Source organism: Aethalodelphis obliquidens, unplaced genomic scaffold, assembly GCF_003676395.1.
Source record: "Aethalodelphis obliquidens isolate GAN/ISIS:26980383/991018 unplaced genomic scaffold, ASM367639v1 scaffold6, whole genome shotgun sequence".
Lineage (NCBI taxonomy): Eukaryota > Metazoa > Chordata > Mammalia > Artiodactyla > Delphinidae > Aethalodelphis > Aethalodelphis obliquidens.
Genome location: NW_020837950.1, coordinates 31,396,296 through 31,467,063, shown reverse-complemented (window position 1 = coordinate 31,467,063; position 70,768 = coordinate 31,396,296). Strand labels below are relative to the sequence as shown.

The window sequence follows — 70,768 nt, the reverse complement described above, 5'->3', positions numbered from 1 at the left end:
AGTTTGAACGAAGTCTGGGAGCATTATTCCTGGTAGAGCAAACAGCCAATGCAAAGGCCTTGTGGTGGGAGCCATCCTGGCTATTGCAAAAAGAGCAAGTAGGCAAGTCTGATGGGGGAGGGAGAGTCGAAGGAGATGAGGTCCAGGAGATAACTGGTTGGAAGTGGAGAGACCAGATCACTTGTCCAACACTGCAGTCTGAAAGGTGAGAGATTATGAAGACCTTGGTGAGTTTTGAACAGATCAACGTGATCTAACCTACACTTTTACAGGATCTGCTGAGGATAGAAGAGACCTTTGAAACTGCTCTGGCCAGGGTAAATAATCGCCTCTACTTTGCATGATCCACTGGATTCTTCCCAGTCCTTATTCTTGCTGAGTGACCTTTCAGCAGCACCTGACCACATTGACCACTCTTGTCATCTAATCAGTATGTTTACTTCCTTCCTCTTGGGCTGCTTCTTCTCAGTCTCTTTTCCTCTACCTGTCCCATAAGCATCTGACTTGCTTAAGACTGTGTATGTGGCCCTCATATCCTCTAAGAACATGTACTCTCCTTGGGCAATTTCATCCTTTCCCCTGGTTTCATTCCAGCTATATGCTAATGTTTGCAAAATCAGTATCTTTAGCCAGGATGTCTCAACTGAGCTCCAGACCCACACATCTAGCTGCCTACTGCATATTTCCACTTGGATGTCTCAAAGTCCTTCAAACTCAACTTGTGTAAAATGGAATTGTTTTCTCTACTGCCTCTTTCCTTAACCCCCACCAGGACTGCTTCTCCTCCTGGGTCCTCAGTCTCAGTTAAAAGAAGGATATCCACCTTGTTGCTTAAGCTAGAAATCCAGGAGTCATCTCTGAAACTTCACTTCTCTCGCTCTGCAAATCCAGTCCATTGCTAAGTCATCTTGATTCTACATGAAGGTAATTCTCCACTTCTTTATTTTGCTTTAGCCACCACATGGTACAAGCCACCATCAACTTTCCCCAGGGTACGACAAAAGTCTTTTACCACTGGACCCTGCTTACCTGTCCAGCTCCCATCATTCCCTCACTGTGTACACTGCAGCCACATTGACCTTCTTTCTGTTCCTTGAAAGACCATCCACATACTCTTGTCTTTCCGCAAGCCCCTCACACTCATTCTCATCACCTATATCAGTCCTGCTCATTGTACAGGTCTCAGCTGCAGTGTTCATTTCTCTGGGAGAACTCTCCTGACTCAGGAATCAGGGAAGAGTCCCCTACTCTGTGCTCGTAATTCTCCTTTATTTCCCCAGTCACAGCCCTCACTCAGCACACAACCTTGGCATTGCCTTGCTGAGTTGTTTTCCTCACTGCATGATGTGCTGAGTGAAGGCAGAGATTGTGTCTCTTATTTATCTTGTATCCCCAGAGCTCAGCTCATTACCTGTCATATCGTGAGCCCTCAAAATATTTATGAAGTGAATGGAAGAAGTGAATAGGTAGAATCTGGGGCTCATATAACTCAGATCACTCTTGCCTGTCTTGTTCATTGTTATATCCCCAGCACCTACATTAGGGCCTGACACAAAGTAGACATTCAATAAACATTTGCTGAACAAGTGAATCATTACACATAGTGAAATTCCATTCCAGTGGTCTGAGGAGTAATAAACTATTCAGTCTGTGATCCAGTTACATTGAGAGCCATCCTCTTAATTCTTAATTGACAGAGCAATCATGAGACCAAATTACATAGAAATGAAGAAAATATAATCTGAGACCTGAAATAATATTTCAATAGATCTTTACATATTATATCCATTCTCCCCCACATAAACACATCTCCAACTTAGCAGAAGACTGGATTTTCTCTCGAAAGGGGTTGAGTCAGAGAAGCTCCAGATTTTGGGGTCCCAAGTCCAACTGGGGGAAGGAGACACCTAAATAAAAATAGATAAACTAAGTCAAAAATCTATGGACTGAATTATATGAGTCAAGACATTCCTTCTGACTTGCTTCCAAAATACTAGCAGTCAGGCTCTTGAAGGACAGAGAAGCAACGGAAGGATCCTATTTTTCTTTTTTTAATTTTATTTATTTTTGGCTGCACTGGGTCTTTGTTGCTGAGTGCAGTCTTCCTCTAGTTGCGGGGCACGGGGGCTACTCTTCATTGTGGTGTGCAGGCTTCTCATGAGGTGGATTCTCTTGTTTTGGAGCACGGGCTCTAGGCACACGGGCTTCAGTAGTTGTGGCTCACGGGCTCTAGGGTGCAGGCTCAGTAGTTGTGGCACATGGACTTGGTTGCTCCGCGGCATGTGGGATCTTCCCAGACCACGGCTTGAACCCATGTCCCCTGCATTGGCAGGTGGATTCTTCACTGTGCCACTAGGAAGTTCCAAAGGATCCTTTTTGAGGAAAAAGGATCCAAGAGGAAAAGCTTACAAATTTTGACATTTGGGGATGTCACAATGAAATGACAGGGTGCTACCTGATCACCCTAAGGTGATGGCTACGAATTGCCACAGTCTTCTCATGAAGTTCCACTTAGACTTTCAGTGTTCCACTTTTAAATATTATTAGACAGCCAAAGATCAGCAGGCATTTGAGGAAATCCACCAACATTAAAGTCAAAGACCAAAACAAACAAAGAAGAAATAGGGACTCAGAGGAAACAGAGACAATTCAGAGAGCAGAAGAAACATCAGAGAACGTGTAATTAATATGTATAGAAAATAATAGTAAATATTGCATCAATGAGAAAAGAAAGAGCTCTTGGATATTTAAAATCAAATATTAAAATATTTGATAGCAGAAATAAGAAATTCATAGAACGAAAAGACAGGAGATAGGAAAAAAGATCAATGTTAAAAAATCTATGTTAAGCATACGTTCTGCTCATAGTAGACTCTTAATATATAGTAGCTATTATCTCATTCAGAAAATAAATTTGTCAGTGATCTTTGCACATGAGATTCCTTCCAATTGGAATGTGTCTTGTAGGACTACTTTATTAAAACACAAAATTCACATATATGATTTTAGAACACTAAGCTTAGATTTGTACATGACAATGAATTTACCCAACATACATAATACACAGTGCAGCTGCATTGATTTCAACATTAACAACCCAGTATATAAGCTCTCAGCCCTAACTGCTTCTTTGGGTCTTCATTTTTCTCGTGAAGCCTCCTATGCACGTGTAAAAATGACTAAATAAAATTTGTATACTTTCCTCCTGTTAGTCTGTCATGTCAGCTTAATTTTTAGGTCTAGCCAGAGACCCTAAAAAGGTAGAGGGGAAATTTTATCTACTCTACAGCGTTAAAGAGTACCGCCAGGGCTTCCCTGGTGGTGCAGTGGTTAAGAATCTGCCTGCCTATGCAGGGGACATGGGTTCGATCCCTGGTCCGGGAAAATCCCACACGTCGTGGAGCAACTAAGCCCGTGTGCCACAACTACTGAGTCTGTGCTCTACAGACTGCGAGCCAGAACTACTGAAGCCCACACGCCTAGAGCCCGTGCGCCTTAACAAGAGAAGCCACCACAATGAGAAGCCCGCACACTACGACGAAGTATAGCCAAAGGAACTTGATCTAAGGAGGAGCATCAAGAAAGAATGCCTTTTGGGACTTCCCTGGTGGTCCACTGGTTAAGTCTCCGCACTTCCACTGCAGGGGGGCGTGGGTTCGATCCTCAGTCAGGAAACTAAGATCCCAAATGCCACGCTGCCAAAAAACAAAAAACAAAAAAAGAATGTCTTTGGGAAATGAACTTTGAGCTGGGACCTGAGGGGTAGTAATTACTATGTGGGCAGACATTGCTTGTTGCCCACAACATCCAGGCTCCCTTTCTTTGTTAGTTTTAGAACTCAAATCTTATCCTGGGTATCAGCCCTCCTTACAGATAGGGATGGACAATGGAATTACGCAAAATGTTGAGTGGAGCTTCCAATCTCCATGCATCACTCCAAAGGGGATGACTCAGCTGGAAGGGAGGGTGATTTGACCTTTGTCTTTACCCTTCCTCTTATCTGGAAGGTAGAGGTGATGGCTGACATTTCAGTAGCCAGATGACCTCAAGGATGAAAACTCTGCACTAAACATTGGGAAAGGCAATCTTGTACATGCATTGTTTCAACCCAAGCTTGACCATGTAAGAATGGGCCTTGGGCTTGGAACACTTCCTAACCTAGAGATAAAGAACCCACATGGGCCTGTGGTGGACTTATCACCTTATGTGGGAATATTTTTGTCTCAGGCTCCGTGTGTATTCCTTTGTTTTACTGGAGCATGTGTGTCAACGGCCCTCAGGCATGTCACTAGCTTTCAGAATTTCAGACTCTACTGAAATTCTGAGTCTGGAATTCTGACTCTACTCCCACATCTGTTCATCAAAAAGATGAAAGGGAGAAAACAAGCCACAAACTGGAGGGGGCATATTTACAACAAATTTAACTGGCAAAGAATACTGTCCAATATATATAAAGAACTATAAACCAATTTTAAGAGACAAACTACCAAATGATAAATGGGTAAAAGGCACTAGCATTTCACAGAAGAGGAAATGGAAATTGTGAATAAATCTATGTAAAGATGCTCACCTCATTTGAAATTAAAATCACAATGAGATACTACTTCACATGCATCCAATTAGATTGGCAAAAAAATCTAGCAAAATCAAGGGATGAGAAGAATGTGGTAAAATTAGGACTCTTATACACTGCTGGCAAAAGGAAAACAATTTGATATTGTCTCACAAATTTAAGCATTTATACCCTACCTCCCAGCAATTCTACCCCTACTTTTCTTTCTAAAGGAATTTTTGAATTCGTCATTCAGGAGACATGTTTAAATTTTTTTGCACAGCACCATTGTTTGTAATAGATGCTAGAAGCAAGCCAAATGTCGACTGATGGGAGGATGAAAAATACATTCTGGTAGTCACATGCTAATTACATATTAAGGAAAGTGATCCAACTGTACATACACAGAGCAATATGGATGAATCTTAGAAATACAATATTAAGGCAATAACATCACAGAAAGCTATATCTAGTATAAATACCCTTTTATAAAGCTCAGAAACAAGATGAGGAAGAAGTGCCACAATAACTTCAATGGAATTGGAAATTTCTAGTCTGAGGTTAAGTATTGGGTTCACAGGTGTCTGATTTATTGCTATGCTTTATAGGTGGCATATACATTATAATTATTCTTCTGATGTATGAAATGATTCATTTAAAATAATTTCTAACCATAAAAAAAAAAAAACCAACTATTTGTGCCTCTGGCCTCTTTCAGCTACCTTCCTGTTTGTCTCCTTTGGTGGCTGTTAAACGTCTCATCTAGAAGTACTGGTGGTGGACATCTCTCGCGTTTGCTGGTTTCCCAGCACCTCTTACCCACTCCTCTTCTGTTTAGGGAATGACCCACCTCGGGAACCCCTCTCCCTCAGGAGCAGCCCGATGCCTGGCTCTCCCAGCATGGGGGCTGGCACATACCTAGCTCTGCCAGTCAGTCAGTGGCACCCTCAGCAGATTCGAATTCAGAGGTGAGAAACCTGAGGAGGGAGGCTCCCGTGGCATCAGAGTTGCTGGTGGTTTGGAAGCAGAGGCACCTGATGTTCGGAGGTAGCAGTGGCTCCAAGATGGAATTCATGGTGCAGGGGTGCCAGGAGTATCAACCGTGGCGGTGGGGCCTGAGTGGGGAAGATGGGGCAGTTGTCTCGTCCGATCAGGCCCGTGGCAGGTCTAGGGCATTGTTTCTAGAAGCTCTGCCCCTCGGGTCTTTTCTTCAGCCCTCAAGCCTCCCTTTCAATAAACTCCTCTGCTGAATCAGCCAGGGTTGCTTCTGTTGCCTGCGTGGAACCACCACCAGTGCTATTTTTCTCCTGTAACTTCTTTCTGATAGATCTCACTCCCGATATTTTATGTTCCATAAACCAACATGTTCTTGGCCCTAGGAATACAAAAAATAAAATTAGATAGATAGATAGATGACAAATAAATAGTGGATGGATAGATAAATAGATAAACAGATGTAGACAGACAGATAGATAGATAGATAGATAGATAGAGTTCACACCGTCAAGGAGTGCAAAGTCTTGTCAGGAAGGGGGTATTAAACACCAGTGGTTGGTTATCACAACATCCATTCCCATCCCCCACCCCTCTTCTCTGCTTCTGCTATAGAAAATGGGAAAGATCCAGCAATTCCACTTCTGGGTATATATCAGGAGGGAATGAAATCATTGTGTTGAAGAGATACCTCCATATTCATTGCAGCATTATTTATAATAGCCAAGGCACGGAAACAACCTAAGTGTCCATCAACAGATAAACGGATAAAGAAGATGTGAATTTTATGTATATATAAATATGTATATATAAATGTGTATATATATATATATTCAGTCATAAAAAAGGAATCCTGACATTTGCAACAACATGGATGGACTTTGAAGGCTTATGCTAAGTGAAATAAGTCAGAGAACAACATGTAATGTATGATGATCTCATATGTCTTTAAAAAAAAACCCCACTAAACTCATAGAAAAAGAGATCAGATTTGTGGTTACCAGAGTAGGGGATGAAGGGTGGGGGAATTGGATGAAGATCATCAAAAGGTACAATACAAACTTCCATTTATAAGACGTGGGGATGTAATGCACAAAGTGACTATAGTTAACACTGTGTGGTATATTTGAAAGTCGCTAAGAGAATAAATCCTAAAAGTTCGTATCAGAAGGATAAAACCTTTTTCTTTCTTTTTCTTTTTTTGTATCTCTACAAGATGATGGATGTTAACTGAGCTTATTGTGGTAATTATTTCACAATACATGTAAGTCAATTCATTAGTTGGTATACCTTAAACTTATATGGTGCTGTATGTCATTTATATCTCAATAAAACTGAAAGAAAAAATAAAGAAGCTGGGAAAAATAAATACTTCCCATCTCTTGCATCTTGGAGTAGCCATGTGACACAGTACCGGCCAATGACAAGTAAGTGGAAGTCCACTTTGGGGGCTCCTGGGAAAGTTTTTGCTCTTCAGACAAAAGACAGATGTGGCTGGTGCCACTCTTCCGGCTTCCTGTTGCCCTGAGTGTGGATACAATGCCTGAACCCACATGCAACCATGAACATAAGCTAAGCAAAGAGCAAGAACAGTAGAGGCATCAGTAAGCAGCTAGACTAACACCTGGAAAAATCTCTCTCTGGTCTTGTTGTTAGATGAGAAAAACAAACTATTTGTTTATGCCACTGTTAGTCAAATATTCTGCTGCTTGCAGCTGAAAGCATTCCTAATTTAAACAGAGCAAAATTGCAAACAAGGAGTGGTAAGTGTTGTCATAGAGGTGTGAATGGAAGTCTCTTTCTTGACAAATACAATGGAATATCCTCTATTTATTGTACTAGCTAGCTTGAAACCAGGGTCAGGGAATTAAATACATATCTTGAGCAAAACTTTGTGATGTTATCTATGTGTATTAGTTAGAATTCAAGGTCAGCTGCTCTAACAAAGGTCAAAATAACAGTGGCCTAAAGAAAGTCACAGTCAGGATGTTAATAATCCAGAAATGATTCACTGGCCACGTGCTGTTGGTGACCCAGCTCCCCCATGTCTTATGGTTTAAAATAATGCTGCTCTGTCTCCTACCATTGTGGCTGCATTCCAGTGAGAGAGAAGGGAAGAAGGGGGAGAAGTAGGTTCACCATTCCATTTTATAGAAATCTTAAGGCTTTTTTTCCTCAAAGAACTACTCTTTTGGTTTTCCTCCTGCCCCACTGGTTGATACATTTCATTCTCTGTGCTGGTTCTTTTTCTTTGTTCCAACATCTTTGTGTTGCAGGAAGCTGCAGCTTAGTCTTTGGCCCTTTACTTTTTTTTTCTTAGCTGCATTCTTTCTTTTCATGGACCCATGGCTTTAGGTACCATCTTCATACCAATGACTGCCAAATTTATACCTCCAGCCCAGAACATTCTCCTGAACTCCAGACTCATCGATCATGCTACTGCCTCCACCTCTCCACCTGGAGGTCTAATGGATGTCTCACACCCCTGACCAGTCTCTGCAACTCTGCTCTACCCACAGACTTTCTAGCTGATGGCACCTTCCTTACAGCTGCTCAGGCCAAAACTTAGAGTCATCTTTGACTCTTCTTTCTCTCACATCCAACCACCCAACCTCCAGTCCATGGAAAAGTTCTAATGGCTCTCTAAAAATACACCCAGAGTCTGACAACGTCTCAACACCTCCACTTAGCGCCCTAGTCTGAGCCACTGTCAACTCTTCCCTACATTATTGCAATAGCCTAACTGGTCTCATTGTTTCCACCTTGCTCCCTGCAGGCTGTTCTTAACCCAGAGACCAGAGTAATCCTCCCAGGGCTACCACTGCACTCAGAATAAAAGCCCTTAATGTGGCCCGTGGCTCCCACATGGTCAGCTTTCGCTGTCCCCATCCATCCATGAGCTCATCTTCTGCTCTCCCTCTCACTCGCTCCACTCCTGCCACACTGGCTTCCTCGTATGCTCCAGCCTCAGGGCCTTTGCAATGGCTGTTCTCTAGGCCAGGAAATCTTTTCCCCCTGATATCCACAGAGCTCATCCCCTCACTCAGTTCCTTCAAGGCTGCGCTCAGGTAATTTTCTCAATGAGACCTACTTGACCACCCTATGGAACAGTACAACACATCCGCTCCCTCACTGCTCTCAAGCCCCTTACCCTGCCCCACCTTTGCTTTTCTCTATACCACTTACCTTCTAACATGCTATATAATTTAGCTATTCATTCCATTTATTGTTTGATGCCTCCCACTAGAATATAAGCTCCACAGAAGCAAGGATCGTTATCTCTTTTATACACTGATGGATTCCCAAATGCCTAGAACATTGGCTGGTACTTAGGAGATGCTCTACAATTATTTTTAAATGAGTGTAGGCATGAGGAAGGGCCATGCTTTGGAAGTTACACATTCACATTTCACTTCCACTCCCTCCCATTAGCTGGAAGCTCGTCACACAACCACCCTACCAGCAAAAGAGACTGGAAAATATAGTTTTATTTTGATGGTGATGTGCCTGACTAAAGCTGTCAATACTAGAGAAAAAGGGGGAGAACAATACTAGGGGACAACTCACAGACTCTACCATGGTGTGGAGGTTACCTCTATCTTCAGTGACTGAGAGTGATGAACATTCTTTGGTTATGATTTGGGGAAAAAAAGTATAAAATGATTTCAAGCAAGTTAAGATGTTATTCTATGGTTAATACGTGTGGCAACTCCCTTAATTTGAACATAGCAAGCGATAAACAATTTTTATCACTAGAAACTGTTCCTTCCTTCCCTCTCAAATGTTGATATTTTAAACAAATCAGCTAGAAGCAGTGTTGAATTATTAGTCCGCCCAGCACCCTGGAAGTGCTGAATAACTGTTACTCATGAATGTTGATAAGATGAATCTCTTCTTGCCTCTCCCCAACCACTCCCTACTTTTCCTCCTTCTAGGGTTCTTGCATCTCCTGACAGAGGGCGTCTTCCACAGGCTCTGTCCTTTCGCTTTGCTTGTTCAGTTCTGTGATGGCTCCTTTAGGGAAATCGCCAGACTCCTGCTGTTCAGCTCACCCCGGGAGCATCCGCATCATCATCTGAAGCTCCCACTGGACTTTTTTCCATCTGTTTTCCCCTCCGGTGTCCCACTGTTACTTGAGAGTCAGCATTTATAATTAAACTCCCCATCACCTTCACAGCTTCTTTCTTCCTAAGCAAGTGGGAAGTGTTAGGGCCCTAAACAGGCTAGGGGTGTATGTTTTGCCAGTTTCATAAGCTGTATCTAGCTGATTCTGTGGTCCAGTTCCCAAATGGAGTCATCTGGCGAGTTCCATCAAAAACTCATGCCTCCATCTCTTCAATAAGTGCTGCTGGGAAAACTGGACAGCTACATATAAAAGAATGAAATTAGAACACTCTCTAACACCATACACAAAAATAAACTCAAAATGGATTAAAGACCTAAATGTAAGACAAGACACTATAAAACTCTTAGAGGAAAACAGGCAGAACACTCTTTTTTTTTTTTTTTTTTTGCGGTACACGGGCCTCCCAATGCCATGGCCTCTCCCGTTGCGGAGCACAGGCTCCGGACGCACAGGCTCAGGGGCCATGGCTCACAGGCCCAGCCGCTCTGCAGCATGTGGGATCTTCCCGGACTGGGGCACAAACTCGTGTCCCCTGCACCGGCAGGCGGCCTCTCAACTACTGCGCCACCAGGGAAGCCCCAGAACACTCTTTGACATAAATCACAGCAAGATCTTTTTTGACCCACCTCCTAGAGCAATGGAAATAAAAACAAAAATAAATAAATGGGACCTAATGAAACTTAAAAACTTTTGCATAGCAAAGGAAACTATAAACAAGATGAAAAGACAACCCTCAGAATGGGAGAAAATATTTGCAAACAAATCAAAGGACAAAGGATTAATCTCCAAAATATATAAACAGCTCATGCAGCTCAATATTAAAAAAACAACCCAATCCAAAAATGGGCAGAAGACCTAAAGAGACATTTCTCCAAAGAAGACATACAGATGGCCAAGAGGCACATGAAAAGCTGCTCAACATCACTAATTATTAGAGAAATGCAAATCAAAACTACAATGAGGTATTACCTCACACCAGTTAGAATGGGCATCCTCAGAAAATCTACAAACAACAAATGCTGGAGAGGGTGTGGAGAAAAAGGAACTCTCTTGCCCTGTTGGTGGGAATGTAATTGATACAGCCACTATGGAGAACAGTATGGAGGTTCCTTAAAAAACTAAAAATAGAATTACCATATGACCCAGCAATCCCACTACTGGGCATATACCCTGAGAAAACCATAATTCAAAAAGAGTCATGTACCACAGTGTTCATTGCAGCTCTATTTACAATAGCCAGGACATGGAAGCAGCCTAAATGCCCATCGACAGACAAATGGATAAAGAAGATGTGGTACATATATACAATGGAATATTACTCAGCCATAGAAAGGAACGAAATTGGGTCATTTGTAGAGACGTGGATGGACCTAGAGACTGTCATACAGAGTGAAGTAAGTCAGAAAGAGAAAAACAAATATCGTATATTAACGCATATATGTGGAATCTAGAAATATGGTACAGATGAACTGGTTTGCTAGGCAGAAATAGAGACACAGATGCAGAGAACAAACATATGGACACCAAAGGGGGAAAGCAGGGTGGCGGGATGAATTGGGAGATTGGGATTGACATGTATACACTAATATGTATAAAATAGATAACTAATAAGAACCTGTTGTATAAAAAATAAATAAGGAAAAAACAAACAAAGAAGCAAGAACTCATGTCTCCAGGCAGCTTACCTGCTATTAAAAGATAATTTTCCAAAAAAGTTAAAATCAAGACTCATACAGATATAAAAATGAACACATGTTAAAGATTTTCTTTAGCTCATGGAGAAAACAATTGTTATCACTGGTTCAAAAGAGAATTCTGAGAACTGATACATTTATAGATCAGGAATATTGAAATGATTGTGCAAATGGAGACAAGACTGGTCCCCCCTCCCTGCCACACACACACACACACACACACACACACACACACACACACACTTCTACTAGACAGGATATAATCTACATATCTACAGACAAGACTTGTGTTGCAATGTACAACAATTTACAGAGTTGTGAAAGAATTTCGTAGAATCTGAATCAGTTTACCCACAGGAGTCATCTCAAATCTCTCTGGACAGTACATAGTTTTCCACCAAACCACATCTCTCCCTATACTGCTTGGTCTTCATCCTTAACTCCAACCTCTATTAACTGTACTAAAACATAGATTTTACCTCTCCCAGCTTCTACAAAAAACATTGTTGATTCCATGTTGACTCCCATATCAATAATAAACTCTTCTAGCCTTTCAAAATCCTCTTTAATCCAGCATCACTGTCTTTTATAACCTTTTCATCCAGGCAAGACTGATCCCTACACCGTAAGCCAAACCAACTGCCTCCCACACACTCCTCTATATCCTGATGTCCTCCTCAACCATCTATATCCTTTACACTCTACTGGCTCCTTTCAAGCTTTTTCTGTTTTTTGTTTTGTTTTGTTTTTCGGTATGTGGGCCTCTCACTGTTGTGGCCTCTCCCGTTGAGGAGCACAGGCTCCGGACGCGCAGCCTCAGCAGCCATGGCTCACGGGCCCAGCCGCTCCACGGCATGTGAGATCTTCCCGGACCGGGGCACGAACCCATGTCCCCTGCATCGGCAGGCAGACTCTCAACCACTGCGCCACCAGGGAAGCCCAAGCTTTTTCTGTTTTTGTTTTTATTATTTGAAGGCCACAATCGGGAACTATTCTGTTCTTTAATTAACCCTGCCGCATCCAGTAGACCCTGATCATGCATTCATTCAAATATTTTATGAACACCTCGTATATGTGGCAGTCACAGTCTAAACTCTAGATCTAGGCACTGGGAGCTCAGAGATGAGAGCCGTGGCTCCCAAGATGCCTAGGGGAACCAGGGAGAATACAGGGGATCAGCACTTTGAGACAGGCTGCTTTGGGAGCAAAGGGAGGGCACATAACCCAGATGTGAAATGTCAGTGAAGGTTTCCTGGAGGACATGGCACCAAAGTCTCAGTCAAGCAAAGAAGGGGACAGAAAGAACTGAAGCATATGCACTTATAACTGTATGAAACTGTCTATTTTTTATCTCTTTACAGTCATGATATATCCTACCTCTACTAGATAATAAAGTCTTTGAGGCCAGGGACCCTTTTAAATTCTGTTGCACTCCATGGTTTCTAACAGAAAAACATACTAAACACTTTGTAAACTCAGGGTTTGATGGATGGCTAAATCTTGCATCCCAAAGTGGTCAAAAATATTGTTCAGTAAGGACAAAAGTTATTTGCGGGCTTTGACATTTATTTCTCCTTTATTCTATTTAGGCATGTGAAAATGTAAATGGTGTGGTCCTTGAAGCAAAGCGAAAAGTAAATGAGGCTATGGCAGAAAGCACATTCTCCCTGGCAGGAGCAGCAAGTAAATAAAATGAAGGGAACAGAATTTGCTAAAAGGAGATAGTCACAAATGTAACCGATGGCTCTGCAGCACTGTCACCTCTGAAGCTCACACAGCCCTCCTCCTCACCACTCCCACAGAAGGTTGGGGGACACGTTTTAGCAAGTTTCTGGTTATGGAAACTGTAGCATGAGTTCGTTGGAACGAGAAAACAGCTATAACGTGAATACAAAATTTCTCTTAAATGAACATAGGTGAATTTTGTTGAGTTTATGATGCAATTCCTCTTCAACTATCTAAAGGAAGTCAAAGAGGACCTACCACCCCCAACTAGCCCAACCTTCAAGAATGGACAGTCAAATCTCTGCTGCGTCCAGCCTTTGCTCAGTGAAACAGACATTCTCTCCTTCCCGCGACTGAGACCAGGACTTGACTCACTTCAGTTGGGGGACCCCGCCTACCCCGCGCCCCTAGCTAAAATCAAAGATCCAGCTAAAATTGGGTTCAGACACTGGTGTAACATTAAGGACGGCTTTCGTATCCCTCTTTGTACTTCATCGTGTTCTCCAAGTTCCATTCAACCATGTATCTTTTTACAATAAAAAATGTAAGACCCCTTTAAAAAATATATTAAAACACTGAGCGCTATTCGCAAAGCTTCTCTTTTCAAAAAACAGTATTTGGGCTAACTGCCTTACCATGCTGAACCCTTGGACCAGATGCAAGTTCAAGAAAAGGAAAGTAATAAAAATTACTCAGCAGGAGGGTCTTCTCTTCCCAGCTAGAGCTCTGCTGTAAGGCTGCTTCTCCCCTTTCTCCCCGGTGCCCCGCCTCCAACCCCGCCCCTCGCGGTACAGCATAACAGCGACTCCGCCCCTCTCTAGAGCGTTTCTCCAAGAGCCCCGCCTCTTCGTCTCAGTCCGCACTTGCACGCCCTGAGCGCCCGCCACAGTCTCGCGTCTATCCCAGTACCGCCCAGTCGGCCCGCCCCGCCCCTTGGGCGCACGCATGCTCGTCCGCGCCCGAGCCCTACCGCGCCCGCGCTGGCCCTCACCCGACAGCCCCGGCCCCCGACGCCCTCCCGCCACGCCCCTGGCGCACGCCCGGCACGCCCCCTGGCACCTTCCCCGCCCCCTAGGCGCGCGCCCTCCGCCCACCTACCCCCCCTTACCCACCCCCAACCCGGAAGGCTGGGCTCCCAGGCGCGCACTCGCCCTCCTTGCGCCACGTGCTCGGTGGAGGGCGGTGCGGGGGGGCCGAGCCGAAAAGATGTTCTTGCTGCCTCTTCCGGCTGCCGCGAGACTCGCCGTCCGACATCTGAGCGTGAAGCATTTCTGGGGACCCGGTCCAGCCGCCGCAGACATGACGAAGGTGAGAGGCCGCGGCTCGCTCCGGGGCCGCCGCGAGTCTTGCCCGCGGGCCACGGGGACTTCGGGTCAGGTCAGGGCCGCGTTGTTCCGGGCTTCTGAGCCGAGTTACAGACATTGGCTAGAAAGAAACGTTTCGTGTCTTTGCGGAGCTCGGCGTTGGCAGCGGGCTGCGCGGGGCTGCAGACCCCCCCCCCCCCAGTATTCTCCAGCCGGCTAGTGCCGAGGATGCGCTCTTCTTTCTCTTGCTTGAAAGTGCTAAGACCCGAACTCTGCGCGCGAGGGAATGATAGCCGTAGCTCCCGTTTCCTGAGCTCCCACTCTGTGCCGTGCCCGTATTTCATTATTTTGTTTAGTCCTCGCAGTAACCCAGGGAAGGACGGCGCCAGGATTGTTCCCACCTTAGCTAGGAGGATGCCCAAGTTTGGTGAGGTGAAATGCCCTCTAGGGTCCCAGAGTCGGCCAATCACTGGCCCCGGCTTCCACACCAAGACCTCCCTCCCCCGCTGAAGTTAAAGGCCAGGAAGACACAGGCTCTCAGGGAGTAAACTGACTAGAAGGGTTTCTAGAGAAAAATGTCTCTCTAGGGAAAAGGGCTTTGCAGGGAGACCCATCTGTTCGTGAGATTAGAAGTGTCCTGCAGAAGAGGCGCCTCCTCCATCTAACTGAGCTCCAAAACATTGTGAAGAGGGTCACTGTTCGGTCGCGGGGGATCTGGAAAAGGGGAACGGCTTGGCGGAAGGAGCACATGTGTGGGAGTAACGCTTGAGGACCAGAAAGACTGTGCCTGGCTAGGAGTGTTCTAGATGGGGCTTGAGCTCAGACCTCTCCCTGAATCACAGATGGCCGAGGGACCAGAAGCTTGTCCCCTAGTCTGTTCAACACTATGGAAATGGATCCTACTCAGGTAACATCCGTGTTCTGTCTGATCAGTTCCCTACTTGGTTCCCTGGAATCCCAGACAGTGGGCAGTCTGGGTAAGTTAGAACCTGGGAAGGTTACCAACCCCGAGGAAGCCTATTTTTCTTTGATGGAAAGGACAGGACATGATTTGGTCTAAGTACCAGTGTGATTCTGTAGAAAGGACAGAGGACCTGAGGGAAGGCATCCGGATTCTTGACCAGTTCTGTTGCACACGGGCTACTATGTCAAACCAGGTTTCAGTTTCCTTATCTATCAGATGCGAAGAAGACTACTTTTCTTTCAACCTCACAGAGGTGCCCTAAGTCAGAACACATTTTTAAAGTCATAAATTGCTGTGCAAAGGCAAATAGTGATTCCTAGGTTTACTTCCTTATTTCACATGTTTGGGGCCTGGAGCTTAAGGAGATGAAAGGATAAGCCGCTAAGTGCTGGACAGAATGCTCTGGCCCGACCCTCCCGGTGAAGGTGCATCCTTTTCCTTTCTTCCAGCCTATGAGTTGGCCAGAGTACGTGTTAGTATTGGCAAGTACAGCCATTGACTTTATTGGAATGAGTATTGCAGATTTGCATTTGAAGCTTGTAGGGAAGGAAGAACTTACTTCTACTCTCCAAGGTTCTAGGGCTGCACCTAAGAATGAAATGGACATAAAACAGATTAACAGGAGAAAGGCATACAAGTTTTATTTCATATTTTTATGTGTACATGGGAATCTTCAAAAGGGAAATGAAGACCCGAAGAAGCCTATAGGCCCGAAAGCTTATATACCTTTTTAAACAGAGATGGGGAAATTGTGGGGATGTGATAAGGCAAAGGAGCCTGGGGGCATTAAGTTGAGAGACAGGGAAATATATGGGGGAAACAAAGGGAGGATAAGGGTTATTTTAGTAGGTTTGTTGGGTGTTGACTCCCAGCCTATGGTGATAAGAATGTTCTCTTCCTGGTACAGGGAGAGAAGCGTTCTCATGGGAAATTTTATGACCAGCTTTTAGATAGGAAGGGGGGGGGTGGGTGGTCAGAGAGCCCTTCCTGCATCTGCTTTTTCTCAGCTGCCTGCACCTCAAAGTAATCAATATGCCAGAGTGGCATATTTTGGGGTGGCATGTTCTGAACCCTTTCCAGATCTGACTTCATTACAATGGAATTGTTTTCTTAAAGCACCTTTCTGCTCTTCTTTATTTGAAAGTGAAGGAAGCCCTCAATGTTGTGAAAGCTCTTGGGAGGGACCATCAAGACCAGGACAGGTAGTAATTGCGCTCTTGCATCGGCAGGAGTTTGAAACATTTAGGCAGTATGTGATTGTAGCTGACTGCCCAGCACCTGCTGCTGTTTTGGACTTGTTCTTCTGTCCTTGAGGGGGACACGGTTTTGTTGAAATGATTAGCCCTTTCTGGAATTTGGGAACCCTTGAGTCCCTCTCAGGGATCTACTCTAATTGTATTCACCTTTTCTCTTGTTTTCAGGGCCTTGTTTTAGGAGTCTATAGCAAAGAAAAAGAAGATGATGTGCCCCAGTTTACAAGCGCAGGAGAGAATTTTAATAAATTGGTGTCTGGAAAGCTGAGAGAAATCTTGAACATGTAAGTATTCATCTGTGGATTCCAGTTTTTAAAATGCCCTGAAAGTGAAAGAGAATATCTTTTCTGTGCTTTATTATTAGTGGATGAAAATGCATGGAAATACACTGGCTGGGATCTTCTCAGTGGAAGTATGTGTCTGTGGAATGCACATTGGTACTTCAGGTTCAGTATTGGGTGGGTCCACAGTTCTGGGAAGTCAGGCCACTTCAACCAAACCACAGACTTCTGTGAGAGGCTGACCCAGAAGGATCTGGAAAGTACCATATTTCCTCAGCCCACCCTCCTGGCTCCGGTTTGTTTCTCCCCACCCCCTTCCCACCTTCCATCTCTCTACCTCTTTAACTCCCCTTCACTTGTGGGGAACAGCCTGGGCTGGTTCAGAATAGGCTGAGGAGGCTGCAAGCGTTGAGTTTCAAGGGCTTCTCAGATCTTAAATGACATGTGAATCGCCTGGGGGTGTAGTTAGAATGCACATTCCAGTTCAGTAAATCTGGGTGGGGCCTGAGATTCTAACCACTCTTGGATTAGCCAGGGTCTGGGGAAGGTAGGGAAGCATTGGGGTTTCCAAGTCCTTCTGAGCTGCCGGCCACATTTAACAGACACAGAGGTGACAGCATAGGCCACTGCAACTGTATATTATTTGGATTACAGATAGCCTATTAGCATCTGATAGGTGTAGTCTAATAATTAGAGTAATTGTCTAATTATTGAATGACAGAATTTGCATCACCTGTCAATTTATACCAGTCCTTCACCAGTAGGCAGCTCTTTCAGCTGCCTTGATTAGTTCATTATAACCCCAAAGCTAACCTGTACGAGTACAGAACAGCCTGGCCTTCCTGACTGCGAGGTACCAGGGCATCCGGTCCTCCGGCTGTAATTGTGCGTTGCCACCTGCTTTGTTTTTAAATTGCCCGGTATCCCATCTGTAGATAAATCACAAAAAACCTGCAGGTTGAACACACTGCCGTCAAGTCAGCCACTTAGGTTGGTGTCTTGCGTCTTTTATGAGGTTTAAGATTGAGGTCAGCCTCCATCCAGTGCTCAGCTCTCCCCTCCATTACCCATCCACGGCATCGCTTTCTGTAGTTGGCATTAAATCTAATCTGGAAGTTTTTGAGATAGAATTAGAAGTGCTGCATCTGAGAAATCTGGCCTGAGAGAGTTCTGTATTTGATAAAAACATAAGTGTAGCAAATTTGCAGAAGCATCAGAGCATACTGTAATAATGCTAAAGGTTTGTTTATGTCACTTTTTAATGGAGCAGAGCAAACTATAATTTTTAAAACAACTGTTTCTTCTTGTTGCAGATCTGGACCACCCCTGAAGGCAGGCAAAACCCGAACCTTTTATGGTCTGCATGAGGTATGAGGTGAAAATAAGGTTTATGTGGCAAACCCTGAGTTAGCACCTGTATGTGCCAAGTACTGTGGCTGACCAGTCAGGCAGAAAATTTTGTATCGGATTATGTGTTCGTTTTATCCCAGGAATAAGCCGCAAGTATTGGTTAACATTGTAAAGAGGCGAGTTGTTGTCAAAAAGTACTGCATCTCTTGTATTCCTCAGTCTGCAGGCTTTCTTGGTTCAGTGGCCCTGTCTTACACAGCAGAGTTATTTGCAGGATTATCCTCGCTCTCCCTTTGCAACACACAGTTACAAAATTTAACCAAGCTAACAGGGCTTACAAAAATAAAGCAAGCAAACTTCGTGGTTTTGTCCCGTGCAGCGCTTTAGGGGGTTGTGTGCAAGCTCCTGTGCCATTTCGTGCTGGAAGTGGATGCTTTAAAGACATAAAGCAGCTGATTTCATGTATCTTTTGGAACAGGACTTCCCCAGCGTGGTGGTGGTTGGCCTCGGCAAAAGGACGGCCGGAGTCGACGAACAGGAAAACTGGCACGGAGGCAAGGAGAACATCAGGGCCGCTGCAGCAGGTTCTTTAACTTTTGAATTTTAATGTTGGTAAAGATTCCTAAGGATCACTCGGTCAGATTATGTCTCCCCTCTTTCCATCACCATCCCCTCACGTTCACACGAATAACTCTGAACAGATATTCAGTTTCCCTTACCTAACATGCTTGGCTTTACTTTAGATACAGAAGGTTAGCTTGTGGAATTTTATTTTTATATTTCTTTAGCTTGTGTCTGGGGGTTTCAGGACCACTCGTTCCCTCTTGCAGTATCGGCCTTAGAGCTCTGTTTTGCCAGAAAGTCCTGGTGGGTGATTTTTTTCCTTTTTTGGAATGCAGCCCTCATGTTGCCCAAATTTTATTTTATTTTATTATTTTTATTTATTTATTTATTTTTAATTTATTTTTGGCTGTGTTGGGTCTTCGTTGCTGCGCACAGGCTTTCTCTAGTTGTGGCGAGCAGGGGCTACTCTTCGTTGTGGTGCGCGGCTTCTCACTGCGCTGGCTTCTCTTGTTGTGGAGCATGGGCTCTAGGGCACGCGGGCTTCAGTAGTTGTAGCTCGCGGGCTGTAGAGCGCAGGCTCAGTAGTGGTGGCGCACGGGCTTAGTTGCTCCGCGGCATGTGGGATCTTCCCGGGCCAGGGCTGGAACCCATGTCCCCTGCATTGGCAGGCAGATTCTTAACCACTGTGCCACCAGGGAAGTCCGTTGCTCAAATTTTAAATCACGTGGAGTCATCATATTTACAAATCAGAGAAAATGGATGCCAAGGGCAAGATGCTTGTATCACTAGTTACCAAAGGTGCAAGCCTGTCCCAGTTTCGTCACGTGGACAGTTCAAAAGTTGAGGTAGGTGCCATTGGGTCTCTTCAGAGCTGAGCGGCAGGACAAGGCGGTCACCACGGAGACTGTGGTTAAAGATGCTTTGAAACCATTGCTGAGGTGGTGATAATTAGCTTGATTGATCTTTGACCCCGTGTATATCATATTTGCTTGTTAAATGTACTTTCAAAGTTCATGTTTGGAGATTATTTCATAACTTTTATTAGGGAGATTTTGCTGACCTGATCTTAAAAAATGCTGTATTAATAATGGACTTTGCTCAGTTCCTTGGGTGTAATTTCAGTGTTATCACTTCTATGTCATTTTTTTTTTTTTTTTTTTTTTTTTTTTTGCGGTATGCGGGCCTCTCCCATTGTGGAGCACAGGCTCCGGATGCGCAGGCTCAGCGGCTATGGCTCACGGGGCCCAGCCGCTCCACGGCATGTGGGATCTTCCCGGACCGGGGCACGAACCCGTGTCCCCTGCATCGGCAGGCGGACTCTCAACCACTGTGCCCCTAGGGAAGCCCTTCTATGTCATTTTTAATGTGGCAAGCTCCCGGCGATTGGGACGCTTCATCAGGAAACCCTAGTGTTTCAGAAGTGATACTAGTGATAGCAGCCACTTCTTGAGGGCCCGCTTTGTGAGGTGCTAGACTAGTCATTTTATCCATCAGTCTGTCCTCCCACCCTCTGTGAGGTGTGTGCTCGTCCTCACTCTACAGAAGGGGAAGTGGAGGCTCAGAAAAGTCAAGTGTCAGGGCCAGGATTTGAACTCCAGTTCTGATGTTTTCTCAGGACCCCACCCCAGGCCTCTGCCTTCTGCCCTCAGAGGTGTCCCTGACTGACTCCGGTTTTCTGGTTCCTCTGTCCCTGTGAAGCGGGGTGCAGACAGGTTCAGGACCTGGAGATCTCGTCCGTGGAGGTGGACCCCTGCGGAGACGCCCAGGCGGCTGCGGAAGGAGCGATGCTTGGGCTCTATGAGTATGACGACCTGAAGCAGAAAAAGAAGGTGGCCGTGTCAGTGAAGCTCCATGGAAGGTGATGGAACAAAACCAGGACCAGGCCCATTCCCTGCGTGCTGATGGCAGGGCCTTTTGGACATGAGCTACCTGCCTTTTAGCATTGGGCACTGCCGTGCAGCTTGTCTGTGGCTCTCCCGTGGCCTTAGCCATTTTAGGAGTTTGGTGACTGTGCCTCCATTCTGCTCCTGGCTTTTGTCCTGTGTGTGTTTCCCCCCTGACTCTCTAGACCCCTCCGTGCTTGCTGGTTCCTAGGAAACCATACCTGGTTGGCTCCCTGAGGAGGGAGGGAACAAGATGACAGACGGGTCCCAGCAGGTTTTGATGCAGATCATTTCCATCTACCCAATGCCTGCGGGCCCTGTACTAAACGCCAGAGATACGCAGACACAGGGATCCGGCCCTTGCTCTCCTAGTCTAGTGGGGAGACTCATCTTTGAGCAGATTTATTGAGCACCAGCTACACTCCAGCCCTATTCTGTGTTCAGGAGCAGTGTGGGACCCTCAGGAGACGGTGCTGGGAGGACAGCGGGGGTCCCTCCCGGTGGTTGGCAGCTGTGATGTAGTGGGTAAGAATGAGGGCCCTGCGACCAGTCAGCCTGGCTTTGAATCTGCCTCCCACTTCCTGGCTGGGTGACCTCAGTGAAGTGACTGAAGTCTCTCTCTGCTTCATTTTCCTCATTGGTTGAGTAGAGTTGTGGCTCGGATTTCATGGGGCTTTTACAATCGATTGCAAGACAAAACCCATCAAGGGTGTGTCCCATGGTGAACTCCGTAAGTGATGAGTGTTGTCCTGCCTGTCCATGCGCCGTGGCAGTTCCTGTCGTGCAGGAGAAGAGCCAGGGTCGTGGAGAGCTCACCCACGTCCTTTGTCTTCTGAAGCCGGCCCTGCCCTCTGGTGGGTTGGAGTTCAGGGTCCCGACCCAGGCAGGGAGAAGGCAGGAGGCCTTCCGTTCCCCGGCAGGACTGAGCAAGGGGAGCTTGCTCTGTAGTCACACCCTGGAGGAGTGTAAAAGAGGCCTTTCTGTGGAAGCCTCTGCCGTCAGATTTGGGGGGTAGATTGAGGGCTCCAGAGGTCCCTCAGGCCAACAGGTGAGGTGAGGATTCTAGGTTTCCTCTAGCTCAGCTCTGGGGGGGGGGGTCGTGTTTTCCAACACTTCATAAACCATAACAGCTGCCCCCCTGGATCAGATCCCAAAGAATAAATCCGGGTCCCCGTGTGCATCACGTTTCACTGGTCGTCTTCGGCAGGAGCCCTCCTAGCTGGGCTGTGGGGAGTGTTCCGCAGAGGCTGTCTGACGATGACCTTGTGCTTGCTTTTGCCAGTGGGGATCAGGAGGCCTGGCAAAGGGGAGTCCTCTTCGCTTCTGGGCAGAACCTGGCGCGCCACCTGATGGAGACGCCTGCCAATGAGATGACGCCAACCAAATTTGCGGAAATTATCGAGAAGAATCTCAGAAGTGCTAGTAGTAAAACAGAGGTCCACATCAGGTAATTCAGGATTCTGTCATAGACTCTTATGGCTAGAGGCAGACGGAGCCTCAGAGATCCTAAAATCCAGCTCTCTCGCTCTTCGGAGAATTAACTTGAGACTGGAGAGGTGAGGTCACCCACCAGCAGCCACATACAAGTGGGGGTAAGGGCTCAGTTTGAGGTCTCTCCCATCATACCTTGCTTTGCTTTTGAGAGTGTTGTGACTGCACACTGCACATGTGTGTGTGTTTTGTAGCAGCTCTATTGAAATATAATTCATGGAATGTACAATTCACTCGTGTAAAGTACGCAATTCAGTAATTTCTAGTGTATTCACAGAGTTGTGCTACCACCACCACAGCTAATTTTAGATCATGTTCATTACCCCGTAAAAGGAACCTTGTACCCATTAACAGTCACTCCTCATTTCCCCCTCCCCGTGGCCATCAGTTCATGGACATATGGGTTGTTTATACCTTTTGGACTCTGAATAATGCTGTTGTGAGCATTTGTATATAAGGTTTTATGTGGACGTATGTTTTCCTATCTCTTGGGCATGTGCCTAGGAGTTGAATTATTGGATTGAATGGTTAACTCTTAACCTTTTTGAGGAGTGTGCAGATTGTATTTTGTTTTGGTGAATCCTTTCTGTCTTTTCTCTTTTTGACGTAAGTGAAGAACAGAGCACGCCCTCCTTGGCATAGAATGAGAATCTCTACCTGGTAGATTCCGTTAGCTAGATCAAATAACCAGAACTGGTGTTCCCAGACCATCCTCAGGTTCGTTGTCAGCAGCCAGGCTGTTGGATGTAAAAGGCTGCCCCTCCAGGCTCCCCGTAACCCTTTAAGCAAACCAAGTCTGAGTATTTGGGGATTTATGATTAAAGTAAATCCACAGATATTTGCTTTACCTAAAGAATCCTTTACTATCAAAGTTGCTTCTCAAGGGCACTTCCATTTAAAAGGATTCTTCACTATTTAGTTGTGAGTAGAGTTCGCAGTTTTCAGGAAAACCCCTGTGGTCTAGATAGAGCGAAGGAAATGTATAATCTATAGAAAACGTAGTATTGGAGCTTGATAAAATTTCTGGAATGGTTGCTATCTATTCTGTAGCAATGTTTAGTCTCTACAAAGGTGTCTTGGTAAAGACTCTTCCTTGGTTTATTTAGGGAGACACCAGAGCTATGTTGTGTCAGCAGACTGTGGCTGTGTGGCCTCACATTATCGGTAAGGGCACCTCCTGTGTGCCTGGGAACTTAGCGTACAAAGGTGCGTGGCGATGGTTCTTGTCCTCAGACAACTGAGGACCTTGCAGGAAGGAATAGGCAGGGAAATGGCTGTGCAGGGGATGCTACAGGGGCAGAGAGCCAGGGAGGATTGTGGAAGAGTCGAAACGGCTTGCCAACAAAAGTGGTGCCTAAGCAGAGTCAGGGAGGTGGCTTAGAAGTGAACAGACAGGAGGGCGGGGCAGGAGTACCTATGCAGTGGCCTTGGGAAACTGCATGGCTTGCGGTGGAGCAAAGGGAAGTCGGCCAGAGATGAGGCCGGTCAGGCGGGCGGAATGTAGCCCTTAAACCGAGGCAGCTGCGTCAAACGCGCTCTAGCGTAGGTGGGTGTAAATCAAAGAAATACAGACTGTACTTCCAGAAGGGCAGGACTTTCATAAAACATCAAGTACTGGGTTTGTGAATAAAAGTGCCCACATTATATGGCCTCGCTTCTTTTGAAGCGTTTTTTTTTTAAATTGTTATACCTTCCATTTTTATATTCTTTTCCCTCTGAAGTTGGGTGGCCCTCTCTCTACAATGACCTCCTAGATTAATAGTTTCAACAAGTGTCTAGGCAGGTGCGGGAGGAGCGTTCCTTGAATGAGGTTGTTTCTGGTCTGTCTGTAGCAGGGTAGGATTTCTTCCCTGGCCTAGTTACTGTGGCCAGAAAGCAATACAAAGCCCTTTTGGGCCTCCAGCCTAGGAGGAATAGCGATGTGGCATCTGTCTTCTGGTTGGCACTAAGGACTATTCCCATTAAATTATCCCCATTGATCCCGTGTTTATTAAGTAATAACTAGTTTTCCCACTTCAATCAGACATCTCAAACTGTGAGAAATAGTGTGACAACATTAAAAACATGGACTTCCAGCAATTCTGTAAAAGCAAAGAAATAGGTAGTTCAGTCTAATCAATGGAGTATAGTTTTGTTGGTTCTTTGTTTGTTGATTGGTTGGTTGGCTATTGCTTTGTCTTTTTCAGAAGTGCCAAAAATAAATCAGTAGACTCCTCAGCTATCTTTGAGTACCCTTTATGGTCTCAGAGCCTTGCTAATTTCATCTTTAAATTAAAACTTTAGAAATACGTGAGTGGCTTGGGGAAAAAAATCAAGTAATAATTGTTTATTGACTATGCACTATTACCTGACGTTGTATTGCATACCATACATGAATTCTCTTAGTAATTCTATAGCTAATCTTTTGATGGAGGTGTCATTGATCTCATTTTATAGATGAGGAAACAGACTCAGAATCAAGTGACTCTCCCAAGAATATACAGAAAGCAGATAGGAGGTGATAATTGAAGCATTAACGTGTCTGTATTAAGAGCTTGTCTGTTATACTTTTTTACACACGGATGAGTTATTCTAAGTTATTGAAATGGAGATAGCAACATGTATTTACTTTTTCCCTTTTCTGCTCTATAGACCCAAGCCTTGGATTGAGGAACAGGAAATGGGATCATTCCTCAGTGTGGCCAAAGGGTCTGAAGAGCCTCCAGTCTTCCTGGAAATTCACTACAAAGGCAGCCCCAATGCAAGTGAACCTCCCTTGGTGTTTGTTGGGAAGGGGATTACCTTTGACAGGTACTTCTTTACTGCATCCATGCTTTGTATTTTGGTGAATGCTTTGTATGCCGTTGTATTATTTGGTGTGTAATTTGGTTCAGAAGCATGGTGTTTGGTCAGATCTTATATGTAACTTTAAATATATTAGGCTGCCACTTACAAAACACCTACTGTGTGTCAGAGGCTCTACTAGGCATTTTACATATATTAGCCCTGATCTTACACCTAGGAGCTAGGCATTGCAGACATTCTTCAGGTAAGGAAACCATGACTCAGGTTAAATAATTTGTTCAAAGCCCCATAACTAATAGAATGGGAAGTCAAACTCAGCTGTGTGTTTAAAATGTCTTAAAATATTTCCATCATGCACGTTGATTCTCCTGTGTGGATATTAAGGATTTCCAAGTAGATAGTGGTGAGGCAGCTTTCCAAGTAGATCATGCTGTCTTCCCTTTGCTTACTTGAGATTACTTTTTTTGCTGACCAGTCTAGCTTTCATTAATCTCCTTAAACCATAAGTGTTCCTTAGAATTGGAAGCTGTCTCTGGTTATTTCAACCAGGGGGAAGCTGAGTTCGAAAAGATGATCTGAGTCAGTATTTCCCATGGAAAGCATTTGCTACTGAATGCTAGTTTCTGGGTTGCTAATTAAATGTGAGACTTGAAAAGGATTACTTGATCAAAAAACTAGGTTAGATAAAACAAATTGTTTTTTATTTTGTTTTGTTTCAACTACAGGACTTCTTGGGGGTATAAAATATAGCATTTTCTAAATTTCCTTTTTTTTAAATTGAAATATAAATATAGCTGACATCTTAATTTCCTTTTGAAGGGAACGTTTATCTCAGGAAATCAAGGTTCATAGAAACTGCTTTGGAAAATGCTGCTAGAGATCATAAAATCTTGATGTCCCCTAGTATGTTTTTGCACCCATTCAGGAACTCCATCTGAAACGTGAGTGAATCCCACCCTTACAGGAGTGTTTCTAGGCACTGTGATGCCTCTGTCCTGGGCAGATCTGGCCTCCAGGCTGGTCTTCCTTGTACTAGCAGATTGTAATGCCTCCTGTGTTTTCCATCCACTGGTTCACGTTCTCTCCTTTAAAGCATTGGTCTCCAAACGATCTTCGTTATGTAGCCCATCAGTAAAAGATTCGAGCTCATACCACTCAAAATACGCATATTTATTTATGTCACGTGCATATACTGTTGTATTAAAGTGTGTATTATAAAACACTACAGCAGGGAATTCCCTGGTGGTCCAGCGGTTAGTACTTGGCGCTTGCACTGCTGGGGCCTGGGTTCGACCCCCGGTTGGGGAACCAAGATTCCATAAGCCGCATGATGCAACTAAGAAAATAAAAAAATAAAAATAAATAGAACACTACAGCAGATAAAAATAAGAGAATGAAAGCTGTTTTTAAACATCTTGCTAATTGTGATGGTTTTATACTATCATGGGCTAATATCTTAATTGAAACATTTATGCTTAGGGTGAAGTTTATTGTTCATTTAAATCTGTACTTGAATTTTTTGCTATGGTAATATGAAGCAAGGAGGCCTGACCTAGTCTTCTGGATTTAGAGAAGGCTTCCTAGAAGGAATGACAGTTTTAGCTTAAGATGTGAAGGATAAGGGAGTTAGTTCTGCGGGGAGTAGGGCAGGGAAAGGACCCGGTGGAGGCTGCGGGTGGGAAGGAAGAGGGGAAATTCCTGGTACTGAAAGCATGCCAGAGTGGCCGTGACAAAACGTGACTGGGGGAAGGGACGAGGCACAGCTGGAGAGATAGGCAGAAGCTGGGTTGTTCTGGGCCTGGTTAGATTTTGGACTCTGAACAGTTGGAAGTAACTGAGGGGTGTCTAGCAGAGGGAAAGAATGACGTGAGAGTTACACATACAGTAAAGTCCACCCATTACGTGTTCAGTTCAATGAGCTTAACAACCGTGTGCACCCATGCAGCAAACCACCTCTGTCATGAAAACAGAACATTTCCCTGACACCCCAAAAACTCCCTTGGGGAATTTTGGGGGGATGCTCTTTTGCAGTCATCCTCTCCCCTACCCCACCTCAGATAACCAGTCATCTTTCTGTTATTGTAGATTAGTTTTGCCTCTTCCAGAAATTCATTTATGTGGAATCTTTTATGCCTGGCCTCTTTCTCAGCATATTATCTTTGAGATTTAACCATGTTGTGGTCATATCAGTAATCTGTTCCTTTATATCACCGAGTCATATTCCGTTGTATGGAAATACCAAAATTTGTTTATCCAGTCATTGCTGAGGGAAATTTGGGTTGTTCCAGTTTTGAGTTATTAGTAATAAAGCCAGTATCATCTAGAAGCCTTTATGTGCATATATATTTATCTTTCTCTTAGTTAAACACCTAGGAAAGGAGAGTTGAGTTGTATAATAACTGCATGTTTAACTTTATAAGAAACTACCAAAGTTTTCCAAGGTTCTTATACCATTTTGCATTCCCACTACCAGTGTACAAGGTTCTAGTTGTTCTCCATCCTCCCCAGCGTTTTATGGTGTCCGTCTTTCTAGTTCTAGCCACTCAGGGAGTGTGTAGTGGTATTTCTTTGAGGTTTACTTTGCATTTCTCTGACTAATGATGTTTAGCATTTTTTATGTGCTTATTAGCCATTGGTACATCTTCTTTCATGAAGTGTCCAGATCTTTTGCCCTTCATTATAGGAGTGTTTGTCTTACTGAGTTATAAGTTTTTAAAAAATATATTCTAGATACAAGTCATTTTTTTCAGACAGGTGCGTTGAAAATATTTTTTTTTCCACTGTGAGGCTTGCCTTTTCATTTTTTGAAGTGGTGCCTTTCGAAGAGCAGTTTTTAATTTTAATGAGGTATAATTATTAGTTTTTAATTTTATAGTTCATACTTTTTTTGCCCTGTTTAAGAAATTATTGCCGGGCTTCCCTGGTGGCGCAGTGGTTGAGAGTCTGCCTGCCGATGCAGGGGATGCGGGTTCGTGCCCCGGTCCGGGAGGATCCCGCATGCTGCGGAGCGGCTGGGCTCGTGAGCCGTTGCTGCTGAGCCTGCGCTTCCGGAGCCTGTGCTCCGCAACGGGAGAGGCCACAACAGTGAGAGGCCCGCGTACCGCAAAAAAAAAAAAAAAAAAAAGAAATTATTGCCTATGCCAAGTCTGTGTTTTCTTTGACAAGTCTATGGTTTTAGCTTTTAAGGCTGTGATCCATTTTGAATTTTTGTATATGCTTATAAAAAGCATTGAGGTTCTTTTGTTTGTTTTGTTTTGTTTTTTTCATCTATTTGTAAAAGTTTGGTAGTTGTATGGGTAATGAAGTGAAGGGGTAAGACTGCTATAGGGACATCTGAATATATATAGGAGCCAGGGAAACATCTGAATGACTGATGGTGGTAGCCTCAACTTGGATGGATGCAGGAGAAAAGAAATGGATGGATTGGAGGGGAATCTAAAAGGTGAGCAGAGATAACTGCTGACCTTTGACTAGTGGTTATTTAGAATGATAGTCCTATACACAGAGTGGAACCCCCTGAGCAGAAGTGGCCTAGAAGTAGATAGAAGGACAACCTCATGCACCAGCTTGCTCTGCTTGCCCCCATGGGGTTATGTCTGGACTTCTTGGACCAGGAGTGTACTTCTTTTCTTATTCTGAGCCAGTGGATAATCTTTAATTCTAGGTGTAAATGACAGCCATCTAAATATCAAGTGCAGGGCTTCCCTGGTGTCACAGTGGTTAGGAATCCACCTGCCAGGCTTCCCTGGTAGCGCAGTGGTTGAGAGTCCGCCTGCCAATGCAGGGGACGCGGGTTCGTGCCCCGGTCCGGGAAGATCCCACATGCCTCGGAGCGGCTGCGCCCGTGAGCCATGGCCGCTGAGCCTGTGCGTCCGGAGCCTGTGCTCTGCAACGGGAGAGGCCACAACAGTGAGAGGCCTGCGTACCGCCAAAAAAAAAAAAAAAAAGAATCCACCTGCCAATGCAGGGGACACGGGTGCAAGCCCTGGTCCGGGAAGATCCCACATGACGTGGAGCAACTAAGCCCGTGCGTCACAGCTACTGAGCCTGCGCTCTAGAGCCCGCGAGCCACAACTACTGAAACCCACACTGCTAGAGCCCGTGCTCCACAACAAGAGAAGCCACCGCAATGAGAAGCCCGCGCACCACAACGAAGAGTAGCCCCTGCTCACCGCAACTAGAGAAAGCCCACGCACAGCAACAAAGACCCAATGCAGCCAAAAATAAATAAATAAAATAAATAAATTAAAAAAAAAGATTTAAATATCAAGTGCTTTGGAGGTGAATGAGAATTAGGACCTGATTTCTAAGGTGAGCAGATGTCAGAGCAAGGAGTTGACTCTCTCACCAAGGCAAGTCAGCAGCAGAATCCAATTAGAACTCAGAGTAGAAACCCCTGGCTCATTGCCCAGCCTGCAGAGCCAGTGGCTCTGGGTTCTTATAAACCGGAAGCAGAAAAGTCACTAGTTAGTTCAGGAAGTCTGTTTGGGGCGGTGGCTTGGGTTTCTTGGTAATTGAAACCTTTCTCAGCTCTTGTGTTTGGGCACTGTCTCGAGGCTTTGGGCTAGCATCTTCCTCGTGCCTGGGTTGTATTTTGCTGTCTGCAGGATCCAGCACACCTTGGGGGTGTCAGAACGAGTTCTCTCGTGTCTTCCTAGGAGTTGAAAGGGGTCCTCCCGGTCTTCTGTGAGCTTGTCAGCTTTCCCCAACAGCTTGTGACGTTCAGGTTCAATAAGTTGATCCATTCATAAAATTTGCTGAAAAGACAAATCTACCTAGGTGTCAGGAGTTCAGATGGGATTTGAGCAGTGTTGACTGCATGATGTAGTCATGTTTCCAGTGGCACTGCTTAAATTTCATTCATACAGAAATAAAATGAGCTAACATACCCACCTGTGTTTCTGGAATTATTTTGTGTCTTTTATAAAAACCACAATATTATCTTCTTAAATGCTGAAATCATTGATTCCCAATTTGGAAATTTCTTGGCGTTTGTATATGGTAGTTTACCCTCAGCTTACACGTTCTTTTTAGGGAAATGGTCCTGGCCCCCTTCTTTGCTATTAACGTGGTACCTTGTCCTTTCCCCCCCAGTGGTGGCATCTCCATCAAGGCGGCGGCAAACATGGACCTCATGAGGGCTGACATGGGAGGAGCCGCCACTATCTGTTCAGCCATCGTGTCTGCTGCCAAGCTCGACCTGCCCATCAACGTCGTAGGTGCGCGGGAGAGGGAGGGTGTCTCGGAGAGCTTCTGGGATCCTGTCAAATGGTAGAACAGAGACAACAAACATGGTTTCCTCTAATCTGAAAAGATCAAGAAATGGTTTTTAAATAGGTTTTCATCAAGTGGCAGATGTTTGTTTAGCTGAGATAGGTGTTATCTTGTCTGAACTGGCAGAGTTAAACGTATTCTGCGTTGTGGGCTGTAACTAGAATTGATTTGTTTTACTTCTGCAAAAAGTGGTTAGCAGTCAGGGGCACATAATGTCAAGTTTGCGGTTAACTCCAATGGAAAATGCTCAGTCAGTAGTCAGGGTAGCGATTACCTCATAGGGTTGTGGCTGATTAAGTGCCTCGACATGCAGAAAATGCCTGGGACAGAAAAAGTGCTCAGTACGCAGGCGATTTTTGTAGTGCAGGATGCCAGACACAATGCTGGGGGTTTGCCATGTGTCAGGGGGAGCTGGGAGCGGGGACTGAGGTCAAATGACTTGCGCAGTGTCACTTCCACTGCATGGGAAGGGAGGACTGCAGCCCGGGTCTGTCTGACATGCCCCCTCCCTCTCCTCCTCCATTTTTGCTGAACTGTTTGAAAGTGAGTCTCAGACATCACGACACGTCACCCCTGAATACTTCTGCTTGTGTCTCCTAAGAACAAGGGCATTCTGTGTGATGACAATAGCATTATCATTTCCAGGGGTTGATACAGTAACCAAATTCAAACTGCCCAGTTGTCAAAAAAATGTTTGTTTTATATGTGTGTCTATACACACACGCATTTATTTATTTCTATTTGTATTTGAAATCTTAGAGCCACTCAAGGATCACCCCTTGTGTGTGGTCACCATGGCTCTTTTGTTTTCTTTAATCTAGAGCCTATTCCTGCCCCCCTTTTTTTTCTTTCATGACACTGGCAGTTTTTAAAGGTTCAAGGGTCGTCTTGCCATGTCCTACAGTTCGGATTTATTTGGTTATTTCTTCACAATAGAATCAGGTTAGACTTCTTTGGAGAGAATGACGTGTATTTCCTGTTGCTGGTGCGCGTAATGTCACCTGGGTCACTGGTGTTGCTAAACTCGATCACTTGGTTGAAGTGGTGTCTGTGACTGGCATCTATTGAGGGCCCGCTGATGACCTAGGTCCCATGGGTGGTGTATTTGGACCTAGCACACTCCATGTTCCTTCATATATTCTTTTTTTGACAGGTTTGGCCCCTCTTTGTGAAAATATGCCCAGCGGGAAGGCCAACAAGCCTGGGGATGTTGTTAGAGCCAAAAACGGGAAGACCATACAGGTTTGTAGGTGGAAGACACAGCCTCTGAGTTCTGCTCTTTCTGAAGGACTCCCAGCACAGCCACATCAACACATCTTGAACGGGTGCAGAGCGCTGGCTCTGTAGGGAAGGCCAGTGCCTTTATTATGAGTAGCTTTTCATACAGTCAAAAGTACTTCTTCATGGGAACTTTAAGATTGTTTTTCCTACCTTACTCTTCCTCCTACTTCCTGAATGCTGTACACACAAATTACCACGAATTTGCAGCCAACCCTGCAGAACAGGGAAAAGCAGTAAAAGTGCAGGCTGTTTTCTAGATTCACCTTCGACGTGATAACTTTTTCCATTTAGCAACTCATTCGAGTGGAAAACGCATTCTGCATCATGGGTGCTGCATCTGGGGATGTGGCAGCAGGTCGTCCGCTGGGCACATGTATGCATGTACACACACATTGCCCATAACGACTGAGCTCTATTTAAAAGAAAAGGATATAATAGATATGAAGTTGCTGAAGTTGCAAGAGTTCTCCGGTCTGGAGATCCAGGCTGCTGCTTCGATGTATCTTTCCTAAACTCTTTAGCCTTTTTGTTTTCAGAAATCTTGATATTTTTTCCCCTTCCTGTTATAAACTTAATAGTAAAGTGAACCAGACACTTCTCTTTATTTCAGCCTCCAAAGTCATCAGCATTTGGTTATCAGCTCTGATACAGGGATTATTAAATTACGTTTGCTCTTCAGAGTAAATATACTATTCCCGTTCTAATGGTAGTATGTTTTTGATACTCGATGACAAACATCACACCAGCGTTTTCTTTTAAATTGAACATAGCTGTGTGTAGATTTTATGTTCATTATTTGTATCATCTTACCCTTTTTTTTTTCTTTTGACCTTCCTGTTTGCAGGTGGATAACACTGATGCTGAGGGGAGACTCATCCTGGCTGATGCGCTCTGCTACGCACACACTTTTAACCCAAAGGTCATCATCAATGCCGCCACCTTGACAGGTCAGACAACGTGCTTTTCCTGCTTTTGTTTGAAGAAGGTCTCATTTGTTGGCATCGAGTGCACACATTGTACTCAGGGCATTATTTTGCTGAAACCTGGCTCGCTCCATTTGCATTCAAATATCTTTCACCAGAGGAATTGTTCTGCAGTTGTAAACTGCTTTGAATATTAGCCTTGTTGTTTTGAAACATCCCAGGCTGTACCTTTAAGTAAAGAAATAACAAGTGGGTCAGGTCAGCCCATCCACAGCGACGACGTCTATGAATGATACTAGCGATGTTTTCTGTTACGATTGCTGTTTGATACAGGTCTGAAAAGATTAGTGATAAATTCCAAAATCAGTAGTTATTTTTATTAATCATAATGCATCTAATGCCCCCTGAGTGTTTTCTGAACTTTTGTACTTGAGGTTATACAGAAATAAAAACACTGGGGATGGAGGTGGCAAGGTCCTCACGTAGCAGAGGCGGGGCCCTGTAATGTGTTGTGTGAAGCTTGCTGGCTTTAAGGCCAACCCAGGGGTGGCTCCCAGCTGTGCTACTTCCTAGTCCACCAGCCTTGGGCTGATTCCCTGACACCCCCGAGCATCAGTACCTGGGGACAAGTCTGTTTGTCTCGCAGAGTTGTGAAGACTGGAGGGAGTTTCTGGAAAGCCTCTTTAATGCAGCGCCTACACGCGGCAGGCAACACCACCGGCTCTGTAGAGTAGGAGTAAATGCCTAAAGGGACGACGGTGGGCATTGCCTTACTGCAGAAACCCAGTGTTCATAATCTTTTATCCAACAGTTCTCTTTTTAGGAATTCATTCTGTCTCCATCTTTTTTAAGATTAAAATTCAGATCATTTTTTATCCTTTGATTTTAATTCTTCCCCTGGTCACGTGAGCCTTTACTTTAAGAGAAGTCAGTTCATGTTTCTTTTTTATGTGTTTCTAACAATAGTCCACAGATTTATATGCTAAGAATCCTCTTTTCAAGCTGGCATTATAGTATTTTTATGGTCTTTTGTCTCCCTTTTTAGTTCAGCAAACATTTTAAGCTGAACAACAGAGGTTCTGGGGCTGGTGTTTGAGGGGCAGTGCTGAGGTGGGTGATAGTACACCCTTTCTGTAAATGAGGAATCACAGCCCTCCACCCCCTTTTTTTTCCCAAGCCTGAGGGTGTGAGAAGGTGGGAAAGTTGGTTCCAAGTAACTAAGGGCAACCTGATGGGGGAGCCTTCAAATCACCCCAGCCGTTGTCCTTGCTGAAGGCTGTTGATGGCTCATTTTAATTCCCTAAATAACTTACTGAGCCCCTTCTTGAGTTCCAGGAGCTGGGATTCAAAGGGGGAGGATGAGAAACAGTTTCCAACCCCAAGTTCATAGCAGGAGGAGGAACGTAGTCTTTAGAAGGAGAAAATAATTTGTCCTGCCTCTTAATAGCATGTGACTTTGACAATGTCTCAGTTGTCTCGTCTGTAAAAGGGGTATAATAGCACGTCATTGGCAGGAGGGGTGCCTGTGAAAATTAAATAAGGTGATACGGGTTGTTGTGCCTGGTTGGTAGAGACTGGACTGATGTTACTGACCTGTAAAGGGTAGGCCTGTAGCAGAGTGTAGGAGCAGCGGCTGCTCAGGGCGTGCCGTTCAGTCATGGTACCTCTCATTTTCTTAATGCCTGTGATTTAGGATGGAATGAGAGTGGTGACATCAGCACCTTCCTTGGAGCTTTGATGTTCCTTCCATACTCTGAGAAATTCTGGTAACACTGATGAGTTAGCACCTCAGTATACAGCTTCAAAAGTACCTTGTAAAAGAAAATGGAAGGTATGCCCCCGATAATGGTAATTCTGAAATTGGTGGTGGTACTAGTTCTGTAATTATGTAGAAAATAGATTATTTTCTGAAGTATGTAATGAAATCATCTCTAGAGCCATGATCCCTGTTGGATCACATTAAATATTTATGTCTCCCATTTTCTCTTCCTTTAAGAGCGGATATCACATCACATTCTTGTTTGCAGTCAGTGCTCATCTTCTCTTTGAGAAATTCACACACTGATGCAAGACTCTTACAGGGCTGATAGGAATGTTTTGAGGACAAGTGAATAAGTATGGAAAAAGCCACTAACTTGAAAAGTAAAGCATTAATGAGTGTGTATCCCCGCAATCATATAGACAGACCATAGGCAGTGAGTAACCAGCAACCATCGTAGTATCTGGGATATAGGGGATGCCATGAATGATTGATGACACAGTTGGCCTGTGTTTAATCCCTTCAGATGGCTGGGGATACAGAGGTGGGTCAGGACAGAGGTGAGGCCTGCGTCCCATGGGGCGTGGCATTCAGCAGACCCTCATGCTGACCAGCACAGAGGAGCGGTGAGAAAAGGAGTCTGTGAGAGCCGGTGCATCTGGGGATTTGACAGGTCTGAGATGTCAGGCATCTTGTCTGAGAAGTGCTGCTTGAGCTGGGATCTGAAGGAGGCGGCGTTAGCGGGTGGAGGGGGGAGAGCGAAGGCACCTCTTGAGGTGTGTGTGTGGGGGGGGCAGCGGTGAATGGGGCCGAGAGGAGCAGAGCATGGCTGGGTGGGGACTTTCGGGACCTGTGTGCTGATAGGCACCAGTCCCCCACTGGCCTTGGCGTGTTGCGGGATTTAGTCTGGAGCCAAGTGCAGCAGGAAGCTAAGAGTGGAGACTGTGGGATCACATTTGCCCTGTGAAAGGGTCCCTGGCCGGCAGCGTGCTGAGTGCAAGGGAGAAGGGCCGAGGAGACGCTGGCAGGCCAGGTGGGCTGGTGAACGGTGTTTGGTTGTTGACTCCGGTGGATGTGTAAGTGTGTCTGTTAAGGATGAGTGTCTGCGTTTAGCTTCAGAATAATGTCAGGTCTGAGAGTATAGGTGAAACAAGTTTGCCCGTGACTTGATAATTGTTTGTGGTGGTTAATGGGTCTTACTTGTATGTCCATTACATTATTCTCTTTGCTTTGTGTATATTTGAAGATTTTGACAATAAAGTTTTTTTGTTTGTTTTTTTAAAGTATTACCATAGTCCAGTGGTAGATGATGGTGGTAGCAGTCACGGTGAAGGGAAGTGAATCGGTTTGAGATATAATTGGGAGGTAGAGTAACAAAACCCCAAGGGACAAGGACCCAAACAGAGTTGCCCACATGTCATGTGGAATCACAGGTTTTTACATATGGGTCACCGTTATGTTTACACTACACTGTTAGTCTGTACACTGTTATGCGTGCAGTAGCATTATGTTTAAAAACACAATGTACATACCTTAATTTAAAAATACTTTATTGCTGAAAAATGCTAATTAACCATCATTTAAGCCTTCTACGAGTCACAGTAGTAACATCAAAGAAGACTGATCACAGATCACCATAACAAATAATGAAAAAGTATCAAACATTGCATGAATTACCAAAATGTGACACAGAGACACGAAGTGAGCAAATGCTGTTGGAAAAATGGCTCTGATAGGCTTACTTGACGCAGGGTTGCCACAAACCTTCAGTTTGTGGAAAATGCAATATCTGCAAAATGCAGTAAAGCAAAGTGTAATAAAACGAGGTACGCCCGTACCTCCACCCAGCGGGCTTTTAAAGCCATTAAGAATACTTTCAACGAATTTGTTTATAAAAGAATAAACGTTTAAAGCATAAGAGGAGGAGCACCTATTGGACATGTACAGTGTGGTCTTAATTATGTTTCTTTTTTAAGTTTAGAAGAAATCTGGAAAGAAATATTAAAAATATGTGGTGTTTATCCCTGGGATGAGATTATTGGTGATATTTGATGTTTGCTTTTTTTTCATTTTCCTTAATAATTGAAGGTGAATTCTAGCTTGAGAAACTGGAAAGATATTAAATATATACAGCAAGGATTTCCCAACATCATCTATTTTCTAAAATGAGGGAGACATTAAAATAGGGTAATGGCCAAAGTTTTGGTCTGCATAGCAGCAGAGAAACCTGTCTCGCCAGAAGAGACTGAACGCTGACCTGAAGGGCTGTGTCTTGCAGGTGCCATGGACATAGCTTTGGGGTCTGGTGCCACTGGGGTCTTTACCAATTCTTCCTGGCTGTGGAACAAACTATTTGAGGTAAGAATAACACATACAGACCTAGATTATGGAGATGATTTAATTACTCTAGCCTTAGAATGCTATATTTCTTCATTAAAGTGATTTTTATGTTGTAGATTTGCCTTTGAAATGAAAACTCAATAAACTCGATTCAGTGTGGTTTTCTATAAATGTTCCAAAATTATGGGTATGATGCTATATTCCTCCTCTCCTCCAGCAGCTTCAGAATGAAGTGAAAATAACTTTAAAATATCCCTGATGTAGACAAGGTTACAAGGACAGCTTTGTAGAAGAAGGAATGGCCTTTTAAGGAATTCGGGTCATGAGTCAAGTAGGGGAGCATGTAGATAGGGCTCACCTGCGTCCCTTGTCCCTTCGCGGGTGGTGAGAAGGACGACTTCTGCAGCTGTGCTCTGTGCCTCCTCCCAGCCCTTTCACAGCAGCCTCTTCCAAACAGTTTCCCGTCACCACCACCCGCTCCCTGCTCTCGCTGCCATCAGCTTTGCCCAGCGACGCCACTCGGTTAGCCTCCTTTAGCTTGTCCAGAGGCAGCGTGTACCTCTGGCGTCTTGGTGACACCCTGCTCTTGGCTTCCACAATAATCTTTTCTGGTTTCCTTCCTCGCTGACTTCTGTTTCAGCCTCCTTGGCCAGCTTTTTCCTTGGTCTGCCCCTTTGGTTGCCTTCAGTCCTGGGCCACATGTTCTGACTCTGCATGGTCCTCACCGGAAAGCCCATCTACTCCCCTGGCTTTAGCTGTCACCTCTCTGCTGAGCTCCCATCTCTCCTGCGGCCCAGCCCCTGTGCATCCCGCTTGGCTGTGAAACAGGTCCATCTGGCACCTCATTCTTTCAACAAGTAATTAATGCGAGCTTACTATGTGCCAGCAGAAACAAATACAAAATGTCCCTGAATACATTCTTGATGTGGTTTAAGGTCCTAAACTGCCCTTCCACCCTAAACTGCTTCCCTTTCACCTCTGTCATCTCACCATTTGTGAAGCCCCCCTCTACCGTTCCCAGCCTCAGGGAGAAGCTCAGCCCCCTTGTCTCCTTTCAGGTAGGCTGTGGGGCCTCTCTTCTGTGCTAGGCACCCAGTGTCCAGTGTCCCTCGCTACCGCCCACAACGTCGTTGTTGGTTTTGATTTTTTTTAAATTTAATTTTCTTTAAAAAATTCAAGTTATATGTACATAAACACTGAAATAACAGTCAGCGTCTATACAGCCTACAGCCTCTTTTCCTGGAGGCAGTTGCTTTCAACCCTTGGTGGGTTCCTCTGATAACTACTCAAGTCTCAAGACAGCAGCTTATATTGCTGCTTCCTGACTTTTCACTTTTGGCTCTCACCTTTGACCACAGTGTATTAAAACAACCTTTATCCGTTTCTCCTACTAGCCTGTGGGCCCTTTGATGGCTCAGTTATTAAGTGTCTTTATATCCCCAACACCTTGGTGCTCAGCAGTTCAGTAGGTGATGGATGGATGGATGAATGAATGTGTAAATGATTACGTGAATTATCGAGGTCACGTTATCTTAGGAGATCTGGCCAAATCAAACCAGCAAAGCCTGTCTGTGCTACAGGTTACCAGCTTATTCATTTAAACTGAGACCCATAATATTAGTTTGACAATTTTAGCAGATGCCCTACAGATTTGCGGGACTGTTTGACAACATTCCTGGCTTCTTTTATAATTCTTAAGTAAACCTTTTAACTAACTGAAATAATTCTGGAATCTGTTGTATTGCATCATGTTTTAGAGTAACAGGTCAGAACCTGCTTCATCTCCTCCGCCAACTAGCATACCTATTTGCTCTTTAGGCCAGCATTGAAACGGGGGACCGTGTCTGGAGGATGCCTCTCTTTGAACATTACACAAGACAGGTTGTAGATTGCCAGCTTGCTGATGTTAATAACATTGGAAAATATAGGTATGTAAAATAAGCTATAAAAGTACATTTTTACAGTCATCATTGGTTGCCAGAATGACCATTTTCAGTTTAATCCTCTTTCACAAAAGGTTTAGCTGTCCAATTTTCTTTTGATGTAGTGCTTGTAAGCACTAATTTCTGTCTTTTATTTTCAAGGTATTTCCCAACTGGTTCTCAAAATCTTGCATGTTTTCAAATCTAAAGGTCATTTTAAGCAAATGGTAAGGGAATGAGATGCAAATATGGTCGTTACCGTAGGAAAAAGAATTTATCCTTTATGCTTAAAGCTATGTCTGAAAATCTTGAAAGTGGTTTCTGGGTTAACATCTTAAGAGGTCTCATTAGAGACCTTGACTTTGCTCTCTGGCCATAGAAGCCACTTAGCAGGAATGGAGGATCTTAATAGAACGTTCAGTGCACATTTACATGGGGTTAAATGTTGATTATTGTCTTCCCCTTCAGATCTGCAGGAGCATGTACGGCTGCAGCGTTTCTGAAAGAATTCGTGACTCATCCTAAGTGGGCGCATTTAGACATAGCAGGTGTGATGACCAACAAAGATGAGGTTCCTTATCTGCGCAAAGGCATGGCTGGGAGGCCCACGAGGACCCTGATTGAGTTCCTGCTTCGGTTCAGTCAAGACAGTGCTTAGTTCAGATGCTCTAAAATGCCTTCATTCTGTCTTCAACAGGCAGTAGAGCTTCAGAATACTTTTGAATGAATAGATCAAAATCTTTTAAGGGAAACAAAGGATGGTATTTAAAAACACAGAACAAAATGAAATTTGTATGCCTTGATTTGTTTCTCATTTTATGCAGAGATTTATAAAGGTAAAGCTGATACCTTGCTTGGCAAAGATTTTTAAGATACTCTCTCTTAAATGAATAATGATGATTTTTTAAAAGCTACCTAATCACTTTTCAGAGTATATGTTTGTAATTGAGGAGCAAAATTGTATTTCAGATTTGTGATGCTGGGAATATGAGCAAACTAAAAGTTGCTATGCAGTTGTCAGAAACAATAAATCCAACTTCTTGTGCTCCCCGGTGTGGCTCTGGTTTACTTATATATTATTATAAACCCAGTGATGCTATAACTTGTCTCTTCTGGCTGTGTTATATGAACTAAGTTGGATTTCAATGTTAATGATCACTTTGGGGCACTCAGTGATGAGCTTATGAGTTTGTGAGGCGGTACTATTATCCCCACATTACAGATGAGGAAAATGAGGCACAAGATGGGGGTTAGTAACATGCCAGCGATGTCACCAAGCTAATAAGTGGGAGAGCAGAAAGCAGTAGAGCTTTCTTTTTTTTTTTTTAAATAAATTTATTTATTTATTTTATTTTTGGCTGTGTTGGGTCTTTGTTGCTGCCCGCGGGCTTTCTTTAGTTGCGGCGAGCAGGGGCTTCTCATTGCAGAGGCTTCTCTTGTTGCAGAGAGCTGGCTCTAGGCACGCAAGCTTCAGTAATTATGACACTTGGGCTCAGTAGCTGTGGCACGCGGGCCCTAGAGCACAGGCCCAGTAGTTGTGGCGCACAGGCTTTGTTGCTCCGTGGCATGTGGGGTCTTCCCGGACCAGGGCTCAAACCTGCATCCCCTGCCTTGGCAGGCGGATTCTTAACCACTGCGCCACCAGGGAAGTCCTAGAGCTTCCTTCTAAATCTGCACAAGTGGAATTTTGATTGGTTTTAGTTCCAGGTGGTAAGTAAATAGTTTACCCATTGACAGTCCCTTTTATGGTCTTCTTCTTTCAGTATTTCCAAATAAATTCCACATCCATTCAAGTCCCTGAACTGAAAGCATTGCAGTGGAACAATTAAGAATGCCAGCTCTGGAGGCAGACTGCCTGGGTTTAAATTTTTTTTTTAAGTATTTTTATTTTTATTATATTTTATAAATTTATTTTATTTAATTTTTGGGCTGCATTGGGTCTTCGTTGCTGTGCGCGGGCTTTCTCTAGTTGCAGCGAGCTAGGTCTTCTCTTGAGCACGGGCTCTGCGTGTGCAAACTTCAGTAGTTGTGGCGCGCGGGCTCAAGAGCTCAGGCTCAATAGTTGTGGTGCAGGCTTAGTTGCTCCACAGCATGTGGGATCTTTCCGGACCAGGGCTCGAACCCGTGTCCCCTGCATTGGCAGGCGGATTCTTAACCACTGCGCCACCAGGGAAGCCCTGGGGTTAAATTTCTGCTACATTTGTATTGGGTGAATCAAATTACCCACAAATAGGATCTATTTTTTTTTTAAGACTTTGACAACGTTTGACAGTTTTTTTTAATTGGAGTTATTTTTAACATTTAATATTTTAAAAACTTGACATGTAAATGGATATTATGTGTCTAAACTGGCTTTTAGAGAGGGAATGACAATGGACATGCATATCCATGTTAATAAATAACATGAATTTAAATTAATTAAAATCAGGCAGGAATAGTGTGTAAACACAGGTTCCTCTGGGTATCTATATCCAGAAGCTACTTCAGCAGAAAAGATGGAAACGGAGAGGTGGAATTACCGGCTTGTGAAAGGAAACTAAAAACATTTAGATTTCTTCTGTGTGATTCTCAGAAGACCAAATAGGGATTTGACCTTTCTATCAAAGGCTTTTTATAAGTAAAAGAACAATAGAACTCTTGTGTTTACTAGAGTGTGAGATACAAAAGGCATGGTTGTAGTCCTAGATTCTTGTGCTTATCTAATCTGGTTGAGATGAAATTTAGTTGCCACTGCTGGTGCATCTGGCTACCAGGTACTCACAAAACCTTGGTGGATCCTTAGAATGATGTTCCAGACACTGGTGGTATAATCTGCATCTAAATCACTAAGGACAAGGCAGGGCTTGAGAGAGCCGTGGCTTCAGAGAGCAGCAAATCCAAAGCAGCGGTTTAGAATACAGTAGTGTTAAAAGATAGCTGAAGTAAGAAATCCAGAATTCAAGCAGCCCTATGGCCATTGGAAACCCAGGAGTAAAATGTAAAATGGTTCCACTCCTCTATTTTTCACTGTATACAATAGTTACATTTTTAATTAAAATATTATTTATGTTAATATAATCGGCTTATTTTTACATGAATATATTTTTAAAATTCTGTTTTAATATTTACCTATTATTTTTAATTAATAGGTAAATATTGCCCAACATAACTCACATAAACAAAAACATTTGGAGTCCTCAATAATTTTTTAGGAGTGTAAAGGAGTCCAAAAACGTTTGAGAACTGCTGGAGTACACTAAGTTCCCTCATGGCATTCTATTTGTGTTCAATTAAATATTTATTATGTCCATTTTATGCCAGGCACAGTTCTGGGTGTTGGGAATACAGGTGACCAAGACAGGCAGGCCCTGATCACATAGATCTTGTTTTCCAGTTCGCGTGTTGTGTGCGTGTGTGCATGTCTGCAAGGCAACTTAGTCAGTGAAGAAGAAAAATGAACAAGATAATTTCAGGTAAGTGTTCAAGTGCTGTAAAGAATATTAAACAGGGTGAAATGGCTGGGAGTGTGGGTCCAATCAGACTGACGCTGGGAAGGTGACTTTTGATCTGAGACCTGACTGGCAATGGGAAGCCTCTGTTTTTTCCTTACTTCTGCCTGCCTCACTCACTCTGGCCCTGCTGGCCTCTCTGTAGCTCCTTAAATATGCCAGGCAGTTTCCTTCTTCAAGGCCCCCCCGCCCCGTCTAGAAAACTTTCCTAATTAAACTTTACTCTAGTCACTCCAGTGCAGATCTCCTGAGAGAGGCCTTCTCCAACCACCCATCTAAAATCCATCACTTGGGACTTCCCTGGTGGCGCAGTGGTTAAGAATCCGCCTGCCAACGCAGGGGATACGGGTTTGATCCCGGGTCCAGGAAGATCCCACATGCCACGGAGCAACTAAGCCCATCTGTGCGCCACAGCTACTGAGCTTGCGCACCCTAGACCCCACGCTCCGCAACAAGAGAAGCCACTGCAATGAGAAGCCCCTGCACCACAACAAAGAGCGGCCTCCGCTGACCACAGCTAGAGAACACCCGCATGCAGCAATGAAGACCCAATGCAGCCAAAAAAAAAACTAAATAAAATCCAACATTAGTCATCCCCTTACTGGGCTTTATTTTCCTTCTTGGCACTTATCTTTACATGATTTCACTTTATATATGTACATGTTTATTGATCTCTCTCCCACAAAACAATGGTAAACTCTCCAAGGGCAGAAACTTGGGGTGATTGCTATAACCCTCAGATCAGTAAATAGAGCCTGGGACATGGAAGGCTCAACAGATATGCTGGATGATAACTGTAAAGTTAATTATAATGAAAAAATATTTAGCTTCTGAAAAGTTGAATAAGCAAATGTTTTTAAAAAAAGATTAGCATAGTGACTTTCTTTGATGTAACCATAAATATCTAAAGCAAATAGCTCCCAGCACATAAGACAGGGAGCCTCAACAATGTTAAGCCAGTTTTGTTACCTGTATCTCCCAAAGGAAAATTTAGGGGACATGTTTCCTCTTTATTCCCGCTACAGTGACTGGATTAGTAATCGGCACACAGTGCGCTTTCAATAAATGTTTGTGGGATGGATGAGCACCTCCCTTCTACCAACGGGTAAACCGAGCCCAGAGAAAGCAACTGGGCCAAAGTCATTTCAAGAGTTGAGAGCAAAGGCGGGGCTGGTACAGGAATATCCTGACTCCGCCAGAGGGCTCGCCCCACCGTGGTTACTGATTCTCCTCTTCACACAACTGTGTTAAACCCTATCAAAGCCTTCAATTCTCAAGTTAAAAAAGCAGAAGTAAAAGCCAGCTTGCCTGCGTAACGTAAAGAAGAGGGCACGAAGCACCAAACAATAGCTTTCCTGGGCGTCCAACAGACGCCAACGTGCGCTCAACAACATCACGTGACCATCCACATCACGTGACCCGCGGCCCCAGCTCCCGCGCAGGCGCAGTGAGCCTCTTAGCCGCCATTTTAGAAATGGCGGCTCCACTAGGAGGCATGTTCTCCGGGCAGCCACCGGGACCTCCGCCACCCCCGCCGGGCCTCTTGGCCCAGGCTTCGCTTCTTCAGGCCACACCAGGCGTTCCGAGGACTTCTAACAGTACCTTGGTGGACGAGTTAGAGTCATCGTTCGAGGTAAGGTAAGACGTGGGCGTCTCTGTTCCCAGCCTCCCTTCTTTTCTGAAACGTATGGTGCGCGCGCGCAGCTTCTCTCTTTCGGCGATACCTGCACGTAAGTCTCTTGCATTAGTCTTCACATTGAATGGTGGCCGGAATTCTCCTCTAGTTGGCTGGCAGAGATGCCTAAACTTGACATTTCTGGAGCCACGTGGACTTGAAGTTTGTCTGCCCCCAACCGTGGGACTCTTCTAGGTTTTCAGTGGGTTGTTCCCGTCCCACCCCATCCTTGGTTCCATCCCTGAGTATCCTTTCCCGCGTCCCTGCGTGTTTAGTACGTGCTCATCCTCTCCGGACTGTAGCGTCCACCCCTATGTCCTGTATTCTTTCCGTTGGGCTCCACCCTTAAACGGTCCTAAAGTAGTGGGACTTTTGGAGCTGGGAGTTATTTAAAAGTTACTGTGGGAGGGGTTTCCCTGGTGGCGCAGTGGTTGGGAGTCCGCCTGCCGGTGCGGGGGACACGGGTTCGTGCCCCGGTCCGGGAGGGTCCCGCATGCCGCGGAGCGGCTGGGCCCGTGGGCCGTGGCCGCTGAGCCTGCACGTCCGGAGCCTGTGCTCCGCGGCGGGAGAGGCCACAGCGGTGAGAGGCCCGCGTACCGCAAAAGAAAAAAAAAAAAAGTTACTGTGGGGAAGTTGGTACTCAGGGCCGAGGAAGGAGGAGGAAAGCTGGGGGGTGAGGAGAGAGGCAGAGGTGACCCAAACTCTGAGTTCTGCTCAAGCATTAACCCTGTACCAAAGAAGATGGGGAGTGATAGCAGACAAAAGAGAGGTACAAAATAAGTGCTTAGAAATAAGATGGCTTCCTGTGGTCTCTAAAGTGGAAGATGAGCCATTAACGTGTGGAAATAAAATAACTTGTAACTGGAATTACCTTTTCTACATTTTAAATCCTAGTCGACATTTATACTGTATATAATAGCAGAGTAGTTGATAAACATAGTTTGTAAATGAACGTGTTATTGGGGCTGCATGGACAAAATGTTTTTGCTGGTGGGGTGTACATTCAAAAGTTTGGAGACAACAGATTTAAAGAACAGAAATCTCTTCCGTCTGGGAGGAGGATGAGACGCCTTTGGGGTGGGGCTAAACCATAAAGGAAACTTTTAGAGCAGCATCTAGCGCTGAGAGGGGAGGTGGCTCTCATCATGAGCTCTTGCTGAAACACTGGCCCTGTAGAAAAAAGTCCGCAGCTGACCACCAGCACTCTAATGCTTAAAACTCTTTAGTGGATACCTGTGGCTGTGGGGATAGCCCAAGAGGTGCTGTGGTCTTCCTAGCTCTGCGTGTTCACGTCTCTGCTCCAGACCCATCTCTTCGTACTCTGGCCACAAGAGACCTTCTGCTTGTGTTGTTCGTTTTCTCTTTGGGCTCCCAGGTCCCTCCCCCAGCTCACACATCACTTCCGCATCGACCCTGCCTTGCTGCTCTTTGTAGCACACTACATCAGGCTCCGTGAAGTCAGAGAACACCTGTTTTGCCCTCCTCTCCTCTCATTGTATCTGTAGTGCTAATCCAGTGGTAGCAGATAGCAAGTGCTTGATGAATATTTGTGAAACAGTGAAGGAGCCCGTTATGTGTCAGGACCTGTCCTGGGTGCTAAGAATACACAGAAAACAGTTCCTGCCTTCAAGGAGCTCATGACTGTGCAGTGGAAAAAACAGATAGATAGCAGGCAGCTGCTGTGCTGTGGGATCAGTGCTCTGATAGAAGAAACCCGGGATACTCTGAGAGCACATCTGGGCATGGCTGTCAAGGAAGGCTTCCCAGAAAACATGAAACCCAGGCGGGCATTGGGAATTAGCCAAGTGAAAAGGATGGGGAGAGGTGCTACCTGGATCACCCACCTAGTCTTCTCGCGAGACTCGGCTCAGCCTTCGTTTTCCATCAAGAGAAGTTATTTCTTACTCTAAAGTAAGATTCTTGATGTGTGAATGACATTTTTTTCTTCTGTAATATGTTTTGATCACACAGGCTTGTTTTGCTTCTCTGGTGAGTCAGGATTATGTCAATGGTACAGATCAGGAAGAAATTCGAACTGGTAAGAATTCCCTCATTGCTGATTTTACATTTGATGTGTTTCAGTCCCGCTTGTATCCTAAGAGAACTTTTCCAGGGAATAAGATTTTTGTAATCTCTATATACTGCTGGTTCTTTGTTCAGTTTATTGACATCTTATGTCACTCATAATAAGCCACTTGTAATGAATGAGCTTTTCATATTGGTACCAAGACAAAGAAGACCAATAGTGTGTACTGCTTTTTAAAGAACTAAGTTGGGCTTCCCTGGTGGTGCAGTGGTTAAGAATCTGCCTGCCAATGCAGGGGACACGGGTTCGAGCCCTGTTCCGGGAAGATCCCACATGCAGCGGAGCAGCTAAGCCTGTGCACCACAACTACTGAGCCTGCGCTCTAGAGCCCACAAGCCACAACTACTGAGCCCGTGCGCCTAGAGCCCGTGCTCCGCAGCAAGAGAAGCCACCACAATGAGAAGCCTGCACACCGCAACGAACAGTAGCCCCTGCTCGCTGCAACTAGAGAAAGCCTGCGTGCAACGAAGACCCGACACAGCCAAAGATAAATAAGTAAATTTAAAAAGAAATCCTCTGTGTCTTTTTAAAAAAATAAAGAACTAAATTTTTTGCTTCCCCTTCCTCACCCAAGTTCTGTCCCGAGAGAGGTACTTCTGATTTCTTTGTACTGTGTTTTAAATGTTTCATTTTAACTGGAAATCATGATGTTAATTGTTGGCTCTCTGGATTGTCTTTCTTCAGAAGAACTTTTGCGTTGTAGTTCGGTTTCTTATTCACCTGGTAAAAGCACAGATTATCTGCTAGTTAATGTTGCTTAACACATAGGGGGTTGAGGTCAGTAATATTGCTGTGGGCAGGATTAAAATCCCCGATTACATCTACAAGAAGGTGCTGTTTTGATATTCCAACTGTTGATTTATGAGAGAGATATATGTGTCTAGTGTTTTCCTTAATTTAATACTTTGGTCTTTTTTTTTAAGGTGTTGATCAGTGTATCCAGAAATTTCTAGATATTGCGAGACAGACAGAATGTTTTTTCCTACAAAAAAGATTGCAGTTATCTGTCCAGAAGCCAGAGCAAGTTATCAAAGAGGTACAAGCTGAGTTCTCTCCCTAAGTTTAAGGAAGAGCAAATGTTGTCAAAATTCCATTTATGCTTTAAATGAGATGCTCCATTTGCCCATTAGTTATAGTGGGGCTTCATAGCTTGAATGTAAAATGTTGGTTGTCAGTGTTCATGACAACCTGGACCTGGGGGTCAGAGGTGGAAAGCAGTGCTTCAAACACAGCAGCTGTCGGCTTTTACTCATTTCATACACTGGCTTTCATGGAAGAATCTTCTTTTAAGAAAAAAAAAGAAAAGGTTCTGCTTGAAAGGTTGAAAAGCCATTAATGTAGATGATAAGCTCATTTTGAACAGGAACTGATATGTGTGTCCCTGGTGCCTTACACACAGGAAGGGCTCTAGGCAATTTTGTTCAAGGAACCAAAAAGTAAATGTTCTGTCCCAGGCTTCTTGAAACTCAGGATTTCATTTATCTCAGTTGTTTGAAACCAGGGTATTTGGAAGTCTGTTGAGGTTGTCATTAATGGCATTTAGTGGGTAGGGCCAGGGCCTGCCCCCTGCAGTGTGGAAGAGGGAAGAATCTTCCTGCCCAAAACACAGTGATGCCCCCAGTGGGAAATACTAAAATTGGGATGATTATTTTTTTTAGCAGTTTTTAAAATAACTCCTCCCACAAGCTGAGCAATTAGTCAAAATGTGCATTTTATTCTTTGCTACCAGCTGTTGGGAAGGTGAATGGTAAGAATATTCTTACAATTCACCATTATCAGATCATTTCCTGATTTGAATACCTGAGTGACAGTCTAGGTGTGTTCAAGGCCAGGTCTTAATATAGGATTTTAATACTGTTACTCATTAAAAAGCTCTTGAAAATGAGATTTTAACACTTAATAATCTGAAATGATAGAACAGTGGCTGTGGATTCTTTTAAAACAGTTAACATGTTTCAGATTCTCAGTGTTTTAGATTCTTCTCACAGTAGCCTTTGGATAGAGAGATATACTGAGTGCCTGGAGACCAGGATGGGAAAGAGACTGACTTCTTTTTGGCTGTCCTTTGGTACTTTGGAATTTTGTAATGTGTGTATTACTTACTAAAAGAACATGAATTAAAAATAAAAATTGTTAAGCAGTCATCTTTCATGAGAAGAATTGTTTTGGGTTATTCAAAGTATGCAGCCAAGCAGAGTAATCAGCCCACTATGGTTCAGTTGGTTCTCTGTTTTGAATTTACTTCTTAGTGCTCTTAACTAATCAGAAACTATGTTCATGTTTTGTGAGTTTACTCTGACTTCATTGCTTTCGTTTGTAGGATGTCTCGGAACTGAGGAACGAATTACAGCGAAAGGATGCTCTGGTCCAGAAGCACTTAACAAAACTGAGACATTGGCAGCAGGTGCTGGAGGACATCAACATGCAGCACAAAAAGCCAGCCGACATCCCTCAGGGTTCCCTGGCCTACCTCGAGCAGGCATCTGCAAATATCCCTGCACCGATGAAGCAAACCTGAGGAAAAGCCACCTGAACATGAGCTGGTTCATGAGTCAGCCCAGACACAGTTTTGCCAAACCTCACTTCTTGTAGACATGACATTTTGGGAGAACTCTTTGCCAGAGAGTGAGATGATTTAGTTTTGCGCTCTCATCTAAAAATTTCCCCCTATTTTTATAAGCGTTATTTCTGGAGTACTTTATAAAATGCTTATTGCTTTGGTAAACCAAGTGTATTGTCTTTAGCAAAATTTAAGACTGTTAATATGATGCCGTTTACAGATTCCTTTTTATGTTTTTGTTTTTTGCTGCTTGTTTTTATTTTTGTATGAGTGTTTATCTCTCTGTTTCCAGTTTTAGATTATTTTGTATGATCTGAGGGGAAAAGCTTGTATGATCTGATCTGCATATCAAAGGATGAGGATTTTGGTTGTAGGCCTTTTATGATAATTTACCTATCAGTGGCAGTATATAAAAATATGTAAATTTGCTGTTTTTCAAGACTGAACTACCTAAAGAAGAGGAGTCTAATGCAACGATGTAACACTTCCAGAACCTCAGAATGAGGATATTTTGTAAATAGGTTGGAAGAGGATTATAATATCGTAGGTTAGTGTAATAACTGTTACTGTACTGCAGTAACTAGTGCTATAGGAATCCAGCAGTATCCTTAATGTTGACTTTTTTTTTTTTTTTTGCGGTATGCGGACCTCTCACTGCTGTGGCCTCTCCCGTTGCGGAGCACAGGCTCCAGATGCGCAGGCTTAGCGGCCATGGCCCACGGGCCCAGCCGCTCCGCAGCATGTGGAATCTTCCCGGACTGGGGCACGAACCCGTGTCCCCTGCATCGGCAGGCAGACTGTCAACCACTGCGCCACCAGGGAAGCCCCCTTAATGTTGACTTTTATTTGGGGTGAGTTTATATTTTGTGTAGTGTTCATTTACTTTTGGGGGAGGGTAGGAGCAGTGATATTTAAAAATTTATGTTATTGGGCCATATGTTTTGATTAGGTAGTAAATTTACTTTTAAATTGTGAGTCTGAGTTGTAATTGCATTTCTCTCAAAATGACATAAGTGCGTGAGCAGCTACGTTTTATTTTTTTATTTTATTCTAATTAATTATTTTTAACATCTGTATTGGAGTATAATTGCTTTACAATGGTGTGTTAGTTTCTGCTTTATAACAAAGTGAATCAGCTACACATATATATATATCCCCATATCTCTTCCCTCTTGCGTCTCCCACCCTTCCTATCCCACTCCTCTAGGCGGTCACAAAGCACCGCAGCTACGTTTTATTGATGATCTGACTGAGGTTAATGTGCGCTTCCTATTTCCAAGTTCACCCTTCATCTAATTTCACCTTTCTTTGGAAAATTAATACAAATCACAACCATTTTTATTGCCTAGTTGTTTATAAAGTTTTATTCAAAGAGCAAAGATTTGATGGTGCATAGAAGAGACAACTGTTTATGGGCCACTTGCTGGGCCAGCACCAAAGGATTGAGAACATATTTTGACCACTAAAAGTTGTACTGGCTCTTGTCAAATTGCACCGCTCCATCAGAGGGTCAGACAGCTCAGCGTGGACTGACAGCAAGGTCAGCATTGTGAATGGCCATTCCCAGTTCCCTTTAATCTGCTGAGCATCCATGCAGTGGGGAAGCAATGCACCATGAGGCAGTACTAGAGGTTCAGTAGATCTTTCACTTCAAAGAATAATCTAGAAACTATCACAAATGACCAAGTTGATGCTACAGTCATTGAAGTTGAGATGTATGATGGGGTGAGGCTCAGTTATTCACAGAAAAATCCTGGCAAGGCTTAATTCCAATTCACGATTAGTATCATTACCCATATTTTGCTTAAACTTCAAAAAGCCCCTTTGAGGTAGCTGTTATGCCCTCTGTAATCTTCTTCATGTCCTGGACCTAGGAAGTCAAAATATTTGATCCAAGTGTGCCAAGGTCTGCTATAGTCCATTCCTAGTAGTTTTGTTTTCTTTGGTTTTTTAAAATTGGCTTTCCTGGTTATTTTGAGCTTTGTTTTATTCCTCTACCTATTGAGGTTACATGTGTATTTTGGAATTACATCATTTACATAGAAACACTTTTCAAGTGAAGGTGACCAGTGTCCTAGGAAAATGAAACCACTTTAAAAGTAGACCATGGAAATCACAAAGTCTGATATTCCACAATGCGGATTGCAGTCTTATGGACACTAGAAATACCATGGGTAGGTCATCAGTAACAATAATATTTCCCTATGGGCACTTTCTGATAACACTGGCTTGTTTTATCTTAATGTCACAATGAAGCAGTATGAAATGTTAATGCAAGAATTTGTTTTAGCTATGTATGTAAATCATATTACAAGCAAGTTATTTGGTTGGTTGGCTTTTTAGTTCATTCCTTCAATCAGATGCTTCAAAAGAAATGCGTTTCAAATGTCCACTTTATGATCAGCTTAAGGATCAGTTTAGAAAGAAAAATATTTGGTAAACCATTCCTGGTGGGCTGAGCCCTGCTTCTGCTGGACTTCTTTGGGCTGGGCTCTTTCATCATCTTGTGTCCTAAAAACAAACAAAACGTTTTCTTAGATGGTTTTGAAAATTATTCAATAAACAACTTAATACTCTACTAATCTTTTTAGGGAAAGATAACTGCTTCTTTACTCTTAAAAAGATACTAGGGCTTCCCTGGTGGCACAGTGGTTGAGAGTCTGCCTGCCGATGCAGGGGACACGGGTTCGTGCCCCGGTCTGGGAAGATCCCACATGCCACATATTTTGCAACATGTACTGTTTATTTCAGGCACAAATTAAACAACCCCCTCCAAAAACAGGTAAAAGAAGAAATGGTTAATCAATACAGTATTACACTTTATGGCTTCTTCAAAAGTTATCTGATGTGCTCTGGCATTTCAATGAGGTTGTGAAATTAGCCTAATAAATTGAAAAGGGGAGACGGTAGGTAAGAAAGTACAGTGTATATCTGTCTGAACGGTCTCTAACTGCGTTTGTGAAGCTTCTTATAAAACAGTGGGGGGACTTTCCCCGTGGTCCAGTGATAAAGAACCTGCCTTACAATGTGGGGGACGCAGGTTTGATCCCTGGTCAAGGAACTAAGATCCCATATGCTGCGGGGCAACTAATCCTGCGTGCCACAACTACTGAGCTCGGCGCCTCAACAAGAGCCCACATGCCGCAAACTACAGAGCCCACGGGCCCTGGAGCCTGCGCACCAAAATAGAGAAAACCCGCATGCTACAACTACAGAGAAGGCTGCACGCTGCAACAGAAGATCCCGCACGCCTCAACAAGGGTCCCGCGTGCCGCAACTTAAGACCTAATGCAGCCAAAAATAAATAAAATAAATCTTTAAAACAAACAGTGGGAACACAGCTTTAAACAGAGGTGTGTGATAATGAGATGAACTGTAGCCAGTCAGGCTGGCTCTGGCAGTTACCAGACCGTGTGCTTGGGGCTCCAGGCCTCAGTGTCCTCAGCTGTGACACAAAGGGCTGGACTCGTTCAATGACTGACAGCAAGTCCTTCCAGCTCCACACTCACATTTGTCCAAATAGCCTTGGGGAGGCAGGGCCTTTGGAAAAGGAACATTTCAGAAGGGGCCCTTTCAGAAATGCAAACTTCAAAGCCCAGAATTAAAGATACTGCTCTGAACGGAAGGCTGGACAGGCAGGAATCAATAAACAAAGGGGAAATCGCACATTTCCAGAAGCCTCAAGGGCTTCTGGAAAAATAAGGCAGTATCAGAGATCATCATGCATGATCAACCAAACCCACAGATTAAGAGGCCTTAAAATTACAAGATTATACAATGAATCTTGAGAAATAACCTTAATAATAATAGTGGAAAATTACTGAATGCTTCTGTGCCAGGTCTTGTGCTAAGCATGTCCTATGGATTAATTCCTTCAGTCTCACATGAGTCTAATGAGGTAGGTGCTGTATTATCTTCATTTTAGAGGTGAGGAAACAGAGAAGTCAAGTGAGCTGCCCAAAGCCAAGCAAGCTAACAACAAGGATGAGAATTGGAATCCAGACTCAAGGCCAGATGATGAGTCCATCTTCTGTGTGACCCACTCTGAAGTGGTCAGCTAAGTGATTCAATGTCCCCTGTCTAATCATCCATGGGGAAAAAAAAAGTTTTCTGGAATTTGGTATCAGGAATAGTGCCTCTTCTAAAGAATGACCTATTTCCCTTCTCTTACACATCTTCCTTTTTGGCTGGGTTGTAATTTGTCCAAGGCAGGGCTTGTTTCGTTACCCTTTGTATTGGCCCAAATGCTGGGTATTTAACAGGTACCAGAAAGGAATACTAATTTCCCTCCTGACCATGGGAAAATGGAATCATAGCTTTGGCCCCCTACCTTGTGGCAGTTTTTACATCTAGAGATGGGGTGGGTTTGTAAGGCTGGCCACAGCTGGGGCCTGGGTCCAAGCTGGGTGACTTAGTTATCGGAGGAGTGTTGATCCTGGAGCTCAGGTCGCCACTCAGAAAGTTCTTAGCATAGGAAGCGAGGTTTGGCACACTGACCACTCGGCTGGGCACTTCCTCCATCTTCTTTTTCTGTTGGTATTAAAGGAAAGGCCCGTTAGTACCACCCAAAGAGGCATTGTCGTAAAAGTAGATAAGGCCTGCCCAACCAAAATTATATGAGCAAGGAGGCAATAACTTACATGTTTGTTTTTAAAGCATTTTTTCTTCCAATCCACTTTGTGCTTTAAAAAAACATAGGCTCACAATCTCTTATCCAAAATTTCTGGTGACAAGTGTGATTTTTAATTTAAAATCTTGTTTTAGATTTTAAAAGGCTATATAACACCCCCAGCAGAAGCTGGGCCCACCTTGTCCTCAAACACATTAATATTTCTGGAGTGAAACTTACATTTTGTCACACCAAGAGCGATATATAAAAGTTATAAATGAGCTTACATGAATTCAGCTTGGGTTAGATTTACTGTCCTATGAGTTACAAAAAAAATACAAATTTTTAAGCACTTTAGGATTTTGTGATAGCAGATGAGAGATTTGGACGTGAATATTCTCACTGTAATAAATTCCAAAAATTTTTGTAAAAGGAAAAAAAGTTACAGTGAAGGATTCCTGCTCTTTCCTCTCTCTTTCCTATCACCCAGATATAGCCATTATTAATAGTGACACATTTATATATAAAAAGTTTGGAAAATTAAAAAATCTCATAAAAAACATAATCTGCCTAGCCAGATATAAATACTGTTTATTAATAATTTGGACTATTTCCTGGGGGTCTTATTTTCAATGAATATTCGTCTAAATGAATGCTGGACAATTGATAAATAAGCTGCCATTACCTTTGGGAAAAACAAAGCCAGCAGAATTATGTAATGCATTGAAACCAGCAGGACCAATTTACCTTCATGGAAGGGGTCAAATACCCTGGGCGAGGATTGAAAGAGAAGGACCGATTCCGATGGGACACGGCGCTAGGGAATGCTGCATAGTGAAATCTTCTCTCCTCCTGGAAAAACAATACAACTGAGTCTAAATGAGCCTAACTACCCAGCACACTTTAATTTGAAGGAAGATGGCTGTGTGAGAGCAGACTACAGAGAGGAGGAAAGACCAGGGAAGGGAGGGGAAGTCAGTGGGAATCGAGCTGCCACCCACTGAAGCTTTGAGGAAGCACCTTTATTTCTGGGGCCTTTGTGTCCCCAGCACCCCTTGTGAAGGAAAGGGCGAGCTTTTTTGGAATGCCTTAGGGAAGTCAGAGATCCAGGTACTCTCAGGATCTGAGCAGAATCTACTGCAGAAAGTTATTAGTTAAGACAAAGAAAAGGAAACACCCAGGTACAATCACTATATGGCCAATCTTCTTTGCCTGTGTCATTCTCCACTTTTTTCTTTCCTGCTGTATTGTTTCTAAAGCAAGTTCCAGTTGTTGTATAATTTCATCTGTAAAAACACTGAGGGCTTCCCTGGTGGCACAGTGGTTAAGAATCTGCCTGCCAATGCAGGGGACACGGGTGCGAGCCCTGGTCCGGGAAGATCCCACATGCCGCGGAGCAACTAAGCCCATGCGCGACAACTACTGAGCCTGCGCTCTAGAGCCTGCAAGCCACAACTACTGAGCCCACGTGCGACAACTACTGAAGCCTGCGGGCCTAGAGCCCATGCTCCGCAACAAGAGAAGCCACTGCAGTGAGAAGCCCGCACACCGCAAGGAAGAGTAGCCCCCTCTCGCCGCAACTAGAGAAAGCCCGCGTGCAGCAACGGAGACCCAACGCAGCCAAAAAAACCCAAAAAACAAAAAACATTGATAAGTGTTTCTAAGAGATAAGGACTCTTTTTAAAAAGATAACCACAATACCTTTGTCACACTTAGCAAACAAGCAATTCCTTATTAGTATCATCTAATTTTCAGTTGGTGGTTAAGTTTTCGTCTTTATCTTGACATGAAGCGACGTGACTGGGGAGCAGGAGGGTACAAGGATGGGCGTGAGATACAAGTGTGCATGTGCATTGTGGGAGGATGTGTGGCTGTGTGAACCACCATAAGACCATGGATTTTACTCTCAGGACAGGGAGCCACAGGAGGTACTGAACAGAGCCATGTTGTGGTCCGTAAGAGTACTCTGGTCGCTGTGAGGTCAACAGAGTGGGGTGAGGCTGGAGTGAGTGGGGAGCCCAGTGGACTCTCCATCATGCATGAGAGGCAGCAGGGCCTGGACCAAGGTGGTGAAGGTAGAGATGGCAGGAAGAGGCTGGACTTCTGATGTGGCTAATTAGCTGACCCGCGTGGACCACGCTGACAGGAGCAAGTGTATCACCCAAAGTCCCCAGAGCTGAATGTAAGCCACTGGGAACTGGCTTACAGAGAACTTTCAACCAAAGCATGGAGCACAGGAAGGCTGGGCAAAAGCCTAAAGCAATGGTTAAAGTGTGAGGAGACATGAGTGTGAGGTGGAAACCATTCTAGATTTTCCCAAATGCTGTAGGTTGAAAAAACCAAACCAATACCAACATCAGACAGATGGTGTGGGACTTGAGAGTGATTTTTTTTTTTTTTGCCTTCTACTTTCCTGTGTTAATTTTTTTTAGTGAGCATGTCTTTTTTTATATAATAGGGGAAAAATAACCAAGGGCCTTTTGTAAGGTGGTTTTAGGGTTATAGGATTACAGTTTTAGGCACCCATGGAAGTGCTAGGCTAAAGCAAATACCCTGGACAGCCTCACCGTGAGCTGCTTGATGATCTCCTCCCTCTCCTTCAAGCGGGTCTGCAGACGGCCTATGAGCTGAACGTCCTCCGGCCTCGACTCCCCCTTCCCTGGCTTCTCTCCGGAATCTTTCAGTCTGTTTGGAGCAGGCATGCAGTTAGCCACCATGCTGCAATGACTCAACCGCAAGGAGGGAGAAGAGGTGGACGTGATGGGGACGCTGCTATGTTGCTTGGCCTGGCTGGCCACTCTCTGTTCACCAAACGGGAAACTGAGGCCCAGAGAGCCTGCCCAGGGCCACCCAGTGAGTTGGCTGCAGAGCTCAAGGTGGAGCCCAGGACTGCAACTCCCATTCTGACACTTGTCAGTTCCCCCAGGTTCTGTAGGGCCCAGGACCCAAAGGCCTGTGTGTGCACACTGATGCCACATTCAGTGGGGCTTCAAGAACCAGCGAAGTTTGGGAGAAGAGGCCTCAGCCGGAAACCGTCCCCACCCACACCAAGGCCAGCAGGTTATGCCAGTACAGATGTGGCTCCCGCCCCACCTGCAGGCAGCCAGAGAGCATGGCATGAGCTAGTTCTACAAAGCAGCAGGGCAGCTGGTACTACCGCCCTTTCAGTGTGAAGCTGGAGAGAAATAACCTCCAGATGGTGGGCAAGAGAGGGTGAGGGCTGCCGGTGATCTACTGACTGTAGTTGATAAGAGGCCAGGGCTTTGGGGTGAGATGACTTGGGCTCTTATCCCAGCTCTGCTCTTTTCTAGCTATGTAATCTTGGGCATTTTGCCCGTGAGACTCAGTTCCTTCTTTAATACGAGTGTGAAACTGGGTGGTTGTGAGGATTCAGTGAGATCATGCATGCCCAGCACGTGCTAAGAACCCATTAGATGGTAGCTGGTAAAACCTTCCACTCCAGATTCTGGATGATTTGCTTTGTATTGGAGCCAGTGGAGGACAGTTTTTAAGAGCACAAGTTAAGGGTCAGACAGGCGACGTTTAAACTTACTTAGTGCTGCTTGCCCTGATCTCCCTGTCACTAACCCCGACCTCCCAGTCTCTTCTCCTCTCGGCAGTCAGAAGTGACCCTGTTAAAAGGTATCTCAGACCATGTCAGTCATGCTCAAAGCCTTACAAGGGCTTCCCAGTGCACTCCATCCGAATACACCCAAACCCCTTCCTGCTCAGTGCAGCATCTCCTCCACCCCTCCCAGCTACCTTGCCAACCTCAGTTCCTATCATCACTCTCTCACTCATTCCACTTAAGCTTTCTGGCTGTTTGGTCTTGGGAGGCGGGCCCCAGGGCCCTTGCACTTGCTGTTCGGGCTGCTTGGAATGCTCTTTGTCCAGATGGCTCTCTCATTTCCTCTCCTCTTTCTGCTTAAATGTCACCTCCTTGCCCACCCTTGGCATTCTAGACACTGATCCTGTTTTCCTTCTAGTACCTTCAGGTACTTTCATTACCTGATATGAAGTTAAATATTTGTTTGCTTATTTCTTTGTCAGAATCCCCATCTAGAATTTGTGAGCGCTATGAGAGCACAGTCTTTGTTTTATTCCCATTGTAACTCCAGAGCCTAAAACAGTGCAAGGCACACAGTAGGCCCTTAACAAATATTTGCTGAATGAATAAATGAATGCTTGCACGAGGGGCCCTTGCTTTCTTAATCAATCCTTGGGAATAATGGTTTCCACCCTGAAGAACTGATGTGAAGATTAAATGAGATGGTGCACATTAGAAGGTGGAAATGCTCATAAAAAAGTAGCCCTGATCTTCTTCTGTGTGTGAGGGTCAAACCATGCTCATTCCTCACAGATTCCCAGTACCCTGCACAAGACAGGAATGCAGTCTCATAGAAAGACGGGTGGCAGGGGGCTTCCCTGGTGGCGCAGTGATTGAGAGTCCGCCTGCCGATGCAGGGGACACGGGTTCGTGCCCCGGTCTGGGAGGATCCCACATGCCGTGGAGCGGCTGGGCCCATGAGCCATGGCCGCTGAGCCTGCGCGTCCGGAGCCTGTGCTCCGCAACGGGAGAAGCCACAACAGTGAGAGGCCCGCGTACCGCAAAAAAAAAAAAAAAAAAGACGGGTGGCCAACCATCCCAGTTTGCCTGGAACTGGGGCGCTTCTGGAACTCGGGACTTCTAGTTTTAAAACTAGGAGAGGGCTTCCCTGGTGGCACGGTGGTTGAGAGTCCGCCTGCCGATGCAGGGGATGCGGGTTCGTGCCCCGGTCTGGGAGGATCCCACATGCTGCGGAGCGGCTGGGCCCGTGAGCCATGGCCGCTGAGCCTGCGCGCCCGCCTGTGCTCCGCAGCGGGAGAGGCCAGGACAGTGAGAGGCCCGCATACCGCAAGCAAAAAACTAGGAGAGTCCTGGGGACACTAGGATGAGGTCCCCCTAATAAAACGGTACATCTACTAGTCCCTTCCAACCTGGGGCCAAGTCCTCACTTACTCGGTTTCCAGGGCAGCCAGCCGGGCCTGGAGCTGCGCTTGAGCGCTGCTGAAATCGGCCACCATGGCCTGCATCTCCTTCCGGTGTTCCTGGCGTAGCATCTCCACCTCCCGGGCCCGCTGGGCTTGCTGATCCTCTTCCAGCAGCCTGTGGGGCAGGGTGGAAGCACAGCTGGGCTTGTCCAGGCTCTAGGGACTGAACCTCTAGGGCACTGGAGTTTCTCCCCACTCTGCTGGGTGGCCTGCAGAATCTAAGGTCAGGACACAGTGGGAAGGAGATCCGGGGTCTCTGCGTTGTGGGGTCCAGCTTGTGGAACCTCTTCTCAGTACTTCCACCCCAGCATTCCATGAAGGAGAAACCTGAGCACAAAGGGCAGCCTTCTGGGGGAAGGGGTGGAGGACAGCTCAGGAGAGGAGTCCCAGAAAACACTCCTTTCACTTGGGGGAGATGGGTAGGCCTGGAGGCTGAGATTCTGTATCGGACTTACCAAACGTTGTGGACTCTGAGAGCTGGGAGACCAGCGGTCCAGGGTGGGGAGGCAGGATGGGAGAGGGATTAGGAGAACACTGTTTAGAGCCAGGCTGCCTGCGTCCCTCCGCGGCCTCCCCCATCACTTCCTAGCTGCGTGACTCTGGGCGAGCTACGCTCTGCTCAGTTTCTCCATCTGACAACAGTGGCTACCTTACAGGGTTATTGAAAGGATGAACTATGTTAATTCATGTCCAGAACAGCCCGTGGCACAAAGCGTATGTTCGACCATCAGCTATCACTTTTCTTAACCTTGGGGTGGGGCACTAAGGGATCCTCAGACCAGCCTCAGGGGGCCTGACACCTTCTGAAAGTACATGCATATTTTTGTGTGATGATATCCTTCTCCAGGAGAGGGACATCGTTTTCCTCACCTGGAGGGGGCTATAATCGGAAATGGTTAGGAGCCCCTACTCTGGTCCAGTCTCCTTATTCCAGTGTCACATGGTGAGTCTCTAACTGAATTTAAGGTGCTCCACCTTGGCCAGGTGGATTCATGGCTGTTTCTCAGATGAGCCTCAGGCCTACTTTCACGTGAACTTTACGCCAGGGACTGGAACATTCAAACTCTGGGATGAAATGGACAAATGCCTTCAAAGATACAAACTACCAAAGCTCACTCAGGAAGAAACAGATAACTTGAAAAGTCCTATATCTATTAATGAAATTAAAGTTGTAGTTATAAACTTTCCAGCCAGGGAAAAAAAAGCCATGAATTCAGGACTTGATAAAGGGCTATCCAGCCTGGACAAGGAAATCAGAGTTGCCACCACAATTTACAGAGTACCAGGGTCAGTGCTAAGCATCTTCCTATACATTTCACTGCATTCTACAACAGCCCTGAGAAGGGGTGGTGTTTTCTACTTTTTACAGGTAAGGGCAGGGTCTTGGAGAGATTCGCAGACTCGCCCAAGGTCACACAGCTAGTTAAGAGCAAACAGAACTGTCTTAACTATTCCACTGCACTGACTCCCTAAGGCTAGTTTTGAGGATACTTTTGGCATCGTTAAGTTTGATTCCATAGATTCTCTGATCTGTAGGGAAACAGGGTACCCCTCCTCCCATTTCAGGGCTAACCCTAGGCGTTTCGAGATCTAGAATTCCTAGACCACTGATACTTTCCATGGGTCAAAGGACTAACATCAGTGAAGTGCTGGCGTACTTGGGAGACCTTTCTTTGGGAAGATGCCAAGGGTGCAACCCAATCTTAGATCCCAGAGGCTCGCCAAGGGGCAAAGGAGAGAAGCCCCTACCCGCAGACCTACCTGCGCTGGTCGCGGAGCTGCAGCGCCTCCTGCCGCTGCTGTTCCACCTCAGCCCGCAGCCGCCGCACTGTTTCCTGGAGCTGCGAGTTCTCCTCCCAGAGGCCGCATCCCTCGCTGGGCTCCTGCTCGGCGGCGCCTTTGCTCGTCGGGTAGCCCGCCTGGCCTGGACCGCCCCCCTTCTAGGGAGAAAGCAGCCAGAAGAGCCGTTTGCAGGAGGCGCAATGGCAGACAAGGGCCAGAGATGGGCCGCGGCAAAGACCCAGCCTGGAACCCAAGTCGGGCTCCTGATTCAGGAGCTCACGTCTAGTCTCTTAAAGTATTCTGCTTTGAGAGTTGGCCAAATGTGGGCCTCAAAAAGTCTAATAATGCTGGTGAGCCAAGAATGTGGCTTAAATTAAAACAAGCCCAACACTGCACCTGTGTGGAGTGGGGGGGGGGAAGGGGTAGGATGTCTCTGAGCTGCTTCTTGTTAGGACACTAATTCACTAATTACCCCCCAAAGGTCTCATTCCCAAATTCCATCATATTGGTGGTTAGGGCTTCAACATGTGAATTTGGGGCAAAACCACACAGGGCAGAGGAAGGGGAGAGTGAATGTTTGCTGAACAACAATCTGTCACATCACCTCACAGGATTCTGATACAGCGGCTCTGGGTACATCCCAGCCCTGTGTCTTTTGAAAAAGCTTCCCAGGTGACTCTAAGGCCACCACAGTTGTGATCCACTGCCCCACACTTGCCCTTGCCCGTCTCTTTACCTAGGGTGCCTTCCACACCCAACCATTCCTGCCTTGGTGATGCCTTCTCAACCCCTCAGGGGAGAGGCGACAAGCTTTCTCTTCTCTGAGAGCTAGATCCTCTCCGTGTGGAGGTTATAATGAAGTGCACTGATTTGTTGAAATGCTGGTTTCCTCCACCAGACCAGCAGCTGTTCCGGGAAGGAGCCATCTCCTCTTCATCTTCCCAATCCTATAGCACCTAGCACAGTGGCTGGGATTCAGCAGGTGCCAAATGAATGCTTGCTGCGAAATGATGCTTGAATGTCAATGGTTCCGACAGAAATACAAAGACTGATATCCACCATTAAATGGGGTCAGGGTTAATCCCCGATTAGTGAATGTAGCAGTTTTCAAGTCCATGCAAACATGCCTGAAGGTTTGTGCATCTGTTCCTTCCAAAGACTGAACAGCATTGCACAGGGAGCATGTGTGGCCTAGGCCCTGTACCTCTTGCTTCCAGCCCTGGGGTTTGCATAGTGTGGGATGCCCATGGGCACCACCTGGCACTCACACCTGCACGACCTGAAGAGCCTGGTTAAAGTCCTGTGGGACCACCCTTGACTAGTGGGAGAGAGAAGCTGCTGGATAAGTGCATCCCCCTCTGTACTTGGCTGCGACAGATTTGAGAATTATTTCATGGGGCTCCTCAGAAGATCGCAGTGGATGCAACACCACTTACCTGCAGTGGTGGCCACGCTGGGAATGCATCCTGACATTGCACCCCCCTTTCACTCCTGCTGCCTGGGGCTGTTACTTCTTGTGGATATGCTTCTTCTCTGTGTGGGATATCACCCAGGGCCTTGCTGTTCCTCCCAGAGGGTTCAGAGCTTCCCTCCAGTGAGGTGTAGGTGAGGATTGGATGTGGATGACCAGGTACTGTCTCATCTACCCAGCCCGGGTCTCTATCCATAGCCCTCAGGCAAGTCTGTCATTCATTGCAGAGGGTCCAATATTGGGCCCTCCAGCCACCAGCTGTCACCATCCCACACTCCCCCTATCTCCTTCCACAGGTCCAGGTGTCCTCCACCAACCTAGAACATTTAATGGATCATATTCTGTTTTCCCTCTGCTAGACTTTACCAGCCGAGCTGAATTCATCGTGATACATCATTTGTTAATAACTCTCATTAAACACAGAAATCGTCTTCAGGTTCTCAGTACCAGCAAAATCTGGAATGAACCATCCCCATGTTCCTGCGATCTTCAGCAGGGCTGGGACACCAGCTAATCGTGGCCGTCTGCACACCCTGGTGGAGACTCTGCTGTGTGCAGAGCTGTGTGCCGAGCACTGGGGGTGGGGCTGGGGGATGAGATGAAGCAGACATGGCTTGTTCTCAAAGGATGCCTAGTCCAGGCGAGGAAACAAGGGTGTCCATGAAGCGACGGGTCTCCAACAGGACAGGCAGGAGAGGCGGGTGCCAGCTGAGCTATTGCAACAGGAAGTGCTCCAGGAGCCCAGAGGGTAGAGAGGTCACGGGTGTGGAGGGGAGGCCTGTAGCATGGAGGGATCGACTGGGCACTGAAGGATCAGCTGGGCACTGGAGAGGGAGGAAGGGGTCCCAGGCAGGGGGCAGGGCATATGCAAAGGCAGTGAGGCAGGATGCAGAGCCTGCATTTAGAGCAGAGGGGGATATGCAGCCAGTGGGTAAAGGCTTTTCAATGCCAGACTGACCATTGGGAGCTTATTCTCATAGCAGTGGGGAGCCACTGAAGGCTTTACACAGATGCACTTTAGATGAATACCTGAAGCCGTATGTGGTGGGCTAGGGAGAGATGCCTGGGTTGTTAGGAGGTCCCTGTGCTACCCAGCAAGGTAGGAATTATGGAGGGCAAGGAGGGGGATGATGGGCCGAGTCTGACCAGAAAGTTCAAGGAGAGTCAGCACTGACCTTTGGTGACAAGCTCACCTATCCTCACAGGAACAGGGAGGTCTAGACAGGGAGTCTGTCTGGGGAGGTGTTCTGAGAAACTCTCTGCAGGTCTACAGGACGGACCCTGTCTGGCACCAACACCCTGAGATCCCACTGCATCTGCATTTAAAATAACACGCTGCACTTAAAACTTGTTTTTGCTTTCCAAAGATGGGAGCCTGCAGGCTCATCGTGTCCCCTCCAGGCCTGTGGAAAGAGAGGGTCTTTCCCCCTTCAGACAGGGGGTGACCGAGCACCCAGAGCCTCTCCCTGACACTGCTCCAAGAAGGGTGTGGCATGGGCAGGGCAGGGGTGCTGACCTCTGCAGTGCTGGCACGGTCCTTGATGTCCCCTGGACACTGGCTGATGGCCTGTCGCTTGCCCACACTGCCCGGGGCCCTCAGCTCAGCCTGCAGCGCTTCCAAGTCCTTCTGATGCTCAGAGCAGGCAGCCCGCTGCTCCGCCAGCTCCTGCCTCAGGGCCTCTGCAAAAGGAAGAGCATCGAAAAGTCAGGAGCACGGTGAGGCCAAAGTCTCTTCTGCAGGGACCACAGTCTCTGGGGTGGGCTGCAGTGGGGAGCTGCTGCAGGCGCTGGTTCGAGTTCCCCAAACTTACTTACGTATTTCAAGAGAACAGTAACAACAATACCATGTATAGAGCACTAAATGTGCTAAACCCTTGAAAACTGTTCTCAGTTAAGCCCTACTACCATCCTATCCAGTATTAGCCCTCCCATTTTATGACGAGGGAACAGAGCCTCAGAGAAGCTGAGTAAGTAGCCCAGAGCCACCCTGCTAATAAGCGGTAGAGTCAGGATTCAACACTTTCCATGGTTCTTCTTCCCTTGGGACCATGTGCTTCGCCATTGCTGGTTAGTTAGGACGGGTGGTGGGTCAGGGTGGGACAGCCTGGGTCCAGAGCTGAACCCCGAGGCAACACCTGGCCTCAGCACCAAGTCAGAAAACTAAGAACAGGGAATTAGCAAATGACCCAGTGGCCTCTTCTGGGGGTGCAGGTCTCAAATCGGAAATGTTGATATTTGTGCCAATACTTAAGGAGACAAAACATTCACAGGTTCTACTTCTCATGGATGTAAGGTCCCAGCTGGATTGTGAAGGTGGGAGATGGCATGTCATCCCAACAGGATCATGATTAAAACCAGAATCATTCAGGAGAAATGTACATGCCCTCCTTAACTCAGGGACCAGTACAGCCAGAAACTCGAATTTCTCCTCTGAGGTTAGTAGGTGATTTCTGATAGTGTAACGCTTACCAGCATGATCAAAAGGCAAAGAAAACAATCATTTCAAAAAGAATATTCTCTGATGGAGTAGACACTATTCAGTGAGCTATTAATTAATTAATTTATTTATTTTTTGGCTGCGTTGGGTCTTTGTTGCTGTGCGCGGGCTTTCTCTGGTTGCGGCGAGTGGGGGCTACCCTTTGTTGCCACGTGCGGGGTTTTCATTGCGGTGGCTTCTCTTGTTGCGGAGCATGGGCTCTAGGCGCGCGGGCTGCAGTAGTTGTGGCTCACGGGCCCTAGAGCGCAGGCTCAGTAGCTGTGGCGCGCGGGCTTAGGTGCTCCGCGGCATGTGGGATCTTCCCGGACCAGGGCTCAAACCTGTGTCACCTGCATTGGCAGGCGGTTTCTTAACCACTGCGCCACCATGGAAGTCCGAGCTATTAAATTTTAAAGAGAAGATGATTTTCAAGTGCTAGTAAACTTGATACTTTATTTTCTATTATGGACTTCTGAGACCATATTTTAGTTATTGCAAATTACTTTTGAAACATTGTTCCAATAATCCTAGAGGCCATAAGATACCCAGTACAGGCTGTAGTACAAAGCAAGTGCTCAACATATATTTGTGAAACAATTAAATGATGTTCAGAGTGAAAATTAATGATATTGTGAAAGCGTATCAGTTGTAAAAGATTTCCCATAAGTTTACTAAGGTTCTCTGAAAAGGACAGTATTTAAACACATAGAAAAGTTTAATGTATTCTGATGCTTCATACCAGTGAAGCCCGCGTTTCCTTTAGATGCTGCTAACTTTAGCATTTCCCACGCGGCCGCCTCTTTCCAGGGTAGCTGCTAACTAGGAAATCTGTGGGACTCTCTCTCTCTCTCTCTCCTTCATCCAGAAACGTGCAGAGCTGACGTGCTGACATGCAGTGAACAGGACATACTGTATAATGAAAACTCAACCAAGCAGCAGGTAGAACTTATTCACCTATGGAGGTAAAGAAAATGCTTTTCCCAGAATTCTCTTAAGGAGAGCCCTGTCTGGGATTGAAGAAATATTTTAAAAGGTCAATATGGGGCTTCCCTGGTGGCGCAGTGGTTGAGAGTCCGCCTGCTGATGCAGGGGACGCGGGTTCGTGTCCCAGTCCGGGAGGATCTCACATGCCGCGGAGCGGCTGGGCCCGTGAGCCATGGCCGCTGAGCCTGCGCGTCCGGAGCTCCGCAATGGGAGAGGCCACAGCAGTGAGAGGCCCGCGTACCGCAAAACAAAAACAAAAACAAAAACAAAAAGGTCAATATGGTCTTGAATGCTAGGCATGAAATAAGGAGGGCATTGGTCTTGCTCTTAAGAGTGAAAAAGAAGATGAGAGTAAAAGAGAAAATGAGGGAGAGAGATGATCTACAAAAATGGAGAGAGGCCCTTGGAGTCAGCCGTGCAAAGTTGGAATATTCAACAATAATGACAGTGAACATTTACATAGCATTTACCATGTACCAGGCTCTATTCTTCCCATGTATATACTCACATAATTCTAATAACAGCCCAATGAGGTGGATACTATTATTATTCCCATTTTACAGATGAGCAACTGCATCACAGAGCAGTTAAGTAACTCGCCTGAGGTCACACAGCTAGTGAGCACTGGAGTCAGACTTCAAGCCCAGACAATTTAGCTCTGGAGCTCTTTACTGCCTCTGGAAACTTCTAGAATGCTTTGTGTGACAGGTTTTTGCTGTAGAAACTGAAGAGGAGGTGAGTTTCATGCTGGGGATAATGTGGGGACAGGGAACAGCAAGGAGCCTGGGGGCCTAAGTCCCCAAATTTGCAGAAATCTTCAGAAATGAGCGTTTGAGGTTATCTCAGGAAACTCTCACGAAGGCTCAGAGATCTGGCTTATGTTCATCAATGACGATGATATTATCTGCACTCACTGGGCTCATGCTATATGCTAAGCATTTTATATTTAATATCTCATCAAATCCATACAATGCTTCTATGATGGAAGGACAAGTGTAACTCCACTTTATAGAAAAGGAAAATGAGGCTGAGGGCAACCTGTCCCACATCTCACATCTTGTTGGTGTCAGAGCCGGAGAGTCACCCCAGCCCCTACCCCTGGGCCCCCTGCTGCCCCTGGTTTCCGCGTGTGAACCCTGCTGGGTGCACAGCCGGCCGCGTACCTAGCAATAGCGCCTGCTGAGCCTGCATCCTCTCCAGCTCTCCCTGGAGCTCTTGCTGGGCCTTCTCCTCCAAGGCCTGTAGCTCTAGCCGGTGTGCCTGGTGCTGGATCTGGAGGCTGCGGCTGGATTCCTTCTTCAAGCGCTCCTCTGTGGCCTGTGGGCAAAAGTGGGAGGAAGGAGGCATGGAAGTGGGCACAGAGGGGAGACCTGTCCCTTTTGCCTAGCTCCTCCTCTGTGCTGGGGCCCCCGCCCTGAGCACTCACCACTCCCTGATGGAGAGCTTATCAGGCTACAGTGAATGCTCCCCTGCCCATCTGGAATGACAGTGATGGTCTGGCCATAGCAGCCATTTTGTGCTGTGTGAACCTAACCCCTGTTCACAGCTGACTGGACCAGAGTGGACACCTGATTCAAGCTGGGTCAATCGTTGGGAATTTGGTGTTAGGAGGAAGAGAGCAGGAAAGAGACAGACAGACACTGGCTATAGGAAAAGCAAGAAAACACGTTCTCCCCTATAGGGCCCTTAGAAGGGACACAGCCCTGCCAACACCTTGATTTTAGGATTTCTGACTTCTGGCTTCCAGAACTGTCAGATAATAAATTTGTGCTGTGTTCGGCCACCAAGTTTGTGGTAATTTTGCTACAGCAGCAGTAAGAAACTAATAGTTTCTCTTTTTTTGGCAACAGAGAGTTCCAGTATCACATACCACTCTTCAGGTGAGGAAACTGAGGCTGGGAGGGATGAATTAACTTTCCCAAGGTCACACAGAAAAGATGCAGGATTAGGAGGAAAGAAGCTCGGAAAGGTGAAGCGCCATGACTGAAGACAGGTAGTGGCGGGGGCAGGGGTGTGACCCATGGGCGGCGGCATCCAGGGCCCAAGCCCTACCCGCTCCCTCATGCAGCCCCTGGGAACAATGAGAAATAGGACTGCGGCAAATGCATGAGGCTCCCATTAGGGGTGAGCAGGCAAGGCAGCTACCTGAAGACCGCAGCGTCTTTGCTTTGCTGCTCCCCAGCAAATGGGGAAAAACGGTCTTACTCCTCTCGTGGGAAACTCAGTCATCCCCTGTTGAGTTTAATAAGACAGAAAAGTCTTGCACTTTTCAAACTCTCCGATACTCTCCTCCTCTTGCACTTGCTGCAAGGCTCAGAGAACTCCAACTGGTGACCTTTTTATCCCTCGGGGAATGTGAATGGAGAGATTGAAGCAAAGGTTTGTAAAAGATGGAGCCAAACTCTCTCACTCTGACCCGGCATCTTCAGGTCAGCCCTGCCTGCCTTCCGGCTCAGAAGCCCTTGGCAGTGAAGACCATGCAGGGTTTAGCCGCCAGATTTTCTATCAAGTCAGACCCTCATCCCTGGCAAATTGCTCTAGCCTCTTGTTTGCCTTGCTCTTGTTGTGGCTGGTTTGGGGCCTCCTAAGCGGCCTGACTTCACCCCCAACTCTCCATGTTCCATCCTATATAAAGTCTCCTTCCCCTGTGCTCCCAAAATTCCATGCGCGGCCATCTCATGGCTCCAATTTACTGAATTACAGCAACCTGTTTGAGTGGCTGCCTTTCTCCTTAGAGGTGAGCTCTTTATGGGCAGACTGTGTTAATCATCTTCATATATCCTGACCTCAGCACGATGGTAGCCCAAGGTAAATGCTCAACAGAGCATGAGTAAGAAGAGTGGATCTTCTTAAAATTGAGCTCTTCTATGGACTGAATGTTTGTGTCCCCCCACCCCCAAAATTCATATGTTGAAACCTATTCCCCAATGTGATGGAATTAGGAGGTGGGGCCTCTGGGAGGTGCTTAGGTCGTGATGGTGGAGCCCTCGTGAATGGGATTAGTGCCCTTATACAAGAGACCTCAGAGAGAGCTCCCTTCCTCTTCTGCCATGTAAGGTTATAGTGAGAAGATGGCCATCTATGAGCCAGGAAGCAGGCTCTCAACACACCCCATATCTGTCCGAGTCTGAGACTTGGACTTCCAGCCTCCAGAACTGTGGGAAGTAAATTTCTGTTGTTTATAAGCCACTCAGCCTATGTTATTCTGTTAGAGCAGCCTGAACAGACTAAGACAAGCTCTTATTCAGTCATGTACTGTTCTAAGCACTTTACGTGGATTATCTCTTTTGACGCTCTCAGTGGTCCTATGTGGTACATACTATTAGCCATCATTTTATGAATGAGGAACCTGAGGCACAAGGAAGCCTAAGCTCTCTTTCCTCTTAAGTGGCAGACCCAGGATTTGAACCCAGGCATCCCACTCTTAATCACTATCCTGTGTTAGGAATGACCAGATGTCTGCCATCTCCAACGAGAACTGCAACCTGTCTCTTTTGTCTCATTCTGGAACCATCCCATGAAGACTGAAGCCAGCAATAAAGACCCCGTGAATCTGGTTCCAGGGTGACCAGGGACTGGGGCTTAGAACCGCAGGGTCCCCCCAATGGGCAGAGCACCCTCCCCCTCTCCCACCACCAGATCTTCCTTCCTCCAATCAGTTGGAGGCCCTGGGACACCTCCCTTGCAGGTGGGCCAGCCCTCTGTGCTTCCTCTGCCTCCTGCAGGGGATTGAGGCCTAAAGCCTGGAGGGGTAAAGCTCAGGCCAACCCAAAGGCTGGCATGACCCAGCAGCAAATAACCTGGGAATCTCGGCAGCCTGAGCCCTTATAGATTGCAAGCCAACCTGGAAAAAGATTTAAGAGAATAAAGGAAGAAAAGGAACTCACAAATTTTATAAATTTATTTATTTATTTATTTTTGGCTGCATTGGGTCTCCATTGCTGCGCGTGGGGCTTTCTCTAGTTGTGGCGAGCGGGGGCTACTCTTCATTGCCGTGCGCGGACTTCTCACTGTGGTGGCTTCTCTTGTTGCGGAGCATGGGCTCTAGGCACGCGGGCTTCAGTAGTTGTGGCTCACAGGCTCAGTAGTTGTGGCACATGGGCTTAGTTGCTCCGCAGTATGTGGGAACTTCTTGGACCAGGGCTTGAACCCGTGTCCCCTGCACTGGCAGGCGGATTCTTAACCCCTGTGCTACCAGGGAAGTCCCAGAACTCACAAATTTTGAACACCTACTAAGTGCCAAGCAGTCCACATTGCATGATCTCATTTCTTTTTTCTTTTCTTTTTTTAAAAAGCCTATTTTATATATTTATTGGGGCAATACATGCACATAGTATAAAGAATCAAATAATATTTTCAAAAAAGGAAAACCAGCACTTCTTAGCCCTCTTTCTTCCTCCTTCTGCATCCTGCCCACTGGAGGCAGCCACTGGCAACTCCTGTAGTTCTTTCTTCTGATATTTACCGCCATTAACAAGATAGTACCTTCCTACTGCTCTTTTTTTTTTTTTTTTTTTTGCGGTATGCAGGCCTCTCACTGTTGTGGCCTCTCCCGTTGCGGACGTGCAGGCTGAGCAGCCATGGCTCACGGGCCCAGCCGCTCCGCGGCATGTGGGATCCTCCCGGACCGGAGCACGAACCCACGTCCCCTGCATTGGCAGGCGGACTCTCAACCACTGCGCCACCAGGGAAGCCCCGCTCTATCTTGATTATTTTAGAAATTATGAATTGTCTTCCCATTATGGTGGATGAGGATTTTGGTCTCATACATTCTTCCCCTTCCATTCCTTATATACAGTTATCTTGCTTTTTTAAATACAGTAAAATATATTCAGTATTTATCCTTCTTGTGAGTAAGTACCATTTACTGCTGAGCTAAATGAACTATAATTATTAAAATCTACCTTATACATAGTTTTGTTTTTCCTTGCATTAATAACTACTGCATTTTTAATTTGCTTAGTTTTCTTTGGATATTTGGCTAAGTCTTCCTACAACCTCTAAAAGCTTTGTAAAATACTTTCACTACAATCTTTCACATGGCCAAATCGGTCAGAGAAACCATCAGGTCTATTTTTCCTCGGAGGCGTCTCTTCTAGAGCCCTCAATCATCATGCTCCAGTCTAGACTGAGTCGTTCCCTCAGCCAGTGGCATAGCTGGGCTCCTAAAACCTTCCTTCTCCTGTGTTGGATTCTCTGTAGCCTAGATCCCTTTTCTTTCCTCTTTCTTGATTTGCTTCCTTGTTTTGGTGGGATATTCTTCAAGGAACTTTCTAAGGAAAAGTGTACGGAAGATGTATGGGTCCAACAGGAGACAGAAACCACACAGTAATTTAAACAAGGGAAACTGAACCTAAAGAACTATTAAGCTCTGATAGGAGAGTAACTGTAGAGATGCAAAGAGAACTCTGAAGGGTATCCTGAGGCTGAGGGAGAGCATTCAAGAAAGGGAAAGCTTGGAAGGGAGAGCCCTTCCCCAGCCTGGGATCCAGACCTTGTTGGAGAAGGTGTGGTGGCAGCTCACGGATGGAGATCACCAGGTTGCCCAGGCCAGAGGCAAGCAGGAGTAACCCTCCACAGCGCTGGTGAGCCACAGATGGGCAGGTGCCCAGAGGGAACGGGGGCACCAATGCAGGCATGAGGGCCAGAGGGAACAGTGTTTGCCTTGGGAGCGTTGCAAGAAACAAACTTCTGAGGTGCAGGCAACAGCAGCCAACAGGCAGGAGCCCAGAAAGAGTCAGGGTGTGCAGGTGTGAGGATGGAGTCTGTGGTGTCCACATCGGGAGGCCACAGGATGGTAGTCACTGGGCCTGGACCAGGGCTACGAGATCACCGTGAAGTCACTGGGGGAGTATCACCTGATGTCCTCACACACCCAGAACTCTGTTCAACTGTGCAACAGAAGCCAGAAACAGAGGAAAAATGCAACTGCCAGAACCAGGAAGAGAAGCCTCCTTCTTCCTGCAAGGTGCCTCCAGCGCCTTCTACTGACAAAGCTTAACACTGTGCTCTCTGTAAAGGAGGAGAAATGCTTAAAGAATCCAGATCATTATCGCAAGCAGGCATCAAGAGCTGAGAGGCATAAACTGATAACAGAAGGTAAATGTCCTAATATTTCATTTGTCTGATATATTTTTATTCAA

The 70,768-nt window shown here is 45.6% G+C and overlaps 3 protein-coding genes across 3 annotated transcripts in view; 2 read left to right on the top strand and 1 right to left on the bottom strand.

Moving 5' to 3' along the window:
• Positions 1-14,213: 14,213 nt before the first annotated feature.
• On the top strand, positions 14,214-39,510 carry LAP3 (leucine aminopeptidase 3). The gene is made up of 13 exons (XM_027103283.1): positions 14,214-14,398; positions 16,780-16,895; positions 18,206-18,260; positions 18,721-18,826; positions 20,505-20,664; positions 21,972-22,136; positions 24,812-24,970; positions 30,059-30,183; positions 31,392-31,480; positions 32,364-32,466; positions 36,480-36,559; positions 38,360-38,469; positions 38,932-39,510. The coding sequence occupies exons 1-13, from the start codon at positions 14,297-14,299 to the stop codon at positions 39,119-39,121; spliced, it is 1,560 nt and encodes a 519-aa protein (XP_026959084.1). The 5' UTR covers positions 14,214-14,296; the 3' UTR covers positions 39,122-39,510.
• A 3,900-nt stretch (positions 39,511-43,410) lies between these two features.
• MED28 (mediator complex subunit 28) lies at positions 43,411-48,700 on the top strand. The gene is made up of 4 exons (XM_027103282.1): positions 43,411-43,584; positions 45,598-45,664; positions 46,636-46,748; positions 48,033-48,700. Exons 1-4 carry the CDS (start codon positions 43,426-43,428, stop codon positions 48,228-48,230), a joined length of 537 nt encoding a protein of 178 aa, XP_026959083.1. The 5' UTR covers positions 43,411-43,425; the 3' UTR covers positions 48,231-48,700.
• A 20,582-nt stretch (positions 48,701-69,282) lies between these two features.
• Positions 69,283-70,768, bottom strand: part of FAM184B (family with sequence similarity 184 member B) — a 131,330-nt gene continuing 129,844 nt past the window's right edge. Inside the window, exon 10 of the mRNA XM_027104037.1 lies at positions 69,283-70,768. This exon is cut by the window's right edge and continues 2,431 nt beyond it. The gene's annotated coding sequence lies outside the window, so the exon portion shown is untranslated.

What these genes read in the sequence shown, in the direction of transcription:
- LAP3 (XM_027103283.1), top strand. Translation starts at nt 14,297, where the DNA reads ATGTTCTTGCTGCCTCTTCCGGCTGCCGCGAGACTCGCCGTCCGACAT. An exon ending in CTGAGAGAAATCTTGAACAT is followed by an intron (nt 16,896 to 18,205) that starts GTAAGTATTCAT and finishes TTCTTGTTGCAG; the next exon opens with ATCTGGACCACCCCTGAAGG. An exon ending in CCTTTTATGGTCTGCATGAG is followed by an intron (nt 18,261 to 18,720) that starts GTATGAGGTGAA and finishes CTTTTGGAACAG; the next exon opens with GACTTCCCCAGCGTGGTGGT.
- MED28 (XM_027103282.1), top strand. Translation starts at nt 43,426, where the DNA reads ATGGCGGCTCCACTAGGAGGCATGTTCTCCGGGCAGCCACCGGGACCT. An exon ending in AGTTAGAGTCATCGTTCGAG is followed by an intron (nt 43,585 to 45,597) that starts GTAAGGTAAGAC and finishes TTGATCACACAG; the next exon opens with GCTTGTTTTGCTTCTCTGGT. An exon ending in CAGAGCAAGTTATCAAAGAG is followed by an intron (nt 46,749 to 48,032) that starts GTACAAGCTGAG and finishes TTTCGTTTGTAG; the next exon opens with GATGTCTCGGAACTGAGGAA.